This window comes from Ostrinia furnacalis, unplaced genomic scaffold (assembly GCF_004193835.3).
Source record: "Ostrinia furnacalis isolate ACB-3 unplaced genomic scaffold, ASM419383v2 OfSCF1172, whole genome shotgun sequence".
NCBI classification, from domain to species: Eukaryota; Metazoa; Arthropoda; class Insecta; order Lepidoptera; family Crambidae; genus Ostrinia; species Ostrinia furnacalis.
The window spans coordinates 1,424,373-1,496,461 of record NW_021131411.1 but is presented as its reverse complement, the minus strand read 5'-3'; the positions used below and the strand labels follow the sequence as shown (position 1 = coordinate 1,496,461).

The 72,089-nt window shown below is 35.7% G+C and overlaps 2 protein-coding genes across 2 annotated transcripts; one reads left to right on the top strand and one right to left on the bottom strand.

Moving 5' to 3' along the window:
• Window positions 1-36,650: 36,650 nt before the first annotated feature.
• On the top strand, window positions 36,651-61,127 carry LOC114351771 (fork head domain-containing protein FD4). Its single transcript, XM_028303090.1, has 3 exons — window positions 36,651-37,543; window positions 55,505-55,709; window positions 61,018-61,127. The coding sequence occupies exon 1, from the start codon at window positions 36,761-36,763 to the stop codon at window positions 37,538-37,540; it is 780 nt and encodes a 259-aa protein (XP_028158891.1). The 5' UTR covers window positions 36,651-36,760; the 3' UTR covers window positions 37,541-37,543; window positions 55,505-55,709; window positions 61,018-61,127.
• A 5,726-nt stretch (window positions 61,128-66,853) lies between these two features.
• Window positions 66,854-67,492, bottom strand: LOC114351706 (histone H1B-like). Its single transcript, XM_028303008.1, has one exon. It carries the CDS (start codon window positions 67,490-67,492, stop codon window positions 66,854-66,856), a length of 639 nt encoding a protein of 212 aa, XP_028158809.1.
• Between the last annotated feature and the right edge of the window lie 4,597 nt (window positions 67,493-72,089).

Here is a 72,089-nt window from a genome sequence, read left to right as displayed (position 1 = left end):
TTCTCGCTTTCTTGTAAATGATTTGCTGTTTTCCTCTAATGGCGTCGGGCCAAATCTACATATTAGTGGCACAAATTATTTAATTGGCAGCGCGCCCTGCGTGCCCGCACGCGAGCTCATACAACGCAAACATTAAACGTTTCCTCCATAATATGTAAAAACGTCGCCACTGTATGGAAACTGTATTTATTTTATTAGACCTCCTTAATTTGAGGGTTTTGTACTGAAATTTATTTTCTGAAAGAAAATTTATTTTCAAATTACCTGCTCTTCGGGATTAAGAGACGAGACGAGAGTTTTGACTAGGCATTTTCAATTCAACTGCTAAGTATTCACGTCAATATTAATTTCATAAAATTTTAGTTAATATAAAAAATAAATTAATTGAAAAAGTTACTAATTCAGCTTTCTGTTTAATAAATTGAATAAATTTCACTTAAAAGACGTTGCGATCACATGCAAAAACAACCTACAGTATCTTTTTTATTGTCAAAGTGAAAACTTATGATTTAACAAAATAGTTTTAATAAATTTTTATACTTACTCTAATTTATTAACATTGCTATATAATAGGTAGTAAAACGCAGGCAGTTAAAATGGCTGAAATAAACTCATTTTACAATTTGAAGTGCAGTTTTCATTTACTTTTTAAATGTAATACGATATCCACAGCCAAATTTATGTATACTGCGGTTTCAATTAATAGTGAAACCTGTATTTTTTACAATGTCAATACATTGTTAATTATAAATCAGTAATCTGAGCTTCAGTTTTCAATCTAATGTTAAGGTTGACGTCTGCATATTTCAATCGATTAATTTACTGATGCGAATAAAAAATCTTGATATTATAATTATTTAAAAATAAAAATTAATTTGTGATTTTTCTGCCGATTTATTTTGATATTAAATTAATAGAATATACCTACCTAGTAGTTATTAAACTATCTTTGGCTATATTAACTTAAATATAGGCGGTATTCATCTAGCCAAGCCTTCATATAACGGGTCGTAAATGGTATCATTTATAGTACCAAAATCAAGAGAAAATAACCTAGTTTCTAGTTATTTATTCAACCTTAGAGTGAGTGAACATATTTTTGATTGAACCAAGTGAGCCCACGTCATGATTGCTTTCAGATGGTCGCTGGCTCATTTGTCCAAGTCGCCCACCGCGGCCAGTGAAACCGCCTCGCGTAATGTTTCCATAATTTTGATGACGGAGTGATTGGATATGGTCTCAAAACCGAAACCATTAACTTCGCATTCCTCTGTCAGTCGCGAAGTGTAAAAAAAGAAAAACGCGAGCCCGAGGTGCCAACAGGGCGGGCCGGCACTTTACCGAGCCACCTCGTTCCGAAAGTAGTGACAAATGGTGGCGGCATCTTTCATCTCCTCGCTTTTCACTACATTAACATCCAAATATAAACTTTAAAAACGACCACATAAAGCACAAAATGTTCATCCTCGTAACAGTGATTAACAAAATGATAACGCAATAATGAAATTTGGAAATAATCGCAAATAGCGCTGGAGAACTCCAGGGCGGGCAGCACCTACCTGAATTGAAAAGGGCATCGAAGTATTACAAATACTCCAACAATATTTTTCATATTCATCAAGGAGGCATCATTAGTGTTACTCTTGTGAGGTCAATCGTGTTTCTTTTATTTTATATCGGTAATATTCTTTCCGTATTTGTTACTTTCAACATATACCACCACTTTCCATATCATCCCTACAACAGTATACTCGTATGTGAGAGTTATGCAAACACTTTTGCAAAAAAACCTCAAACGCATTTCCACATAGCTTCAGTTTTTTAGAAGTTTTGTAATTTGTGCACGTAGGTAGGTATGCTACGAATGCTTTGAATCTTTGACAGCTGATTCGGCTCTCACATATTAAAGTTATCGTCTAGAAATACAGGAAGGTATTTTTAACAAGGACACCGTTTCAAGTTGATGCCCATAATGAAATGACTGTCAACTTTTAAACTTAATGAAAGAAATGCCTTAGAAAACTTATTTTTTTGCCTTGTATGGGAGTAAGCATTCCCTTGTGCATGGACCAATCCAATCCTTGAATATATGTCGCCATACCATCTTATGTCACATTGTCCTTACGAAGATTCGGTCAGCTCTTGAGAGCTCGGACTTCACACTTCAGTCTTTCAGAGTAGACTTCTCTCTGAGCAGGCAAAAAACTAACAATACATTTGTGTTTTCTGAGTAGGCGCTTTATAGAGCTCTTTAGTGATATCCTTCTTATTACATTCTTATCTGCCTAGCTAGACTATTTTTATTTAACTGAAAGCACATCTTAGATGAAAGGTTCGTGCTCTTTGCTAACGTAGTGTAGTAGGCTCTCTTTCTCAATGGATCGACGACTGATAAAGAGCTTAAGGTTATGTGCTCAAGAGTGCTCCACGGGAGATACGTATGGTTAAATGTGACTGTAATGGTGAAAAATGTGATTACCATTTGTCCTTATTTTTGAAAGGATTGCTTCAAAATACTAGTAGCCCTGTATAAGTACCCTTAAGAAAACTTTCTCTGCCCCTACATCAGTATCCCGGAATTTTTGATGAACTAAGATTATCCGTTTAATATGCATTAGGGCTTATACGCAATCCACAGCCATTGTCTATGGCCGATTACCGGAATGGGCTGCATTAAACTGATCGCCGTCGTATGCGATAATAGCCTTTAATACGATGTAATTACAGAGGAGGGAATCGTTCGGAAGCCGATGAAGTCATAACTCGTCATTGAATTAATGATGGTGCGTGATACGTCAGTTCGTCGCTAGAGGTCGGCTGACATGTGCCATTATGCCGATAAGAAGTGCCTATTCGTACAAAGGCAATTTGACGCTTATCAATAAGTGATGAGCAGGTACACCGATCATTTGATGAGTAAATGGCTTACGTGGAAAGTTTTGAACCTTGGTATTTCCATCTAAATCGATTTTTGATCTACTTTTACGAAATAAACAAAAGCCGACTCATAAGATGGCGATAGTTAGGTGTAGTATTCTATAACTCTTGAACATTTTCTATTACGCACTAATACATTTTGACAGGTGAAAACTAATATTTAATAAAATTCTCTACATTGGCTTTCTTTGTCGCCTTATACAGACTCTATTAAAGTGACTGAAAAGAAATTAAGGATAAAATAATTGGAACCACTTTTATTTTCTTTGAAATAATTAATAGGCCTAGTCACTTACTAAAATAAAAATAGACCAGTAACGTATCTGTTGTCTGATCCATCAAAATAATAATTAACAGCTGCCTGCGCCCGTGCATGCCATTGTTAATTATAATTCGTTCTGGCATCAACAGTACTTTCTATCCATCGATTAAAAGCAATGCAAAACAAAAGTCTAAAGACCTCGAAACAACAGCCATCTTACTATGATTTAAAAACTGGAAAAATTCGCCATGATATATGTAATTTAGTCTTTGAAACACGAGCGAAGATATTTTCTGACTACGCGACTTACTTATTTTATCTCTTTCATCATTTCATCAAGTGAGATTAAGTACAAATTCCAAGTAAAAAAATGTTTGCAATGGTTTAGATTTTATCAATGGGTAGTGGAGGGAAAGTTTAAACCTGCGAGCTGGCATAAAGTCGCAAAAAGATATTTTAAATGTGAGAATAGTTGGTGTATGTAGTGGTTGACTAAAGATGTGAGATGTTGCTATTGATAGGGCTTGCAGTATCAACAAACATACGGTAGGTATAATTAAACCAAGGTACATCAGCTTTTTCTATACGGCTAACCCTACAATATACAACATATAGAAATAAATAACAAAAATCTTGGAAAAATTTGATTAGTTTTATCTTCTTTTGGACACTTTATTTAATTTTTTATTTATAAGGCTTGTATTTTATTTTATTTGTTATTTAATTTAGGTTTAGTTTAGTTAGGTAAGTAATTATATAAAAAAGTATTATATTTATTTAATTTAAGAAAATACTAATTTTTTTTTCCTTAAATCTATACAGGGTGGAATTTTGTAATGCCACCTGGAGGAAAAGTACTCTTAATACTGTAGATAGAAAATACTGAAAGAAAACATTCCTTTATTTTTGAAAAGAAAGAGAACTGCATTCAAAGAATTTCGAAAATTTTCAAAAATTCTCTACCATACCACAAAATTTCCTGTGCATAATTAAAATAATTTGAGTTTTCATGGTTTTCCTTTCATTTGATTTATCAAGTTTGTTAGAGAGATTTCATCCTTATACTTAACCCTAATGATCGATGCAATAAAAATACAGGTGTAATTTTTAACAGATTTTAGTTGGTTCGAATCCCGGGTGTGGAAAGCAAATTTTTGGAAATCTTTGAATGCAGTTCTATTTCTTTTCAAAATTAAAGGAATGTTTTCTTTGAGAAAAAAATTCTATCTACAATATTAAGAGTACTTTCCCTCCAGGTGGCAGTACAAAATTCCACCCTGTATNATACCAACCACTGATCAATTTCACACAAGACACAGACCAATCTTAATTGGAATTCAGTTTGAATGCAACTATGAAAGTTCCATTTAAATAACTAATTCTGTCCGGCTTATTTCCAAAATTTTATATAGTGTGTAATTGCCGTTTATTGCTTTAGTTATTAACACCTTGCGGTATAACGTGAAGAATCGAAAAGAGACGAGGCTTTTTTATCTTGTTTTGGACCTTGTTATTATCCTTAGATAGCTCTAAAAGCGATGCTGGGAAAATCAGTAACAACTATCAATTGCAGGAGATTCTCTAAATGTTTAATATATTCATATCATACTTAATTAATATAATTTCGTAAATAAAAGAGATCATCCGTTTATTTTCTAGAGTGAAAATATTTTTTTATTTTAAAAATCTGGTAACAAAAATAAATGGGTAATAATAAATAAAAATACAAATCACTCAATACGAAAAAATACTTTTTTAAACTTTCTTTGAATCGTTTGCCATGCTAAAGTTGAGGTCAGTCTAGTAGTTTAAAAGCTAGCATGAGCTTTTTGAGACAGATCTTTTGAACAATTATTGCTTTAGCGCAAAGCAAGGTTGGAAATTTCCCTTAAATGTTACGTGGAAACGACATTCCTGCTTACAGGTTTTATTCCTCGTGACCCGGTTCGAAAGGTTTGTTCTAAATAGACTTTCGTTCGTTCGTTCGTTTCAGCCAAATGACGTCCACTGCTGGACAAAGGCCTCCTCCAAGGTTTTCCACAATGAACGGTCCTGCGCTGTCCGCATCCAGTTTCGAAGGAGAAAAGGGACTTTAGGAAAGAAACTTTAAAACTACTTATATGCTTTCATTAAAACCGAATATCAATCATACTCGTACGTAGTTTACCTATTTTTGTGTTGAGCGGCTATTCTAGTTCTATGAAGTCCCAGTATTTCTACGACCGGTACCTATATATTGTGAGCGCCACTGTTTTCCTTACAGTTACTACCTATAACTACGATTAATCCAGAACTATGTTGTAAACCGACCAAGGAAAATCAACCAAACAGTTTTGTTATAAAATTTTCAGTAAGTGACTGTAGGATTTTTCAGCTCTTTTCAATAAATACATATTAGTATAGTGGAAAGTTTGTGGTAAAGATATTTTTTTTATTCGAGAATAAATTTTATAATAATACATTAACTTAAAATGACTTAAAAACCTTAAACTTAAAAAAATAAAAAAAAAATAAAAATATTTTCAAATTCAATTATCAAATTGACTTTTGAGTGGTTGGGCAGAGGTTAAAAAAACAAACAGATTAACATAACAGACTATGATTTTTTATATTTAGACTCGGAAAACCGATGATAGATTTATTCTTTATTTAACAGCTGTATCAGCTACATGAGTTCTCAGCATGTGATAATAAATAAATAAATAAACCCATTATTTGTCCTTGCTACATTACACCTTAGTACTATATTTATAGCGTTGACAAGTTGCATAATAAGGCAGATATTTGACCACAATCGCACCTGATGTTAAGTGGGATGCAGTCTAGGATGGTACATATTTGCCCTGTAAGTGCCTATTCACTCTCGCCTTAAAAACGCCCGGATTATAGTCTTCGGGAAAGACCCGACCCCGAGGTTGGGTAATTCTGCCTCCTCCAATGACACCCACTTCTCTGTATCCCGTGCTATTTGCCACCACTTTGGGCCAGCGATTTTTCTTATTTCATCCTCCCATTGCTGCATTGGGTAGAGGGTCTTCCTCTCTTTCTTTTTCCTTGAGGTCCTCTCCATATGGTACTCCACTTCTTTCTTTTGTGCGTAGTTCAAGGCATTAGTGGCTTTTTTATTTCTGCTATATTTACGAGTATGTGTCTAATGATATCCAGTTTTACTTTATTTTAAGCACGCTTCTCTCCATTCCGCGCTGGCATGACGTTATTTTCTGCTTAATTTTCGCCTTTTTCCATGTTTGACACCCATAGCAAGAGGCTAGAGTCCATTCATTTGTCCTCGTTTTTAGTTTTATTGGCATAATTACTTTTGAAAATTTCTTTCAGACTCCAGAATTTGTTCCACGTTCGCTGTAATTTTCAGCATGTGATAAACTTTTATTAATACAAGAATTATCCGTGTAATATGTTATCTAAAATGTTAGTTTTCTTACCTTACGAGCTCCACCGAATCATTTGGCTCGTTTGAAACGGATAATAATAAATTAATGTTGAATTCAGTAGGTATAATAATAAAAATAGATTTCGTACATTTTATAACGGTGCATTAGACAACCCCTGCGCGAACGCAGACATTGTGTTACGGTACAACCGCGATTTCCAAAACGCGCCGCTGCTTCACGCCACGTTACGACAACATAAAGTAAAATGAAATAATGTTTGTTGTGACAGCGCTTCCCGCATGACAAAATACGCCCATTTATTTCAGACAACAATGTAGTAAATATCAGTTTAATGACCGTGTCATACAGTTGAAATTACCCTTTAAAAATATATGCCCCGACTTTGTCGACTCCTGTTATTCTCGAGCTAATTCCCGACTCGGACGGAATGATAGTAATTTTGTAGTTAGTTGCGCACGAGTGTGCACTCGCTTGCAAAGTTATAAGTAATGCGTAGACGTAATTGTACCCATTTATTTACAAACGAGAGCCAAGAAATTGTTTCTTGTTATTAGGAATTCACTTTACCATACAACGTGTCTAACCCGGATCATTCAGTCTTTGTTTCAAGTAACATAGGGAAATGATTATATTTTAAAGACTAATTTCTGATATCTTTTGTTAAAATAGGTATTTAAGTTCCAAAGTGACTTCCCTATTAAAAGTATAAGCAGCTTTCCGAAGAGGATACAAGCTGGGTCTTCTTGCAAAACTAAGCAAAACCTTTGCAGCTTGAAGTCGTAGGCTTACGCTACAATGCTACGAGTACGATGTGTTATTATCGTTTTCCACTTCTTATCTTTTTTCATTGGGATGATTTGTTTCCTATTTAGTTCTACCAAGTCATTGCTTGGCAAAGCGTTCAGCATTGTATATGGTTACTTTTCAGATGTTCAAGAAAAATGAAAGAGTGACTGGAGGTTGGTCAGAAGACTCTACAAATTACAAAATTAATGTACATTATTGAAGAAAACGAAAAATTAAGGTCATAATTTTTTGTGGATTAAAAATACCTAACGCAAAATATCTCCGATNTAATGCAATAACACCAATATACCCGTCGTTTCCTTAAATTTCCAAAATTGAGGAAACTGTAAGGAAATTGACTTGTAAGATTTATTTTATAAACGATCCCTTAAAATATAATTTGCTACAAATTATATCATTACTACTTAAGCACTGGTACTGTTTGAAATTTTATATTTGTCGTTCTTAAGTAATAATCCATCCTCCAAAATTTCACGGCACCTCAAATCATGATCATCCTTAACGTTAAGTTGACATCCAAGGAGATTTTTAAAACTGAATCGTCTCTACTGTATTTCGTAAAGTTGAATTTTATTGAAATATTGTGATTTGTGACAAAAAATCGTAGTAACTAATTGATTAATATAATTTTGAGTCATTTTGTCTGGAATTCATTATGTAGGTAAATCATGAAAAATTCAAATACATACCATACATACGATTAACTAACTTACTCGTTTAAGTTCTAAATTACTGAGTTTTTTATTATGTAGACAAAGCCACAGAAAATAATGTATTATGGGGTTTAAGCAGTTTGTAAATGTAAATTCTAGGAAAATTGTAAATTATGCGTCATGAAAGCAACTGACTAGACGACTGCGAGACGTTTGCCAAAATGCCTGCAGCCAGGCCGTCTCGCACGCGCGTGTCACTGCGCCCGCCGCTCACTGCAACTCCTCGCACGAACAAAAGCGCTCTACGTACCTCGTCTTAATTAATATGATTAATGATGCGACGCCGCGGCTCTTTTGAACTCGCGTTACTGTTGTAATCGAGAAATAAATTAATTTTATTAGTAGTCCTTTCTAATAGAATACCACTGAAGGCCCACTCCCAAATGAGTGCTCGTTTAGATATTTTCTCGGTTCGTTACGTTTCTCCAATTTAAAAATTGGGCGTTAAAACCCACCGATTATAATTTAAATTTACGACGCCTATGCATAGATAGGAGCCTGATACCAAAATTAAAACGATGACGGTTTATAATGACACCTCACTAACAAGGTTTATGTGAATATAGCTACAGCTTCTCCAATTCGCTTCGTTAATATGTGTGATTTTTTCTCACCTTTATCGACATCTAGTTGGCAGCGGAGCGTTAAACTCGGCCAAAGCCATTCGTTAGTAACAAAAGTAGTGAGGCCATACACGTTTAATGGCACCGTATCTGCGCGCGTCTGATCATAATTGTAAAATAATTAAAGCTGTTACGAGACTTCGCGGTAAAACAAATAGAATTCGCGCAGACGTGTTACCCCTTCAAACATATTTTCTCATGTTTCTAAGTTAAACTGTGGATAGCGGGTGTGCGGTGTTTTGTGTTTTGTGTTGTGGGCAATAGGGTTCAGAATAGGGCGAGGAGTGGGTCGGGCGCGATCTCGCCTCGGGCCGAGATCGTGGTGAGATAATTAGAGGCCGCGGCTCGGTGGGAGCCATAAAAACGGCAAATTGACCGGCGGGATAACCAGAAAGGCACAATGTGTTAGATAATAATTTCCAAATTACAGGTTATGCTGGTTCGCGGCCGCGGCTCGAGCGAGCCTTTTTTCTCGAACGCCGACTGAGGTGCTAAGGGCAGGCTAATTATTATTTGGGTACGAGAGTGAGGATTTTAATGCAGGTGCTACCTGTATAAATATTTATTATAACAATATTCAAACGCCAATTTTGATGGAATCCAATTTTAATCGAGTGTAATTAAAGCCGAAACGAAATATGGCCCAATAAAGTTGGTGTAACAAAACGCTTATAAAGTTTAATCACTTCTGCAAGACTAATTATGAGATAGTATTTAAGTAGGCGGAAACAGCACATACTCGTATCTACTACTTTATGAGGTTGTGTTATAATTGCGTAGCTTTTGATACTCTTTGTTATAAAAATAAATTCCTAGACATCCATTTCAGAATAAAATTAGACAACTACAACTAAAGGTTAATCTAACTTTAAACTAATAAGATTTTAAAGAACTTAAACAAGAAAAGAACATCTGAAAAAAAGCATTGTGCCTACTCCATTGATCTTCTGTTCCAATATTCGGGTTTGTCTTTGCAATCAGTGTCACGATATATCATAAATTACACATAATTGTATAAATGTAGGCAGGCTTCAAGCACTACTTACGCAGAATTAATTTACCGGCCTGCTCTTACGATAATGATAATTACTATTGACAGTGGTAAGTTTCGATTTTTTTTCAATTAAACTTCTGTAATTCTTAAAGTAAGTACTTATTGCAAGCCTATTTATTTCTTGCCATTAAATCTTTACGTATGAATTAAATTTATTTATCTCTTTGACAGACCAAGTTGATTCGTTTGTAGTGCGATGCATATCATTTGCCCCTTACAGGATTGGAACATGCAGCTTTTATATTAAGAGCGTTTAAACTAAACGAAATGGTTAACACATTATTACGTCACAATGACAATAGTCATAATAGTCTGGAACTCAAAATTGGTTCAGTATTCGATCGTTAGTACCTCTATATTTTTTTGATTGATCCTCATTGTTGGCCTTGGTTGATTGGTGCCCCCTCTAACTTTAAAAGATAGTGTTTTTCACTCACTTTTATCGCTCTTTTTATAAAATCTTTGGTCTAACAAACTGTTAAATACACGCATTCATGGTTGGAATAGTTCACACAATAGTCACAGTTCAAAGCTGCATGACAAATAGTAGGTAATTTTTCATTTTAGTGTGAATTTTAGAGTGTAGATATCGTTACACGCAAGATATCGTTAAAAGCTTAAAAATTTAAAAACATGCTTTGAGAACTGACAACGAGAGATATGAAAAATTTCTTCGATACGGTGTCTGTTTGCTTCTGCAATTAAAACGACTACCTGCCTACCTATGCTACTTAACCCTTTCAGGACGACATAACACGATCGTGCACGTTATTTCAAAAAAGTCCCGCTGTGTCTAACCAACTTTTCGGGCCCAAGACGCTATCCAACGATCGTGCAACAATTTGTTTATTTATAGGTATCATTTCACGTGACTGCTGATAAAGGTACTTGTAAAAGCTTGTACGATACTGTAACCAAAAAACTGAGTTACCTATTCGTGAACAGGATGCGGTGCGCTTGCAAGGAGAATGCTATACCCCGGTACTCATGTTACAGGTAATCAAAATCATTTGTATGAAGGAGTACACGCCAGAACCTTGTTAGTCTCTTGAATTTTTCCTGGCTTGCTATTCCTAAATGAAAACCGCCATCAGCACCGCGTCGCCTGAAGGCCTAAAATCCTTCAATTATCACATTCGTATCACACGCACGAAATGCAAATGAGTGGATGTTCTATCCGCCCTACGAGCTAAGACAATCGATGCGGGGTGGGGCGGCCAATGCGCGGCGGGGGCGGGCCACGCCCCGCTGCTAACACCTGCGACTGCGAGCAGCTAGTTCCCTAGCCCGTGGTGTCTATTAGGGGTGCTAGTTAGCAACTTTTACTTTGGAACTCACAGCTTTTATCTTTTAAGGGCGTTTGAACTAAAAGATGGTTAGCACGTTATTACATCACAATGACAAGAGTAATAATAGTCTGGAACTCAAAATTGGTTCAGTATGCTATCGTAAGTACTGCTATATTTTTTTGATAGTGTAATTGTAAAATCACGCCCCGCTGCTAGCACCTGCGACTGCGAGCAGCTAGTTCCCTAGCCCGTGGTGTCTATTAGGGGTGCTAGTTAGCAACTTTTACTTTGGAACTCACAGCTTTTATCTTTTAAAAGGGCGTTTGAACTAAAAGATGGTTAGCACGTTATTACATCACAATGACAAGAGTAATAATAGTCTGGAACTCAAAATTGGTTCAGTATGCTATCGTAAGTACTGCTATATTTTTTTGATAGTGTAATTGTAAAATCACGCCCCGCTGCTAGCACCTGCGACTGCGAGCAGCTAGTTCCCTAGCCCGTGGTGTCTATTAGGGGTGCTAGTTAGCAACTTTTACTTTGGAACTCACAGCTTTTATCTTTTAAAAGGGCGTTTGAACTAAAAGATGGTTAGCACGTTATTACATCACAATGACAAGAGTAATAATAGTCTGGAACTCAAAATTGGTTCAGTATTCTATCGTAAGTAGGTACTGCTATATTTTTTTGATTGACATTAGAGTTTTCCTCTAGGTTGATCTTGGTTCGTTGCACCCTAACTAAACAACTTTAAAAGATAGTGTAATTGTTAAATCACGATTCACGCCCCGCTGTTAGCACCTGCGACTGCGAGCAGCTAGTTCCCTAGCCCGTGGTGTCTATTAGGGGTGCTAGTTAGCAACTTTTACCAGCCCTGACTGTGGTTGCCAGTCATTTTCTGAAGGCTGTTGCCAACCGATTTTGGATTGATGATTTTTTGTTAAATCAGTTTGAGACTATTTATTGTTAACACTTATCAAACTTGACTAAATATAGTTACGAATTTTTTCTTAGCCCTTTGACGACACTTTAATCAAATATCTATGCTGTATTTTCTTGCCTGTGTTGAAATCAATATTTTAAAGAAAAACTATTATTTGGTTCAAACATAGTTTAATACATGATGCTGGTATTCTGTAGGAAGCATCTAAAAAGATAGTTCTCACTTTATAATAATCCTTTACAGTGTGATATTTACCTAGGAATCATGAACCTAAAAATATCAAATCAATAAATTATACCTATTAGGAATTATGAAACTATAAATCAAATCAAAATGAGATACAGAATCATTGCATACTATATTAACGTCTGATCTCGTGATTGGATGTAAGGTATTTTATAAATAAGATTCCTTAACATTGCACTAGTTGTAATAAAATGATTCTTGAAATGACGCTGATTTAAGTTGGAAATACACAAATTGAACTCGGAATTCTGATAGGAAAAATGGTTCCGTACTTTGTAGCACCTATCACATGCATACTATGCATGCAAAATCATAAATTTTAATTCCTCTATCAAATACTTATCGTGTCATATTAATTGAAACTATAAAAAATTAAAAAATATATATAAACGAATGTATCTAAAATAAGGTGGTACCTTAATAATTAATTTAATAAGAAACCTACCAAGCGATCTTTTGAATATGAGAACAATAAATATTAAAAATAGGCAATAAAGATAGACCCGATTGTATTAAATTTTATGCATGTCTTTGTCCGTGGCTACAGCGACGATAAGAAGGCAGGTGACAACAGCTCTCGTATATTATTAACAACTATCGAATAATATTTTAATACATTTAAATTACGTAGAGGTCTACTATGACACGAGACGCCAAAGTATCGGTGAATGCTAAGGGCAACAAAATTATTATAATTCTTTCCTTGGATAATATTGCATGTTTTGTGACTAAAATTCACAGTTGAGTGTCAATGGCGTTAATGAATGAAACCCCCAAGTTATAACTTACCTCCTGACTCTACAAAAAGTTTCCTGTCGCTGGCCTTTGTCAGCTGAGTGTCAACTTTGAAACAAAAATTGTAATTGATGAATGAAACATTGTTTCGTGGTCAAATGGTGACTAATCGATTAACTTTTGACAAGGTTTCATCTTTTGACTTAGGACAATTTAACAGAGATAGATTCTCTTTGACGTATTAAATTCTTATTACGGCAAAAAGAATGTATCTTTATCTCTCATTTAGTTTAAGTGCTTGCTTACGTACTTAATTTTACTGAAAGATATTTATGGTTGACACAACAAATATAAGTGAACTTACCTAAAACTGGCATCTTTTTCGATAGCCAGATGTAGAATAGAAACTGTTTTCAATACAAAAATAAAGTGAGGAGCACTAGCTGTAGGTAGGCAGGAGTATAAAATTTTGATCTCGTTTAATTACAATCGGGCGGAGACGCACAGGTAGAAAACCACATAGTGCTTCAACCGTAAATTTTTGAATTCCGGTTTGTTTGTCCACCAATTTCTTGAGCCGTGTCCCGATACAATTGTGTTTGCCAATGATAAATGGTCGTGCGCGGCGTTTTTCATCTCACGCGTTCAAAGGCGCCGACTACGAAACTCCACAAACTAATTCCTACTATAACGTAACGGGGTAGAGTCAAGACTCGTTTGTTAAGTTATAATTACAACTCCGGACTAAATGATACGGTACTAATCAAGGCCGGGAATAAACGCGGATAATGTGGTTTAATACCGTTTGAAAGGAACCTTTCGGCGGGTAGTCGTATTCAGCGATAATGAGTTTATTCAGGGATTTAATCGAATGAATCGTGGTAAGCAAATAGTGGTTGAGAGGCGGCATACTCTCGGGCGCGACGGGTTGCCGCGCCTTTATACGCCGAGCTATATTGAAGTATCTTAACAATAGAGAAGCTAGTAATTTAACAACTTTTTTTCTGTGAGTTTTGTTAATTATACTCCTAAGGAGTTTTTTCTTATATCAAATAAATAGCATAGATGCTGCTAATAGAATATAAAACGAGTACGAATAACTGTTGCAATTACAATGCCGTAACTGATAATGCATTCATGTCACGTTTAAATCTTGCACAATGAACCGTCGTCAAAATTTTCGCAAAATTCGTTTTCAAATTGCCATACTTTATGTAACGCACAAACACATTAGGTTCCGCCACATTTGGAGGTACATTATGGTAAGTCATTTCATTGTACGAAAAAACTGTCACGACGCACAACAATTACCTTACATTTTGAATTAAACGACGTTAAACATTAGATAGTACGAAAGCTAATGCGTTTGGAATCAATAGAGCTGCAAGGGACGCATTTTCGGTTGCGAAACCAAATCTGTTTTAACTTCAGTCTTATTGTGTGGTGTTAAGAGTGTGTGTAAGGAGAGTTAATGGTAAGTAAATGAGGGTTTACAAGGAAGTTTGAGGGAAGCGATTCGCCGCGGTCGCGGTGCGACACCCGTGACATCGCGACAAAGAGTGCAGGCGACGACCCGTTAGATAAAAGATTAACGATGCGACCACCACGCGAGGCCATTTGTTTTCAATATAAACTTTCACCGCAATTCATGGTTGTAAAATGCTTTAGGTTTATACCCTTTTTTGTCATTACTTACACACCCGTATGCAGTTACGTTACGTTACCTGGCAATCATATTCTAGCTTACTAGCTTTTGCACGCGATATTGATAAATAAAAAAAAATACATTTAGATTTATCGCCTAGATATTGATAAATACAAAAAAATACATTTAGATATAAAGATTATGACAAGATTGATTTTAATTAGGATCACACAAGTGGACGTAACGTGCTCAAAAAGCACGAAAATTAACTTCTTGCTCTCAGACTTTTTAAATATAATGGTCCTTACCACGATGGAGACGACTACATATAGAAATTTTTGTTAGTATGATAGCAATTTAATCATTAGACCACGGAGGTGTTAAGTGTTGTAGAGGTGTTCTCCCAACAAAACACATTTTTTCGCAGAATCAATGAAAAACTGATTTCCGACACGCCAGCCGAAAAAAATGACTGCAGAATTAGCGCTTTCGTACACGCTAATCATTAGGGTTATGATTGCTTTAACTTCCTTGTTTTCCAACTGTTTACAGTCGTGGAGAACGGATCGTTAACGAAACGAGCCCGCCACTACAACTCCTTTATAACCTGGATCTTGAGCGGCTAACAATCGGCCGGCAATTAACTCCAATCAGCAATGGTTCGGTACTCTCGGAGGATAACTATTTAGGTACTGAAACTCATAGCTATGTGCTTAGCGTTGAAAAAATTAAACATCACAATAAGCGATTAACGAGCTAACAACAAATCTCTAGATCATTTGAAATTGTAACTTTAGAGAGACTCTTTTTATACTAATTTAATTAGCTATCTTAAAATATGGTGCCCCTAGATGTAAGCCCGACTAAATCTAAATTAATGTTTTTTTCAGAAATCTTTAAAAAAGGGTTTTGGAATATTTAGGTAAGATTAAAAAACCTAATCCTACTTACATAGTTAAGGTAGTAGTTAAGGTATGTAGGTACATACAGGGTGGAATTTTGTAATGCTACCTGGAGGGAAAGTACTCTTAATACTGTAGATAGAAACTCAAAGAAAACATTCCTTTATTTTTGAAAAGGAAGAAAACTGCATTCGAATATTTCCAAAAAATTTTTTGGAAATTCACTACCATACCATATTTTTTTTGAAATAATTAAAATAATTTAGGTTTTCATGGTTTTTCTTTTGTTTTCATAGTGTTTGTTAGAAAGATTTCATCTTTATACTTAACCCTAACGATTGATGCATTTAGTTGGTTCGATTCCCGGGTGTGGCAAGTAAACTTTACGAAATTTTTGGATGCATTTCTATTTTATTTATTTTTTTTCAAAATAAAGGAATGATTTTTTTTAAATAAAATTTTCTATCTTACAGTATTAAAAGTACTTTCCCTCTAGGTGGCATTACAAAATTCCATCCTGTATATTGTGAACATTTATGCTTATGCTTTCAGTACGTTTTTGTATCTAAGCTATTAAAATATCCATAACTCTTGGTATACTTATTTTCAGGACACTTATACATCATGTATGTTTAAAATACTCGTATAGCTTGCCCTACAATTAGGTACTTCAGGAGTACAAATCAGCTGTGACAGAGGAGAAGTACTGTCTTGCAAGTTGCACATAGTCAAAGAGCTACGAAAGATAAGTAGCTAGCTGCAATCATCATCAGATCATTAGTCTGCACTGGAACACGACCCTCTCTAATTTACCAGTCGTAAAATACTTCAGTTTCTATAGCGCAACTTGTAACTTTTGTAATGTGCAGTTAGTTACGTGTCCTTAGTACGGATCTGTAGTAGCGTAAGGATAGGTATTTAGTGTCCAAAGAAGTGTAGCACAACAACAAACTTTAACGAGCTAACGGAGTAGCGACCACGAGACGTCCCGTTGATATGCAAATGCCGGGGTTACGGGCAAACCACCGCGGACAATGCGCTGCGGCCGCATGCGGGTGCCATTCCTCACTTTACGGCCGAGTGCCGTCAATTACTGTTCCTTGGTGGTTCATTACAAAAAGACGACAGTTGGTACGATGGTTATTGAACATGATTAAACTATCATTTTTTGTTTTGATACTAGTTTTTAAATAATTCGATATAGGGGATGATAGCTCAACGAGTCGACCAATTCGATATTCTAATTGATCCTTGATTTGAGGACGACTGCTCGACTATTGTTGTGAACATATTTTAAAATTACTTTAGGTACTTCTTCTCCTTGTCGTATCGACAACAAACCTGCACAGTGTCAGCCCAAAACTCCGCTACAAGAGTGGCGTTGTCAGCAGCATTCATTAAATCCTCCTGCGTGCAGTTGCTCAGGCACTCAGCGCTCGACATCATGTGCTTCATCAACTGAGGAACAAAGCCGCACCTGCACTCCTTAAGTAGGTACTTGTGTCGTCAGACAAGTTATAGTAATTTGTATAACAAATACCACTAATAATCTCTATCCCATATAAATAATTTAAATGAAAGGCCTATTTTTTTAGGATCATTACAAATCATTTGGACAATGAAAACATCTAGGTCTACCTAACTGCTCCAAGCCGCCAAACACTGTCTCTTTTTCAAATTAAAAACTAAGAATAATTGAATGTCTTCGTAAACAGTAAAGCGAGTTACTTCTGACAAAGGGCATGTAATAAAATGCATGATGTGTTTTTAATTACGGCTCTTTGTGCGGCTTGTCTATTGTAAGCAGATACGTGCAGTGATTTATGTCTACTGCGCCACTAAAATTAATCTCAGTGTTAAACCCAAAAGAAAATGCATGTACTTGTTTAACTAACTGTATCATAAGAGAACTACTTTCAGGTTATTCATACTTATAGATCAAGCGATATCAAATTAAATCTAATGCAACCATGCAAAACAACAACTGTAGCAACCATTAATTTATGAGTAGTTAATTACTAGTTTATCGAAATAAGAGTAAAACCAACATGATAAGTTTCACTAAATTACAGCTGTCATTATAGAAAAACGTAAAGTGTCTAGCTGGAACTGAGGTAATGCGCGTCCCTGTAATTAGCCGGATCCCGCGCCGCCGCCAAATGGTCTGCCGGCAATCAATTAAAACAATATTTGAAATAGTGCACCCAAAAAAATTAAAAGGAAGTTCTCAAGCTATAAACATTCCGTATTATGTCCGAGGGGTACGTCCATCCCTGTCTAACAAGGCGCGCCGTCCCCCTCGCGCTGCGCCGGTGCGTCTACGCAGGCCATATTACTGAGAGGATGCGCGTTCGTATGAGTTACGAGCGGGCAAGTTACCGCCAAAGCCTTGTTTGAGAGAGCCAAAAGTAATTAACTTCGACTTAGTTAAGATTATGACTTTGAATATACCTTCGAATGTTCACACGAGAAGCGATACCGCTTTCGTAGCAGCTACGGGCTACGGGTAGCGCGGTGCTACGGCGTAGCGTTTCGGAGCGGATCGCTTTGATGTTCAACGAGTTAGCTTACTTAAAGTTTTTTATTATAAATACGGATTTTAAGAACCACGTAAACGGTGTAAAACTTAAGGTGTTTTTAACAGCGAAACCAATTATTATTTTTTATAAGTAAATGTGCCAATGTTTTACCCGAGTGAGCATGATATTTGAGGAATATACGAACATATTATTCATAGTGCTATATGTACACTATCCACTAAAGATGATTACTATAATTATTGTGGTAAATTGGGACATATATTATTCAGTGTTATTGCCATCATATTAAAGTATGGAGAACGAAATTATATGAATTAAACGAAATATCTATTAGTAACCATATGTCATACTAATACATGACGAAGCATATAATAAGTGTCTTGTTTTGATGTTCATAAATTGTGTTGATAGTGCGCGCGGCAACACCACTTGGAGTGGTCCAAGGGAGCCATTATTAATTTACTTAATATTAACATCGTCGATTTTGTAATCTTAAAATTTAATGCAAAATATTACTGACTAAAAAGGTTGATTGAATAATAATGTCCACTTGAAACTGCAAATACGAATAGGTAGGTACTTCTAGTAACTCTCTGGTCAAATCGGATACAGCAAGACTAATTGAAAAATAAATGCAATCCCCTGACATTTTTATGTCAGTAAATGATAAAGATTCATGCGTAAGCAAAGCGTATGCGCAAGCCAATAACATCAGTTTTTCTATTGGCAGTCTTCTTGTTCTTCTATCGTCTGGATTCCTACTGAGATCTCAAACCTATAGTTAGACCTTACGTATACCGCCAAGAAAAGGCGTTTCCTATTAGAAATCTTAATTGGACCGACAGCTTTATATATGTCCTCCGAAGCTCGCAATCGTGTTTTCTTTATCGGGCAAACTTTCTAGCTTGAAAATAAGTAGGTACCTTGCAAATCAAATTATTATAATAATTCACATTTCAGGCCACCATTTATAGTATAAAATATTTTTTTCCGATAATTTTTCTCCAAATATCTTTCTTATCTGGCTGAGTGTGAGTTTACATCAAACGTCGTCACTATTGTGCTTACCATGAGTTCACGATAGGTGTGCTCGCTAGCGAGTACAGCGCCCCTTGCGGAAACTTTCAAGAACTAATATTTTCATACATATTTTTAACGCGCTCACTAGTGAGGACGTTTGATGAAAACTCACACTCAGACCTATGAACTCTAAACGGAGCTTTTAAGATAAATGCAACACAAATCGCTAAGCTCTCATGGCCAGGGCCACTATCCCGGGGCCACTCGAGCCACTAATCGAGTTTGTCGGTCGATGCTATCTCCAAACCGTACGTTAATAGTACCGCCGCCTCCGCGCCCGCCCGCGCCCCTCACCCCTCGTGAACAATAGCCATGTTTAATTCATTGGAAAATCTGTCATGTACGATTCAATATCTGTATTTACTCGTTAATATTGATCGCACCTTTGTGTCTATTGCTTTGTCTATGTACCGGTTAATAAAACATTGTGATTAAAATTCAAGAGTTGTAGAGAATCTTTCATGATTATAAATATTTAATGCAAGATAATAGATACCTTCCATGAAGAAGTCCTTATTACATGTAACACCAACAATCATCATCATCATCATTTCAGCCACAGGACGTCCACTGCTGAACATAGGCCTCCCCCAATTACTTCCACATCGCACGGTTGGTAGCGGCCTGCATCCAGCGCCTTCCTGCTACCTTTATCAGGTCGTCGGTCCACCTTGTGGGTGGACAGCACCAACAATAACCTGTACATATTCTTGCAAAAAATATCTCTATCTTTAAGAAGTTAAAATGTGGAATTATCTTATCGTGTCAATTAGTAATTTCTATGTTTTCATAATGACTAGGGTGTTTCGTAACCAAAACAAAAGTTAACCTAACCAATAGCCAACTGGGTTAACGTGTCGAAAAATATGAAACGGGCCTAGATTAGCCGGAAGCAATACTTTACAGTTATAGCACAAAGGAGTCCATTTACTTTGAATATAATAGCCATTGTTCTAGCCCCGAAATATAATCGCGGGAAGTTACCTTGATTTATCGTCGGCATTGGCACATTCGGCTGCGTTATGAAACCTCAAAGGGCTAAAGGTTTATGGTGCCAAACGAATGTCGATACTGGCCAGTGGAGGGTCTTGATAATATTAGTTAAGTCTAAATACGTATTATTTACAGGTTAGATTCCAATTTGATATTTAGAACAGGAAAAATACTTTACAACTTATAGGTATTAACATTAAATACATATTTTCGGCTATCCCAACCGGCCATCCGCAAACTATAATTGGCTAAGCTCGTACTAAGTATGGCTAAGCTTGAAGAAATAGCTATTAATGACATGGAAAAACTACTTATGTAGGTATATGATTGTACTCATCACACTCTCTATCAGAGTCCCATAGAATTCGAACCCGCAATCCCAGCTGGCGTTGTAATCTGATAGGTCAAACCTAGCCAGGCAGTATAATAAAAATAACAATTTCATCACTTTTCCATTTCCCTACTTCCCTTCGACCAATATTTTCTCTCTTCAAGAGTATTTTTCTTGAAATATTTAAATTTCGATTGTTTCCATTCTTCAAGCGTTGCTGTTATTGTTGGGGTTGAAAAGGAAAATGGATAGATGATGTCGTTGCTTATTATTCATTGTTCACCGCGGCGGAGGGGCGCGCCTTTCTTCTCCTTCGTGATTTAGCTTATTTTTTAAGTAACAAAACAAGTAGCGCCTTTCGAAATATTACACCTCGTAAAAAGAAAGTTGTTAAGAATGACATTGTATTACGCCAACCTTTATTCCCCCTCGGAAATACATTTCGATCCGAAACCAAAATATAGAAGCCGTTTGATACGCCGCCGGCTCCAATTTCATCGGTAGTATCTTTTGTTTAACTCTACCGACTTGAGCTTGTTCAATCACATTAATAGCTTTGATTAAGCTCGCCATATTTTAATCCAAACATTCAATTCAGATCCGACAAAATCGATCAGCCACGCTCGTAATCAAAACTTGGTGCTGCCACAAAAAAACTAATTGACAACAATCAACACTGTTGCAACAAAAAACAATATTTTCTATCATTGTCATTAATAATAGTTAAAGAAAAAAGTCATTCACACCTTTGGCGCGCTAACATGACAAATGCGGCGGCCGGCGCGCTCAAAGCGGCCGCGCCGCGGGGCGCGCGCGCAGCCTAAATATTAATTATCTACAACACTAGGAACACCTTTTAGGAGATTATCGCACTGTTGTGTGGCGTAATGTAACAATCTCGAGATGTAGATAGCGCCGGCCGACCCGCGCCCGATCCTATCCACAGACCGATTGTTATTGCTGCTCTGTTTTTGATCTACGTCGATGATGCGATCCCTAGATAAAACGTTACGCAACACTTTTACGTTATTGTATCTTGTATAAACATAAATAAAACCATAATAAATAAAAATTTTATTGCTTATTTGACACTGCAAACTCGAATGATTGTGTCAACGTTAAAATATAGCTTCTCGTAAAATGCTATGTCATTCGAAACAGCTTTTTGTGGAGATTGATTAAATTAACAACAAATCGTTTGCCGCCCAAACGGCGCATTACGCAACGAGCGCCCGTCCTCATTACACAGAGCTCACCGCAGTCAATTTACAAATTGACATTTCCTGTGGCTACATACAGTTACGGACACCGAGTGTTTTTATTGCTTTTATCGGAACATTAGCGTGTTGGGCTGATAGAGAATTATAATTTAATTTTGCGGTGTGTTTAAGAGCGAGGCCCCGGGCTACTGCGCCATGTGTAGGGTCCGGGTCCGGTTCGTACCAAATTGTGCGACTAACTATCAAAGGGAATGTAAAAATAGGATAGCCGTTTTTATTTTGTTTTAATTAAAATGCCCTTGCGTAATGGCGGTTTGAAAACATGCAATTTCACGGGCTAAATAAGGATGTGTGGCAGTCAATACGAACTATTATGCAGTATATTCTTAACGGTAAACATAATAGTTTCTAGAATAACACAATTTGATCGCCCAATTTAATGCAAACGTACTAAAAAGGCATTTGTTAATTGAAAAATGTAGCATTAAAACATCACAAATACTAACATTATAATCTTATGCTATAAAAACATTTGACCTTTTACGAAGATGGATTAACGATTGTTTTTTATTTAATAATTCCTTCAAATGTTTTACATGACATGATGTTATTCAGATAATAAACTTACTGCAGTTTTAGCAGTGCGCAACACAATGCCTCCTAAACGCCTCGAGCAAATCAGAGTTATTAACTAAGGTTACAGATTTAACAACGACTTTATATTGTGACAGATAAATATTGACTAGCGAGGCCAGGCAGTACAATAGTTTGACTACAATAACCTGTCAATGGTGCTTTATAGCGATTCAATTGAACCGAATTGAATGGATAGTTGAAATAGATCTTTACACTCAATGATCGTGATTAGGTACATTTGCAATTTGAGTCATTAAGTACAATAACTAATGGTGATTACAAAATTCCAGATAATTTATTACAGTTGAAACGTAAACGTAATGAAGTGTTAAATTATTGTTCCCTTATAACATAAAATAATGATGAATAATAATGGAATTACAGACATCATGAGTATTAAAGCACAGTAAGAACTCTGTCGTTATTTGTAATCCGTTAATGATTTTCTTTCTTCGCATTCACCCATTTTGGAGTTTCATTTATAGCTTCAATTTCTCGTTGCAGTAGAGTATAAATATGTTACATGTAAAGTTTGATTAGCTTAGCAGGCGCTTTAGAATGAAAATAATTCTCCAAAGATATTATAAACAAGTTTCGTGCTTACGTTTCTGAGACGACGATAAACATCCCGCCGTTATTATGCTTTGATAAGTTATTACTCAACGATCGTCTAAATTGTCCGCGTATGATTTACACGTCCAAGTACGTTACAAAAAGTTAATAATTGGAAAGAGATCGACGCCACCGTCTCAAGCCGACATCAGTGGACGCCGACGCGTAATCCCTGACAACTAGCCAAATAAATAAAGCCCAACAACAAATATTGTAATAACCGGGCTCACCGAGCAATGCGCGGGTCGACGTAAACAAATCAAGTAAAAATGTGACCAACCCACAACACGTATAAGGGCTAATGTCGACTTACGCCTAATAGCGGCCAAAATAAGGTTTCCTTAAATCCCAGTCAAGTGATATAATATAATTTCCCGCGCCGACCAATTCTCGATTTTGACCACACAATGATAAGCATTGAATTCCACTGTCATTTATGTTAAACGTAAAATTTTATGAGAACATTAAAGTTAAGTGGGAAATCCGAAAAGGAGTGTTAAACTCGGGCGAGCAGATGGCGGCGCGGCGTTGATACAAACTCAATTATTTACACTCAATAAAAAGGACGTTATACGAGTATTAGAAAATAACCTGCTAAACAGTCAGATGAGCCCGAGACAAGGCGCTGTTTATGAGATAAGAAATTACCAAGAAACGAATAGATGTATTGAGCCGACGCATGGAAAAATATCCGCACTCGCTTCAAAGTAATTCTTTAGTTAATTATGGGGCATTGTCAGGCTGATTCCCGTAAGGCGACTGCTAGAAGGATTGCCGTGTCACTTTTACTTGAAACTAGACAGTTGACATCTTTGACAAAAACGTCATTATCTGTCGAGCATCTCTATTTATTTTAAATCTAGTGTTTGCCCGTAGCTTTGCTTGCGTGAAGTTCTGTGTAGAATTATACACTTTATCTACTAAAATAATAAATACAAAAAAACAGGTAACTAATTATAAAATCTTATAAGATGCAACGAGAGATAGATCGATAAATCGAACAATCATGGAAATAACTATTTTCTTTTTTATTTTTCCGCACTTGGAGAATCATCAAGAACTTAAAATACCTACGTATTCGAAGATACGTACTGTTTCAGAAAATTACGAGGGACATTACTTACTTAATTGAAAATAATAAAACCATTGTCTCTGTGTTTAACGACACTGGTGAAACAATTTGTTGAATGAAAAAGGTGCTAAGGATTCTGAAAAAAAGTCAATGTATCAGGAAAATGTGGAAAATATGTGACAGGAAAACTTTTATAACCAGGTAAGTAAGCAAGTCTAGTTCAAAACAACTTAATATCATTGTGTAATAAAACACTTAAATCGTGTTGTGGAGGCACACATCACAAATCCCATTAAAAACGCCATATGTAGTTCTTAATCCACCGTGCCATATCTGCAGCATTTACGAGGTCCTTGATTCAGTCACGGCAAATATAACAAATGTTGGTAAAAAACGCACAGGTAGACGCAAATATTTGAGAACAATTTGTAGAATTCACACTTAATAACAAGATGGACGCGTTATATTTTTTTCTATGAGTGTCCAGATAGGCGGCGGCGTCTTCAAAGGATAATCATTAGGACGGATAGAGGTGCCATGATTACATCTATGGGATATTGCAACAGGTGACAGACACACACGAGATTTTTGTTTTTTGCGTCATTATTGTTATCGATCCGTTTATTTATGAGTTTTAAATTAGGGATTATGATTCTTCGCTAAGAGTAAATACATAAGTTTGAGCTGCAGCTTACTAACACTGCAGTGTTTCCTTTTAATTAGACTGATTGAAGTATACCATAAGTGATATTAAGCTTTACTAATTAGGTCTATTTTACCTTAGAGAGATTTTTCACTTGAAAAAATCGTCTGCATTTGACGCATCTCTTAACGTGAAACCAATAAATAATAATGTTTCATTGGAAATGGTTAGGTATGTTTTTCTTGTACATATATTTTTTTGTCTTTACCGCACTAGTTTCCTGCATGTTTTTGTGCTGAAACACGGATAAAAAATGTTTTTCATTCCGCGAAACGTGAATTTCCTTCGCGTCGTGTCTAATTTGGTGTCCTTACCTTTCGATGTTCCCATCTCTAGTAATCCCTGTAATTTTCAGCTTGCGTCCGTGTCGCGCCGCCGAACTGGCCACAATAGAGGCGCGCATTCGCATATAAAACACAATCCTGGCCTGTATCAGTCTCACTTTAATACCTCAAAATTACATAGTGGCGGCTAAGTGACGCTTCTGTCCTCGTGCAGGGACCGATTGAATTTAATGAGCCTATTTGCGCTGACGCCGACAATTTAGCGGACGTGGCCGGACTACAGATAGGGGAAACATCTAGCGGCGGCGGGCATAAAGAGCCGATATCGCACGAAATGTGCCGGAATTGCGGCAATTCCCGACGTGTACAAGCTTTCGAGATATTAGCAGGTTCAACGGAACCCTATTAGCGTGAGACCATTTGTGGAAGAACATCCTTTAAGCCACTAGTTTATATTGTAGTACTCAAATAGAGACTCTCGGAACTGTAAGCAGCAGGCAGAAAATACCTGTCAAACAGAAGTAGATCTAAAGTCATTAGAATCTCATAGTTTTTGATTTCTATTCCAAGTAAGATGATTTAAAGAACGCATTGACTTAATATTTAAATTAAAATTCAGTACACTTACAAAGATGAGCTAAATCGACCATCAAAAACTATCCGAATCAAATGTAGACATATCCGTGACGAAATTAGTTACGTCACGTGAAATATTAGCAACAGAAAAGTCAAAGTTGCACAATAAATCCGATCGTCTAAAACCTTTGCAAACACGAGGGCGTGCGCATACGGGCCATTAGCTGCGAATAAGCAACAATAGTTAACACCCCCGCGCATTAGACGTGGACGATTTACCTCGGGAGTGCATAACCCACACATTACGGTCTATTCGGCCGTTTTGCTGATAGTTTTTTTTTCTGTGAGAATTGTTGAACCTCTTTACAGCAAAAATGATTTGTTTGAGCATAGATACTGGCTGGTAAAGAATTTAGACGCCACAATTTCACAAAAAAGTCAGGTATCTAAAAGAGCGCCAAAAAATAATATTTTTAATCTGTGCGTAGAAACGTAGACAGACAAGATTTAGGTAGGCCTTTTACCTTGGCCATATCAATGTTAAAAACAAAAACAATATTAGATACCAGGTTAATGGTTATGTTTACCAACATGGAATTCAGTGAAAACAACCTGAAGACCTTCACAAGCAGGTAATTCTATTTATTTTTTGCTTTGTTAAGATCAAATCAAATTTCTATAATAATAATTTTATTGGGATTGTAATAGAAAAAAAATGTAAATAAAAAAAATTGCCAAACCTGATGCTTTGGCTATTTATTAATTAATTAATAACTAGTTTTGAGATAAGTTCCAATAGCGGACTCGCCAATCTCCTGCTTTCCTTTAATCTTATAATACTCACCAGCTTTTCCAGGTTTTTACAAGTTTTTTACAGGATTTTATATCAACAATGAGATTAACTATCACATTTTCTTATAGCATTTCCTATGACTCATTCGCAATAAGTGTAGCAAATTTTTTAAGATACCAATTTGACACATTATCCCTATAAAACTTCTACTTATAAACACACATCCGTAGACACGTACTCTTTATTTAACGAAAAAAAAATACAAATAACATTACCAAGGCTTCTTCAAAGCTTTACCGATCTCTACAATAAAATCCTATCATTTTCTTATGATATAGTATTCTAACCATTCCCGTTTTAAATTGCTTAAAGTTGGCAAGAGCTGATTAGCCTTAAAAGACTGACTTTTCACAAGCTTTTCTTCATACAGTTTAACCGCGCAGAACTACTAGGTGGCACAACGGCAATCCGACTACCTCAAAAGCGCCTTAAGCTTATTAAACACCCATATTTAACATCAAGATCTTAAGCAAAACCTAAGGATTATCTAGCCATAAGATAAAGCTGGCTTAAAGTACCGTCGACAGCACATTACGCTCCACATTTTTGTTACAAAATAGCATCTGTTACAACAAAATAGGATGCTACAGTGTTAAGCTTGACACGCCGTCGTCTGTACGATTTATAAGAGTAACACTTCGTCAGCAACTGGCAGTTAGTGAGAGCCTGGAGCGGGCAATCTTTGTATCCTTGTTAACTGTTAACATAGATCACAGGGGTGTGCGGTGCATATGGGCAATTGGGCAGTGTTTGAAAGGAAGCCGGTGGTTTATTGAAGAAGAATATGAGGTTTGATATCGAAGTACTTGCTGCAGCCTTTAAATATTTTTTTAGCAAAAACAATTTTAAAGCTTTTACATTAAAATAAAATAAGTATAAGCCAAGCTACTTTTTATCAAAGTCTATATGAACGCAGACGCTCTATACTCGTATACCTAGTAATGATTTCACGATGGCACATCAGGGTTAACACTGTGGCATCTTATGCAGTTTTAATAAGTATTAATTGGTACAAAAACGTAAGTCAGATAAGCTCTTGACTGTACACAAAGATGGGAGGTAGCAAATGTGTAGGTATTAATAACGCTTTTCGATTGGCGCACAAAAGGAACTTTTTACGTGTGAAAATCTTTAATAAGCATGTAATTTCACATGATTATATCTAAAAATGACAACCGACAAGTGCTCTGACTAAACGAACGGGTTTGCGGACTAATATCGATCGTAAAGAAAATTTATAACGGCAATAACACGTCATCGGAGCCGACGCGGTTGTTCTGTGCCCTAGGGCCGCGGGGTTTTGCTAACCCTTAACATTTTCAGATAACTAGACTAGTTGCGGACTAGTTCTTTTAACTAGTATGGAACTATGTATAATGTGATAATGGCGGTGATTTAGTTGATCAGTTCACTGAAATATTGCACTGTTTTTACCTGAAGGAAAGAAAAGTAGATTTTTGAAACATGAAAATAGTAGAGACGGAACTATCTTAGAAATCCAAAAATTGCAGTCAAAATATAGTTTTATCTATGTATCGCCCCAGAAATGGACAATGGCTTAATTCGTGCAATAGTCTGATATCGCGGACTAAACAACTCATGATATTTACTTGCCTAATAAGTCTGTGGTTAATAGTTTCTTAGTGTGACAGTAGAGTTAAAGAAAAATAGTTTCTATTTATTGACAAGATTTAGATCTTTCCTTCGGTGTAGTTTGGCGGTGCAGGCAATGGGAAATTTATACAGCTTAGTGATACTCTCCGTGAAAGTTACTAAATGATAACTAGTTCCTTTTTGAAGTTGTAAAGCTAGCTCTTAATTAAAATCCCACCCAGGCGGTAGAGATGTGATCTATGATGGAGCGAGCTTGACTACGAGATGCTTATTCACTCATGCCTTCGAGGCTTTGGCTTTAAATAGGAGAAATTAGACTGCAGCAACACTTCACATCTGTAGGTATAGTTATCGTTCCTGTTGCGATATCTAGTTATCAAATTTAGCGAGAAATCTAGGTAAAAATTAATGAAAATTGATGTGATAGAGCTTTTCAAAACAGGTACTTTTATTAGTATCAGTTTTCATTTGCAACTTTCTATGCATAGATTTTGGATTAAAGAAACTGTGTTTGTAACCGAAATAAAAAGTACGTAACATCCACCAAAATTACTTTATTCATCACAGTTAGAAACTTTAATTCTAAACCACCATAAATACGTACATAAATAAATACCTAGGAATACTGAGCGGCACGGAATTTGGCCCAAGCCTAAATAACCAGATATGAGGCCAAATAGGTGCTGTATACCTAATTTTCATGTGACATTTTAACAGAACATTTGTTTTTGTTAATTTAAGAGGCTACATCCATAAAAATATGCGTCTGTTTAACCCTTAATTGTGACTCTAAAAACGCATTTCGTTGTTGGGGCGCAAAGAGTACGAGTAAGTTTAAATTCGATATTAAATGTTATAAGGGTTTGGCGTTTTGTTTATTGTTTTTAAATTAATCTTAAGGTTATTCTCGTTTCCAGAATTCGAGAATAATGCCCATTTCTCCAGCTCAAGTTGCTCAAATAGTGTTGCTTAGAAGTCAAGGGCGTACGCAGCGGGAGATGGCTGAAAATTTAAAATAACCAGGAAGTGGGGAATTGAGGTGTATATATCAGCGCGCGATGACCGGATTATCTTACTTTCAATATCAAATAATCGAGTTCGCACTACGGCTGAGATATGCTAGCATTTACAAACAGCAAGCTCAGTGAATGTCAGTGGGACTGGGCACACAATAAGAAGAAGAATGGAGGAACGTAACCTGCATACTCGAAGACCAGCTCAAGGACCAGAACTTCTCCGATACCTTCGTGAAGTGCGACGTAGGTTTTCTAGAGATCATGCAAACATATTATGTTGAACATATATTTCCAAGAAAATATTTCCAACATGCAACGAAAAGTATATCCTCTTAGAAATAAATACTTCTTCAACAGCTCAGAAAACAGTGGTTCTCTCTCTCTCTCTCTCTCTCTCTCTCTCTCTCTCTCTCTCTCTCTCTCTCTCTGGTGGTGGCTAGCTACCAACATCTTACCTAAGTCTGTCACCATTACGACAATGTTAAAGAATTGTTGTGTTTGAGCATTTGGAGGTAAAATAGTCAATTCCACCTTCAGTCTGGTCATATCTATCTATCCGTCAGATGAAATGCAGGCCAAGAATTACATCGTTGTGGATAAAAAAGAAAAATTTAAGTTTAATAAGTAATTAACTTTTTGTTAACCTATCTCCTTGCCCATCATATTCGGTATTTAAGCACGGACAATGCATGTCTGCAATAATCAATATGTAACAATATTAAAGTAACTGTACGTAACTATAAACATAAACTCACAATGTATATGTCACCGTAAAATTGTGAATTCTGTCAGATTATTAAATACACAATTTAATTAGTTACACATTAAGGACCTAGATTTTAAGATAACAATAATAACTATCTTTTAAACAGCGCAATTAAATAAAGTTTAAAGATGGCTGTCAGTTGACATAATTTGTCAACTTACCGCCATATGCTTTTTACCATTCGATTGCGTTTACTGGGAGGTAACTTTTAAGCGAGGATATTTTTAAAACGGGTAGTTAGATAATGATCAAACCCACAATAAGGCTGAGTTGCACCACCTTATTTTAACCGTAACAATAGCAATAACCGGTGCTTTTTTTATGGAGTTTGGCACAAAGTTTAAATAATTATTATGGTAAAACAGAGACAACTATTGAAATGCTAACTGCCAAGATATCCTATTATGGAATTCAATGTGTACTTTTCAATTTAAAAAAACCTAAATACTTATTTATTTGCACAAAATAGTTTTTCGCGACTAATCATAAATGTGGTGATGACCTAACTAAGGTATAGAAATCAAAAATGTTGTAAGACCACTGAGTAAAATATTTTTTTAATCCTTTAAAATAGTGAAAAAAATTATCTTTCCAAATAATTTACCTCATTAAAAACAAGAATAAATATTGAGTATAATTATATATTATCATGCATGCTTCATATTTGATTTATAATGATTTGATTAATTTTTATTTGTGTTTTCTTTCGTTTCTAATTAGCTGTCCAGCGGAAATTTCCCAGTCGTTGACTTGCTGTAAATAATCAAATCGTTTATTAATAAAGGATTTATTGTGTCTTAATAAAAACAAGTTTCTTTATGTATAAAACTTCCACACGCACATAATGAAATACTTTGGAATTTGCTGTAAGATGNTTCGACTTAGTTAAGATTATGACTTTGAATATACCTTCGAATGTTCACACGAGAAGCGATACCGCTTTCGTAGCAGCTACGGGCTACGGGTAGCGCGGCGCTACGGCGTAGCGTTTCGGAGCGGATCGCTTTGATGTTCAACGAGTTAGCTTACTTAAAGTTTTTTATTATAAATACGGATTTTAAGAACCACGTAAACGGTGTAAAACTTAAGGTGTTTTTAACAGCGAAACCAATTATTCTTTTTTATAAGTAAATGTGCCAATGTTTTACCCGAGTGAGCATGATATTTGAGGAATATACGAACATATTATTCATAGTGCTATATGTACACTATCCACTAAAGATGATTACTTTAATTATTGTGGTAAATTGGGACATATATTATTCAGTGTTATTGCCATCATATTAAAGTATGGAGAACGAAATTATATGAATTAAACGAAATATCTATTAGTAACCATATGTCATACTAATACATGACGAAGCATATAATAAGTGTCTTGTTTTGATGTTCATAAATTGTGTTGATAGTGCGCGCGGCAACACCACTTGGAGTGGTCCAAGGAAGCCATTATTAATTTACTTAATATTTGTTTTTTCTATGATATTAACATCGTGGATTTTGTAATCGTACAATTAAATGCAAAATATTACTGACTAAAAAGGTTGATTGAATAATAATGTCCACTTGAAACTTGCAAATAGGTAGGTACTTCTAGTAATTCTCTGGTCAAATCGGACACAGCAAAACTAATTAAAAAAATAATCCCCTGAGGATTGAATTTATTTTTATGTCGGTAAGTAAATAGCGTTGTTGTTGTTGACTTTCTGGTAGCAGTCTTCTTGTTTTTCTATGGTCTGGACTCCTACTGCGATCACAAACTTTTAAAATAAATAATCTTTAAAAAAGACCTATTGTCAGACCTCACTTTTACCTAGTTATTTAATTTTTAGCGTTAAGAGTCGCATCTTACCATTTACCGCCAAGAATCGCCATAGGCTTTTCCTATTAGAAATCTTAATTGGAACGACATCAGCTTAACATGTCATCCGAAGCTCGCAATCATGTTTTCTTTTTCGGGCAACTTTCTGTATTTTATGCAAGTTTAAATCAAATTATGGGGAGTAAATACACAAATTGATCATGACAATTCACATTTCAGGCATTAATTGATATTTCAGGCCCTTAATTGATGTTTATTGTCCGTGCTTTCATAAAGGTTACTAAACCTTTGTTTGTCACTTAAGACACCATGGCGGCGCAACCAGTGGCCGCTACCAACAAAATGTATACAGCTTTGCGCAACCAAACGGACACCAGGTGAGTAACTCTCTATAGAGCGGTATACGTTTTGTTGGTAGCGGGCGACTGGTTGCGCCGCCATGGGGTCCCAGTGAAATATAGCCCTTATCCGCTTTTCAATGGAGGGAAGTCGAACCTTAACTCCGAACTCCTCCTATGTTCTTCTGAATTATAATTGCGGGTCCAATGACAGTTTAACANTAAAGAAATCAATATATTGACTGTGGCTTCGCAATACATATTTGATAACATTATGTATGTCCGTAAACATATACATTTATTTACTAAGAAAAGTGACGTCCACTTATTTAACACGAGACAAGAGAATAAACTTGCTGTTCCATCATTTAGGTTGCATAGGATAGGTAATTCATTCTTGGGGAAATGTATTACCATATTTAACAAAATACCACACAACCTTGTCGAATTGCCAATAAACAAATTTAAGATACATATAAAAAATACCCTTATGTCCAAAGGGTACTACAAGGTTCGAGACTATATTGATGACAAGGATGCGTGGTCAGTTCAGTCTGCACATATTTGATGTACTTAAAGGAGTTGTCCCAAAATGTATGGAGCCTAGGCCCACAACCTGTACACGTACCAAAAAGAAGGGCTTTTAAATGTACAACAGTTTCTCATTATTCAATTTCTTTTAAATGGCTTAGTTTATTCGCTTAAAACAAAAGATTGTTAAGAAAATAGCAATACTCAACCACAAAAACCATCATAGTGGACGAATGTCATTATGATGACATCTGTCACTTTTGACATTAAGTCGTATCTTGGTGGAGAGTGACCACAGATATGGATTAGAGTAGATACAGCAAGTTGCTAGTCAAAGCGTGCCATTCCGATATGTCCAAATGGACATACATGGTCGAGTGATGTTCATGTAATCCGATTACAACAATCGGATACGATGATTTTACGAGGACAGTAGTACGAACACGGGAGAGAGAAGAAATGATTTACGGATTGACAATTGTAATTAACAGCAACGAGTAACAAATATGTAATTAATTATNTATTTAGACGACGAAATTGTCTAACTATTTATGCCTATAACATATTTGTAGTATTACTGGTTAATGATTGTAACGAGTTGAAAAAGTACTGCTTTTGCGCCAAACGGCGTAAACGCTCTTAAGGTTATTGTCGTTTCCAGAATTCGAGAATAATGCCCATTACTCCAGCTCAAGTTGCTCAAATAGTGTTGCTTAGAAGTCAAGGGCGTACGCAGCGGGAGATGGCTGAAAATTTAAAATAACTACGAAGTGGGGAATTAAGGCATAAGGTGTATACATCAGCGCGCGATGACCGGATTATCTTACTTTCAATATCAAATAATCGAGTTCGCACTACGGTTGAGATACGCTAGCATTTACAAACAGCAAGCCCAGTGAATGTCAGCGAGCACACAATAAGAAGAAGGATGGAGGAACGTAACCTGCATACTCGAAGACCAGCTCCAGGACCAGAACTTCTCCGATAGTTCTCCTTCGTGAAGTGCGACTTAGGTTTTCTAGAGATCATGCAAATTATATTATGTTGAACATAAATTTCCAGGAAAATACCTATTTCCAACATTCAAAGAAAAGTGTATCCTCTTAGAAATAAATAGTTCTTCAACAGCTCAGAAAACGGTGGTTCTCTCTCTCTCTCTCTGGTGGTGCCTAGCTACCAACATCTTACCTAAGTCTGTCACCATTACGACAATGTTTAAGAATTGTTGTGTTTAGCATTTAGAGGTAAAATAGTCAATTTCACCTTCAGTCTGGTCATATCTATCCGTCAGATGAAATGCAGGCCCAAAACTACCTCGTTGTGGATAAAAAAGAAAAAATTAAGTTTAATAAGTAATTTATTTTTGTTAGCCTATCTTCTTGCCCATTATATTCGGTATTTAAGCACGGAGATGCATTATAATAAATATGTAACAATATTAACGTAACTAATAATAATAATAAACATAAACTCACAATGTAGGTATACAATGTAATTAGTTACACATTAAGGACCTAGATTTTAAGATAACAATAATAACTATCTTTTAAATAGCGCAATTAAATAAAGTTTAAAGATGGCGGTAAGTTGACCGCCATATGCTTTTTACCATTCGATTGCGTTTACTGGGAGATAACTTTTTAGCGAGGATATTTTTAAATCGGGTAGTTAGATAATGATTAAACCCACAATAAGGCTGAGTTGCACCACCTTATTTTAATCGTAACATTAGCATAAACCGGTGCTTTTTGTATGGAGTTTGGCACAAAGTTTAAATAATGATTATGGTAAAACAGAGCCAACTATTGAAATGCTAACTGCCAAGATATCCTATTATAGAATTCAATGTGTACTTTTCAATTTAAAAAAAAACCTAAATACTCATTGATTTGCACAAAACAGCTTTTCTTCTACAGAAATACAATTACCTATAACGCAACGAATCATAAATGTGGTTATGACTTAAAGTATAGAAATCAAAAATATTTTAAGACCACTGAATAAAATGGCTGTAAATATTTTTTTAATCCTTGAAAATAGTGAAAAAAATTATCTTTCCAAATAATTTACGTCATTAAAAACAAGAATAAATATTGAGTATAATTATATATTATCATGCATGCTTCATATTTGATTTATAATGATTTGATTAATTTTTATTTGTGTTTTCTTTCGTTTCTAATTAGCTGTCCATCGGAACTTTCCCAAGTCGTTGACTTGCTGTAAATAATCAAATCGTTTTAATAAAGGATTTATTGTTTCTTAGTAAATACTAGTTTCTTTATGTATAAAACTTCCACACGCACATAATGAAATACTTTGGAATTTGCTGTAAGATATTTGTTGTAAAATATTTTCTTGTCCGTATACAAGTATAAAGTCAATATTTTATCTTAATAAAAATATATGTTTCTAATTTGATGTCCACCGCTGTGTGTTCGGCTCGCTGATTGTTTATTACCTATTTGAGTGTGTATTCTCTTTTACAATCGAATTGCCGACGGCTCACAATACCAGCTACTAACCTTTCTGCTGTACGCTGAACTATAATTTAGACGGGGCCGATGGTTGCTTTCAAGACTGTGGCTGCGATAACTCTAAGGGCAGTGGGTCAAGTGCTCACGCGCTGCTCTAGGTCTAGTTGCCTGATAGCTCCAAGCCTGATATCATCGATATATTTTGAAGAAACTAATAACATTCTTATAAATTATATTATATTATCATCACTTACCATCAGGTGAGATACAGGCCAAGATCTTCCGCGTTGTGGTTAAAAATAATTACGGTTTTTTTTTGTATAAATTGTTGATGTGATGACTCTACGATTCTAAAACACCAAAAACAGGTCAAATTAAAAACGCATTTTTTATTTGTGTAAGGCTAACACACAACACATTGTAGAGTACACGCGGCAGGCTATACTTCTGCTACAGAATATAGAGATACCTAGGTAAGTATCGTTGACAAAAAAAATGAATGGAAAGCCTAAATTGAATACACTTTCCATACTACGCCGTTACAACCGCTGCCAATCACAGTCAATTGATAGATTAATTAAAATATTTAACTTCCAATCGTTTTGTAACTTCAACCATTTTGTTTTTGTTAGTACGTAACTACAATGTTTTTCTCCAAAATTTTCATAGTTCTTTATTCTGATATCACTATTATTTTTGTATAATTCTTTCAAACAAATAATCATGTTTCAAATGGGATGTAATAATCACAAAGGTAGAGCTTATTAATATCTCATTTTATAGCATGCAAATTATTTAAACATTATTATTAAACTTTTCTTTTTCATCATTATCTTTCTGCCATTGGATTTCCAATATTTTTCTTAACAACCTAGTCGAAGCTATAATAGTTACCAAATTCGACCATTTAATCATGATTAAAATTGATTGCAAATACGAAAACTCATGTTCGCCCATAATTTCCATCTATTTATAGCGGATACACACGCTTTCGATACTGGAGGTGACACCGAGTTAACGGTAAGGCCTTCTCTGCCGCACTACACTTCACGCTCCGTAGAACTTACCTAATTGCCGATTTTATTGATTTTGACATACGCTTCATGCTGTAGATGGACTTACTCGCAAATTTCCGATTCTAAGCCCAAGACCCAAAATTTATAAATCCAAGTACCTAAGTCCTACCTAATTAACAATTGACGGTAGGTGAGCAAAGTTTAAACCTCATCAACTAAATTTATTCCCGCATCTAATTAAAATATATCTAGTCTAAATTATCAATCAACGTCAGCCATTATAGTTTCGCTGCAACCTCTGCTTAACCACCTACATATTAATAAAGATCATCTCCAATCATTTCAACTTTCTCTCTCTCTCTCGCACACAGCATCGATAAGTACCCTACTTCTTTAATCATTGCAATTTCGAAACAAGCTCAAGTGTTGTCGGTGTCGAATAAATTTTGTATAATGTAAACGTGATAACAATTTAAATTCCTCTGTAACGGGTCCGGAGCCGACAAAAACAACAAACAAACACTGCGGGCCGCCATTGGCCGAGGCGCGCGGGGCGGCGCCGGCGGGCAGGCCACTCCCGCCACGCGCCGCAGTCTCGCTCGCACACCCAGTCCTTATCTTCCACTCCGTTGTGAGAGACGTGTTGCCTGAAAATTTACAAAATAAAGGTGACTTATCAAATTGACATTGCGAAAAGCTCTGTGCGAAACGATGCCTCGTCCCACACGTGAGTCATATGGAGATCAGAAACCACCGTTCTCATATATCGCCCTGACCGCCATGGCCATCTGGAGCTCCCCGGAGCGCATGCTGCCGCTGTCGGAGATCTACAGGTTCATCACCGACCGGTTCCCGTACTACCGGCGCAACACGCAGCGCTGGCAGAACTCGCTGCGGCACAACCTCTCGTTCAACGACTGCTTCGTGAAGGTGCCGCGGCGGCCCGACCGGCCCGGCAAGGGCGCCTACTGGACGCTGCACCCGCAGGCCTTCGACATGTTCGAGAACGGCTCGCTGCTGAGGAGAAGGAAGAGGTTTAAGCTGCACAAAGGGGAGAAGGACAGTCTGAACGCTGAGCTGGCAGCGCTGGCGAGTTTCAACAGAGCTTTTCTGGCGAGGCAGGCGGGTGCGCCGGGTGGGAGTATGCACAACGGGAGTTTGTATTCGCCGGCTGCGTTGTGTTCGCGGCCGAGCCCGGAGCCAGTGGAGGGTCCTGATACGGCGGCGCTGCTGCCGGCGTGTCCGAGGCCGCGGCGCGCGTTCACGATCGACGCGCTGCTGGAGCCGGAGCCGCGGCGGCTGTCGCCCTCGCCGCCGGCGCCGCCGCCGATGCCGCCGCACTGCCCGCTGCCGCTGCCGCCGGCGCCGTACCTGCTGGCGGCGCAGCGCTACCACGCCGAGCTGCTGGCCGGCCTGCAGCAGTCCTGCCTTCCACCGTTGTGGACGTGGAGGGACACCAGTCAATTTTCACATTATACGCTTAATTCATGAATGGTAAGTCTTTTAAAATTATTTTCTATTTCACTTACAATGTGACTCGATATCATGAGAGTTAACCGCAGTTTTCGGTAGACTTGGAGTCAAGGTCCTTGGTTCGATTCCAATGGCTGTGTATTGGTTTTCAAATATATCGAAGGTTGACAATCAAAAGTTCTCATCACATCGGTACTCATGTCATAATTTAGATGATGAAAGAATTTCAATGAACCATCCTATAAGCTTAGTCAATTTATATAAGTCTACCAATAGATGGCGCTGATAAATATGATTGTGTACTATTAGTAGACTGTTGGAGTGATATTGTTGAACTTGCACCTAGGCTTAGGATGCGCGCCATGATAAACGTTTATCGAGGCATTTTATCGATTTTACATGATAAACCCATACATTTGATTTATAAAATCTTTGACAAGATGTTATAATGTTGTGCATCCTAGCCCGGCAGACCATACTTTCAGAAACCTGTACTATAAAAATAATTCATTATGTTGGCGTAGGTACCAACATATTATGTAGGTCTTTCTCTTTAATTGAGAAAAAGAGGCACTATATTTATTTAATTTTACGGCTGAGAAACAAAAACTTCAAACAATAAGGGTATGCAAATCTATTACGATAGATGAAAAAATGCGAAAATAAGAGCTCAGTTTAGTCTCATTTAATAATTAGTTCTACAATTTTTCTACACAACTTTCACAGTTGTCACACACAGTAGGAGTTAATTAAATATGATTTAGGTAAACTACAAAATTAGACTTGAGAGCTTTCAAAACTTCCTTTTATTCCGTTCCGTTTGATCGTGTTGCATATTTGATATTTGACGGGAATAGATACAAGTCCTGTCTTCTATTACCAGCTTTTTTTTACAATAAAATCATTGGTTTTGTGTAAGAATTAAGTACCTAAGTAGGTATAATTATCTATCACTTACAAGTGAAGAAATTATTTACGCAGACAAAAATCGTTTCTTTGTGTTTGCTTTGTGTAAAACGATATTAACGGTAATTGCACCATGAGTTTTTTATTTCAATATCATCAATTCTTGTGTATTAGACTGGTGAATATTGCCTACTTTACGAAAATAATTTCAAATGCTAATAACATAATTTAATTAATGGGGAACAAATTCAAAATTTACCCGTACAACTTTGACTAAAGCTCTCATTGAAGATTTCCTTGATTATAATTTAACTGTTTATTTTAAAAAGCTGTATATTAATTAATTAATTAGTAACTTATGTTATATCATTATATGATTGTATGGGGGTCGCCCCACATACAGATAAGATACAACTAGAAGTCATCTAACTAGTGATGAGAGATTTAATGAGTAGCAATTTAGGCAGATTCAATAATAAATTCTTCATAGAGTTTTAGGTATCATTGTTACTCTAAGGCTGAGTTGCACCACTTAACTTTGGCCGTAACTTTAACGATAACCGATATTTTTTTGTGTATGCAGTTTGACAGATTTTGTCAAAGTTAAAGTAAGGTGCTAACCTAACTGTTCATATACAATAATAGCTTAACGAAAAACAGTAGTTAACAGTTACTTTAAGTAAGGTTAAACTGAGTTACTATTAAGTTAACTCTTGTAGTGAACATCTAATTGCCAAGCCTTTAATTTCATCCTCATTGTATTTTTAGGTGTCCCAACTTATTTCGTTCGGTTTACATTTAGTTTGGTAAAACTATGCCAGATTTTATAAAATTAAACCTTCATTAATGATGTTACAGGGCTCACAGTTACATTTAAAGTTGGCAGTCCATTAGTTTTTTTTAATGTTAGTTTTACTAAAATAATAAGTATCTTTTTAGTAAAAGAGTTTAATTTTCCTTTACTACATATGATACCCAAGGGTCCCTTAGAGAGAAGGATTTTTATTAAATGATATTTTAACTTACTGAATAAACAAAATTATCATTCAGTACCTATATGCCTTCATGTACAGGTACTTCTTACTCGTATATAAATACTCGGTTTAACATTAAATTGCCACAAAATCAGACATTTTCTGACTTAGCTGTTATCATCTTATTTCTATCTCATTGGCATATGAGCCATCAGATGAGAATGAGATCAAATCCAAAGTTAGTCTCAGTCATTAAATGTTAAGTTATCTACAATGCATAGCTATTTATAGCAAAGAATAGCTATAATTTATTAAAATCCACTCGACCCTCGGGTAAAGCCATATTGGCATTCAATCTGAAGCCTCTTCGCTTGTCTTATTAATTCTACTCTGTTTATATATTTTTATTATAAGTTTATTGCATCCAAAAACATCAATAATGGCAAAAATATTCAAACTGGATAAAGGAAACATAAAATACACCTACCTACTATACCTAATCCACAAATCACTGTCCTTTTTCTGGCATTTTAACAGGAAATTTACGAAATCATAATCAATTACAATGTCCAGTTTGCTTGTGTTGCACTTTATATTGCAAGAATCCATCAAACAACTTAATTGGATTAATATTATTATAGTGAAATCCGTTGCCAGCTCTTTATTTAGCAGTCCTAATAATTTAATTACTTCCAAATCAAATATAACTGCGAGCTACGAACTAAATTTCAATCTTTATAGTAAACTCGCCCACAGTAGCTCAATTTTGGTGTTAGTGTATAACCATCTAAAAAAGCGTACTTTAAAATTTTATTGCGCCTTTTATTTTTGATTGGTTAATATAGATTTGATAGCTTCAACAAAATAAATGCTCGGTGTTTATTGCCTATAACAAGATATCTTCAATTTGATAAGGTTGACCATAAGCTCGAATTAAATTATATCACTACACTAGTGCCGCCCCGATAGTTAAATCGTTTGCGAACAGATTTTCAAAAATCAATTTTTTAGTTACAAATTATTATTCAATATACCTAATCAGCTTTCTAAAAGACATCAATAACATAATTTAAGTTAAATACTACGTAATGATTTTGATTAAGAAGTCGGGGAAGTTTTATTAAAATGGTTAAATTCTCATAATTCTATTCTGAAATTAAATGTAGAGCTCCTAAATATTTCACATTAATCCCATATATGGAATCGATTCATCAAGTCCATGAGTCATGACTAGTTTTAAGTGTAGAGCACACTGTGAGCTAAGCTAGCTCGGAGAACGTAGCATTGCTTATAACGAGCAAAGACTAAGGTTGAGTTGCACCACCTAATTTTGACCTTAACTTTAACGATAACCGATGTTTTTGTATGTTTGTCAAAGTTAAAGTAAGATGGTGCAACCCAGCCTAAGACTCCCCGCATTCTACAGACTGACTTTTTAGATGACAGATAGTTAGGCCCGATTCTAATTTGTATATGCGCACTTTCATACAATACATGTCCATTCTGATTTACAGCCCGACCCGACTATCTGACAAATATTTGTAGTCTGCGCCTAGACTTAACCGTGCGTTGAATAGCAAACTGCGGCTAGTTATTATTAATTTAGTTTTCTATTGCCCTGTGTATTATTGTGTTACTAAATTTTTTCAATAAGCCTGTCCCACTGGGCCTAATTCAGCAACCTTAATTCAGGAATAGAGTGTCCGTTTGGTATCATCATCATTTCAGTCACAGGACCACTGCTGAACATAGGCCTCCCCCAATGATTTCCACATGGTTTTCGTTTGGTACACCACCTGTCTATTAATCGTTACAGCATATTTTTCTGGATTATCTGGTAAACCTCTACAACTGGCTCGCCCACTAACTTAAATATGACCGTCTTATTAACGTTGGTGATACCCGTGACTTGCAAGGAATGACTGACAAGGAATGATTATTTCCGCATCTCGGTTCAAATTTAATATCACTCGACGAATAGTGTGGTTACGGGACTACTACCACCGCTCATTCCCACAGCTGCAACTTCTGTGTAGCCAGGATCAACAGCTTGACCGCCAATTAAAACCCAACCAATGAAGGTCAAGTTTATGTCGGGGGAAAGTTAAACTGGCATAGTGTGGATAGTAATCTTAAGTTTACTGTTGATGCTTTGGTTAACCCAGTACCGACCGTTTGTCTTTGACACTCTGTTCGAGGATGTCGTAACGCCACATAAAGCTGTTGTCTCTTGCTTTACAGAAGGAACGTTTAAACACAAACAACTTGGTTAGGAGAAGACAGGGTTAATATTTAAAAAAAAAACTACATTTTCTGCAAACTCGTAAAAATACCAATACACGTTATTACAAAACACGTTAAATCACCAATTGGCTATGGTGGCTTAATTTCAGACACCAGAGTTGTATACCGATAGGATAATTTTTAGCTGTTTTAGATTATATGCTTTTTTGCAATCTAGAGCTTTAACTTTGGTCTATGACTATAGGGTACATGTTTATTCTATTTTACCTTTTTACGATAGAGAGGAGACCAGCATATTCTGATGATCACAGAGAATTACCAACTTGAGGTGGTCAGTGTTCTTTGTATGATACTCCGTACTGCAAGGCACACTTAATCCATGTATTCATTAGGCAACATTTGTTGATAAATTTTTTATGACTAGTGTGAAACAAGTTTACCATAAACACAGGTTTCTGAAACTTGGCCGTCCACAGTTGCTCTCCACTCATAGCGGGGAGCACGGCAACATGTATCATAAACAATGTTTCATCACCTATGTTTATGGACTGTTTATAATCTGTTTACAGAGATGATGAAACATTATGAAACATTGTTTATGAACAGTTTATAAACAGTGTTTATCAACAAATGTTGCCTAATGAATACATGCTTTATCCGCACCGTAACCTAAACGCCTCGAGACAGTCGATACGGTGTTGATCCCTATCCGGGTTGATAAGTGTGCTATGACCCTTAGAGTCATCATTGAGCGTCAACCTCACTCTCCTACTTTCAAAAACACTACCAAAAGTGAGCCTTACTGACTTAACGACAAGGGACACGATGCATTGTTGTACAATAATAATTAAAGATATTGGTTTAATTTTCATGACATACAAACTATGTATAATTGTGGTTGTTGTGTAAATCCTTGGGCATTTGTCCAGCAGTGGAAGTCATTTGGCTAAAACGAACGAACAAACTTTAACTGATAAATTTTTTGCTAATAACACAATCTCAATCTCTATACGAAAGTATTTGCATTGGAGAGAGGATCAAGCGTCAAAATGTAGTAAACGAATTTGGTAGAGCCACTTTTGTATTTAAAATTATAACTAATTTATCTACATTTAAACTAAATCCAATGTTTTAATTCAATCATCAAACCATATGATCCTAGCTGTAGGCTACAAGGATTGACACCTGGCATGAACGTTTACAACGCCAGCTGTGCTTGGGGGTTCGAATCCCGCTAAGGGCAAATGTTTAGTATGATTTATACCCGGAATCATCGACACAATTAAATATTGTTTTACTCGTTTTAAACTACGAATAGTTTAGCTAGGTCTATCCCACTATGATCACCCAGGTGATTGTATAATATTTTGTTAACTAATACTTACTACCTAATAATTTGCTAACATCTTACATAACACACTCAATTAAACTAAAATTGGTCGATATCACAAATTCAAAAACATTTTTAATAAGTACATACGTTATGTAGGTATACAATTTATTTTGAGTAGACCTATGCAGGTTGGAAACGATAAGTGGTCTCACTCGATTATTTCTAAACTATACAAGATATCGAAAAACTGGTTACTGATCCTGAAATTGCTTCACAAGCTCTTTCAAATGGTACCAATAATAGGCTATAGCCACAGTCATGATACATCATCGGATAGAAACCTATAAATAATTGATACCGTGCTCATGAAGCAATTTCAGGATCAGTAACTAGTATTTTGATATCTTGTATAAGTTTAGAATGGCTGGAGTGATCTGGATGCGTGTGGCCAGGGACAGAAGTCGGTGGAGGGTTGAAGAGGAGGCCTATGTTCGAAGGCGAACCCAAAGGCTGCTATAGATAGATAGATAGATAGATAGATAAGTTCAGAAATAATCGAGTAAGATCAGTTATCGTTTCCACCTTGTATATCTCTGTCTAAATTGTACTAACAATTACTAAACGTGAAAACGAGCCTTCGCTGTCGCTATCTATCCGTGTATGTCTTTCATGATCCATGATATTAAAGACAAAGTGCCTATAGTTGAAGCATTCACCAAATGTATATCTTTTGCCGCAAATTGAAATACAATCTAAAATAAAAATAATAGAAAAATGTAGTATTTGATGCCCCCTTATAACATAATATGAAACCTTATAAAAGTTAAACTTTAGTTGAACTTTACTTTAAATTGACGTTTAAGTATGAAAATCTTATTTTAAACCAGAGTTCAATCTTCGAATATAGGTACGTAGTACGGAACCCTTCGTATCAAGTTCATCTCGTTTTTGGCTCGTTTTAGGCATTTATGAAACCACGGTAACAAACACAAGACTGAAAGATTTATACGTATCGAAGGGAAACCGGAGTAACAAGCACAAGTACCGTTTATTCACCTAAGTTGAAGACCTTCTTTTGTCTTTTACTTTTGACTTTTTATTGTATCTGCGCATTGACTTTATCTGTGCTTACGCGTTTTTCTACTAACAAATGGTGTTTCCATTAGCCGACTAGGGGTGATTAAACTTCATTAAACGTTATAGTGGATCATTAACAGTAGCTTCGATTTCTTCGATGTTGGTACATGCAGCAGAAAAAAGTCAATTTTTTTTGTCATGCATTGCATTGTTTGATCGCATGGTCTAGGCAAATAAAATCTTTTAAAAATTTTAATCCAATTCTAAAATAATACACCAGAATATACCAAAAAACTTGCACGAAAGACAAAAAATAAACCTACAATAATGATAGAGTCGTCAATACCTCGATATTGTTTTTCTCGTTAATCACGAATTGTCATTCTATAAATCTTTTCAGAAATGCTCAATTCATTTTATATTTATGTATGAAAAACTTTGTTGCAGTTGCTTATTTATTTGCCTCGTGCTAACGCAATAAATGCGCAAAATATCATAGACAAGAAAAACAAAAGATTTCTAAATAACTATTTGAGTATAAAGTTTTAAACAAAGTTATTAATCCAACAAAACACGTTTGTTTTTTTTATTTTTAATAAATAATAGGCCAACTACATTCGTGTTTAATACATACAAGTTTTGAGGCTTTTAAATACAATGCCAAAATCGAAATCAAATAAATTCTGCTCAGTACATTATATCAGTTAAATGTTGGATCTTATTCCCTTGTAATAAAGTTTAATGTCTGTCAAAGACAGAAGAGTATCTACAGTTCACGACAGTATAATTCTACAATCTTACAAACAACATAAAACTAACATTGAATTGTTTAAAATGTTATTTAATTACAAAGTGGACCATTTGTGTCACATAGTCGATTTAATCTCTATTTCCGTAGATTTTTGTGCAAAAAAACTTAAGTCTGAAAAAATATTATGGAGCTGACTGTACCTTCAGCACGCCCAGACCAGGACAATGGCATCGCACGACACTTCAGTATCACCGTTTCGAATGCAACATAAACGTAATTGTGTTGATACACGCGCGCTTGCTTGACTTACTTAATTCCAATGCAATTAATCAATCAATGCATTTCTTAACTTAAAACTTTTATAGAAGCATAACTACTAACAACCTACCTCACTGGTAAAGCCCTTGAAAATAAAGCTTTTCTTCTAACGGTTCACTGTATATAAAAACATTCTCAGTATGTTCAAACAAGGCACATTGAAGTATGCATGTTTTCTACACACTTTGCATCATACAAAAATGCCAACTTTCTTATGGAGTAAACTGTTTCCTAAACACGTAAATAGATCGCTTAGAGACAGGGGGTATCAGCTACTTACTTACTCCAAAAATAAAATTGGCTAGTGCTAGGGGCTGCTTTAGATTTGCTGCTGCAAAAATTTGGAATGACCTGGCACCACCGGTTCGCGCCGCATTGGATCTAACGCTACCGTCCTACCTTATAAAAATATGAGTTATCTACTACGTCCTTACAGGTAGGTATTTCATGACATTTCTAAGTACTCGTGCCATAAATGGCTTTCAATTGAGGCGGGTGAATTGTCAAATTATGACATATGCTCATTCAAGCGATAAATAACCGCGGAAACTACCTACACCATTACATGGTAATAGGTACTATCTATACCGTGCCTATAAGCTCCGAAAGCTCTATAATTTGAATCGACGCTCAAATACAAATCTACTTAAATTTAAGAAAAGATTCAAACCCAAACATATTTAACCCATTATGGTTGAGTTGAACCGAGTTTTAAGCATCGTTTCAAAAAACGAGCTTAATTGTGCATGAATGCACTCGCATAAGAAGATCCTACTACAAATTAAGAGTAAGTAAATCCTATTTGGGTATATCGTACATTCATATTACATAACGCCTGAAACAAACGCTTTTGTATAAACACAACCAGTCATATGACATGACTTCATACATATTTGACTTATCACTAATTAATGCTAAATCTATACCTACTAGTTTCTTGTTGTGTAATTTTGTTTATTTCGATATCAAAGTACCTACTCATTACAAATAAAATTCCAAATACACTTACCTCTTTACTTGCCCTTGCTGCTACTTGGTGAAATGTAATACGGTTCTCGCAATCTAAATATATAAAAGGAGAAACTGACTGACTGACTGACAGATCAACGCACAGCCTAAACGGCTAAACGTAGGCACTTGAAATTTGGAAGGGACGTAGCTTAGGTACCGTAGAGGTGCACTAAGAAAGGAATTCCCGAAATTCCCACGGGAACGGGAATTAGCGGGAAAAACGGGATTCACGCGTACGAAGTCGCGGACGGCCGCTAGTAACTTATAGAACTTCTTTATAATTTTTAAGTGTACAGCAGCAAATCAAGCGTGTCGCGGTCTCTTTGATGAGACCGCCCTTATCCTGCACGCAGTAAGAGCTATTATTGCAGCATTATGCTCAATCTGCCGTCGAATGCACGTACAAAAACCCTAAATAAATTTACAAACGAACGAAGCCGAAGTGTTCTGAGTTTGCTAGATTATTATTTAAAAAGCGGTCAAGATAGAGTGCTATGGCGCTATTGGTTCCGTACATTTCCATCTCCTAGCATAATTTCTGAATAACATACTCAACAATAAATGCCAGTTTCATTCATCAGAGCCATAGAACATTTTTCAGTCACTCTTCTCCAGTTGGGCCTTTTGGGATGTAGGTACAGTCAGCGTCAAAAAGTTCGTGACATCCAAAGTAGCCATGTTCGCACGTCTTTGTTACAATTTTAATAAGGTTGTGTTGTCAACTTTTTGGGCACTTTGGGTGTCACGAACTTTTTGAAGCTGACTGTACAAGGAACGCCACAAATCACGATCTCATGCTTTTTTATCCAACCGCCGCCAGTTATCTTCTTGAGATCATTGATCTATCAAGGTCCTAAGGCAACGTGGTTTCCATTCCTCTTCACTTTTCGTCAGTTCTCCGATAAGTATGACCAATGCCATAGTTTGCCACAATTTCGAACCAAGTTCATTAATTCCCATAACGCGATCCCCAGCATCGAGAACTTAGTCAGTGAAATTGTTACGCCCAATATGAACCCAAATTCACCAAACACGAGGCTTCGTTGTTTTCAAAAGTAGTTCAGAACCCCAAAAAGAAGTTAGTGCAGTGTAAAAAACGACACGTAATGTTCGTATGCAAAGGGTGGTCCATTTATAATATCATATTAAACGTGGATAAAAACCTGGCTTTATTAATTATATAAATCGGATTACATGTTTTGCACAAATAAAAATATAATTAAACCATTGCATTGTACTCGTAAACTGGGACTAATTTTATCAATTAAATTTTTGAGATCTAAAAATGCCGTTGGTCCAGTAAATCTAGGTGTCTATCATCATGTTGGATATCCATATTCCTAAAAAAAAAATCTAAAATGCTTTAAAAGATTAATGATTGAATTGGTGATGAACTACTCTTACGTAGGTATTTTTTTTTATAAGTATACCAAAGAATTATGGTCATATTTTTGACAACCCTTGATTTAATTGGTCACAGAGGTGTGGACTTGTATTATGATGTTAATCTATTAACACTCGTAGATAGTGATTTATTGTAAAATACACAAAATAAACGATTAGTCAAAAAAAAGCAATAACATCTAACAATTTATTTTGTCTCGTTACAGCGATAGAAGCGATCTCTTCATCTCTTCCAAATGAAGTTCAGGCAAAGAATAGTTGTCTTATAACATAAGCGTTACTTTTCTTGCTTGTTATTATTATTATTATCCAATCAAAACAATAAATCTAATTTCGAAAAGCAAGCAGATATCTCAATAATTCATGTATATCTCTGTCACCAACGATCGTCAACTAGGGTTGTCAAAAATATAAAATCAAAAGTTAAAAAACATAGAGTTACACAATTAAGGGTTAAGCATAACATTCTTATGGGGATTCTAATATTTCGATGAGTCCATATGATTGAAATGTATTGAGTTCAAACGGGATCGCAAGTTAGAAATTCATTGCTGACCAAAGACAAGCAATATTGACTTGCAACTATGTTAGTGATTGCGAATCATCAGCCATCTTTTTAGCACTCTACATAGTTCGGTGGCACTAGTTTATTATTATAAGGACTGTGCTATATTTAATACAAAATGTATTGTTTGATAATACAATGAAACTTTTTAGTAAGAGGAGCACCGTTCTCTAATTTACCAGAGACAACGAATAGTATAAACCCGTACTCCCAACCATGGCCAAAAGTATGAAATCATGATGATGAGTGATTGAAGACAATCTTAATTTGTTTCTATTATTTACTTTCTGTTCCAAAGTATCTAATAGCTTTTTCACAATTTAGTGCTGACCCTATAGTACGCATATGAATGTTTTTTATATTGTCACGCGCATTCTTATAAATTTAAAATGGCACGTAATAAAATTAACTATTAACAAAATCAATGAAATACTCGTAATACAAAAACAATTCATGTTAGTTTGCACAATCACGCATCACTATAAGTATACGAGNGTTAGTTTGCACAATCACGCATCACTATAAGTATACACTATTCGAACCTACCTACTTTAACAACTGCAAAATATCAAAAGGTATCATAGTTCGCGGATGATGCATTAAATTACATTCATCATAGTCGTCATACTTTTTTTTACATTTAAAGTGATTAATATTGGATTTGTATCTCAGATGAGACACACGTAAAAAGTTACTTTCAGTTATTGTTCCCACTTATTCTAAACCACCAATCATGTGGGAGGTTAGTCTTGAAAGTCTTGCTGTAGGAGTTGGGACTGTGGGCGAACAACATCTGCAGTTGCCTTTAGTAACCCACAGGATAACAGGTCTCAATCAACCTTCTTCTTCTTGTCGTGCTGACAAGCAACTTACACATTGTCAGCCCAAAACTCTGCTACAAGAGTGGCGTTGTCAGTAGCATTCATTGAATCTTCCTGTGTGCGGTTGTTTGGGCACGCAGGGCACGATATCATATTGTATCGACTGGGGAACACAACCACACTTGCACTTCAAGTTTGAACCATCTGAGAATCCCCACCTGAACAGATTGTCCTTACTAGGGCCGAACTGCGTCCGAAGTCTATTTAAGACTTCCAGGTAAGCCAGGAGAGCTCATGTCCAGGCGGAGGACTCTCAAACATGGAGACGAAAGGGCAGCCAATCAACCTGATAGTCCTAAAATAAATATTCCGTGCTTTAGAAGATACATTGGCCTGCAGTCCAATTAAGTCATATTCCTATGACTGACCTGCTCATTTGTCAAAAATCGTGAGTAAAACTATTGGAATCAAGTTTATGTGTCATATAAACGTGTTAACATCATCATATCATTGGTCACTGCAGAAGCATGACCCTCTCTATTTTATCAGAGTATCTGATCCACACAGCTCACCACCAAGCTAGATGGTTAGAGAGGCTTGATGTTGGCATATTATAATAATAATAGTTTATCGCAAATGTTGCCTTTAACTTACTGTAAAACCCTTCTTACAATTGATTAAGATTTAATATTTCTATTCGGGAAGATAAGACATCGAGTGATTTCTCATCATCAACAGCCTTTTACAGCTCACTGCTGGACTATGAGCCTCCTCCACTTTAGTGGAGGGTTTTGCCATAATCTCCACGCTTGGCAGACGGATTGGAGATCGCAGTTTAAAAGATTGATGTTTATCGATCGCTGCTGCCCGTTCTCTGTTTAATGTGTAGTCCCTAAGTCGCCTCTTGCGACACCCGCGGGAAGAGTAGGGGTTGGTGACAAATGTATTCTACTCTGCCGTAACCACACGGCGATCGAGTGATTAAAATTACATAATTTACCTACTTACACAATCTCGACTATACCGCGGTCGACTACCTTAATACTAGAACATGGACACGTTGAGTTTACAGGACTACATGTAATAGGTACAGTCGAGTTCATAAATGTATTGACAGTGCTTATTTTTCAAAATATTGTTACTGTTGTAACGATCATATATTTGAATACATACTTAAACATAAATAAAATGTGATCATATAAACTGTTCATAAACATGTTGCTATAGCGTAGTATTGTCTAACTCAACTGTACATACATAATGTAGTGTGCAACGGTGTTTGGCACAAACATACATTTGGTAAACAATCAGAGGTGACTCTCAATATGAGGACCTTGATGATAGGAATCCGGTTTTTCATGTTTAATCGTAGTTACAAATTAAGAGAAAATCTGTTCTAAACAAACATTTAGAAAAACTGATTTCACAGATTAAAAAAAACTAAACATAATTCAAGTATGAAACCCAAAAAATACAAGCTGTGTTAATTTCACCAACTAATAGATAGTCTCGCATATAAGAATGAAATCTGCGAAGAAATGATTTACGGAAAACAATTAAAGAAATAAGTAATTTTTATTAAAACACCATTTTATTTATCTTACATTAATTAAACCTAATTGTTTAGTTGACGTTCGAGTAATGTACTGAAGATATGATTCGGTTTCTTAGAAACAATACTTTCTATTAGCACAGCAGACATATCCAATATTTGATGTGCCATTAATTTGCTTTATATCATCATTATTTCCCAGAATTAAATTAATTTTCGTGTAAGCGACACTATTAACTGGTGTATAATAGTGCAAATCTAGTCTAAATATATGTATATAACTCAAAGGTGACTGACTGACTGACTGACTGACTGACTTAGTGATCTATCCTGACTTAGTGACCAGTGGACGGATCGGGCTGATATTTGGCATGCAGGTAGATGTTATGACGTAAACATCCGCTAAGAAAGGATTTTACGAAACTCCACCCCTAAGGGGGTAAAACGGCATCCACGCGTATGAAGTCGCGGGCGGCCGCTAGTATTTTATAAAAGTGACTCGGTTCTATCCCCAAAGAAAGACTATGCATCGAGGAAGTATTCACTCTGACCACTGAATAATATGAGGCTGAATTTATTAATATTCTAATAATATAGCCATACAAGCCTTCCTGGGTACCCACACATGCTTCTAATAGGTATATATTTACCTACAAACAGCATTTTCTCCGTACATAAAATATTAGTATAGGTAGATAATTGCTACACACCTGTGGCTAGCAGAGAGGCCATTTCCCACACTTTGAAAGCGGAAACACAACATAAGCCGCGTATCTATACATATAATTAATTAGTACAGGCAGTCAATCACCATAAAAACCGTTTAGAATGTATAATTCTCGCGAAAGTTAAGAAAATACGGTCAATCTGGTGTTGTTTCTTTTATATTCTGACGCCAATCAAAGCAGAACCTGAATTGACCCTTACATGCCCCAGAAAGAAGTTATATTTGGCCGAAACAAAATGTTCTTCTATGCAATTATGAAATTGCTTATTAAAGCTATACTATGTACTTGATAAAAGCCCAGGTTTCAGTCATGAATATTGACAGCTTCTTTTTTCAGAGGGATATTAATATGGCTCTACATTTTCATGGCTTGGACCTTAGGATTTGATCTAGGGTTTCTTAAAATACGATTAATTAACATGTAAGTGTCCACGGGATAAAAAAAAAGTAGGTTCGCGAGTTGCACGACTATTGCCTTCTAAATAACAGGTGTAAAAGCATGTCACTTCTCGAGTGTCAGTTGATTTTTATTGACTGCTTGTTCACACGCAAGGTGATGAAAGCCTTATTTTATTCTGTCGCCGTTTTTTCGCAGTTTATTTACATAACTGTGGCCTTTGTTAAGTTCACAGTCGTCTGGGAAATTTGAGATGCGTTTGACTAAAGTTTGAGAATCTCCGGTTTGTGATCGAACACTCGGAAGCAATTACAGGCTAGAAATTGGGTTATTTATCTATTTAGACTTCTGTTTAACTTGATGGCTATTAATAAAAATAATAATAGGTATTACATTAATATCTCATTAATAACGTCATTTACGATAAATCAATAGCCGTTTGTATTTTGTAACAAAATGTTCTTAGCAAATAACAACATTTCTTTGCAAACATATCGTACTCACATCAAATAGTATGATAACACTCGTAAATATAAACTAATCGTCTAATCATCTTCGTCTTGGTATGACTCCGGTCTAAGACGGTTATTGCCGCGAAAGTTAATTGACTAAAGTTCTATTAATTACACAATAATAATATAAGGCTGAGTTGCACCACCTAACTTTAACGGTAACTATGACGATAACCGGTGCTTTTTGTATGGAATTTGACAGATTTTTGACGTTTGTCAAAGTTAAATAAAGATGGTGCAACCCAGCCTAAGTGTATGTACCTAATAACTATTTATAATTTTACAGTTACCGTTTTAAATATTTTCTTACTAAAGAGAGCCTAATATGATCAGGTCATTGTTGCTTTCATGTCAAAGCCTTGGGGCCTATAATTTAGTTATTCACACAGTGACAGTAATCAAATCATAGTATTTTATTATTTTCATATGAACCTTAAAGGTTGAATAACCCTAGTATGAACTATTTTAACTAAGATTAAACTAGATTTATACTAATAAATGAATATTCAAAGTAACTGCCTTTCGGTTAATTTAAGATCTTAAGATCAATCACAAGCAGTAGGTACTTGAGTGTACAGAGAGTATTCGAGAGTCACTCTAGCATGGCCGAGTATGCCTCGAAAAATACTTTTACAAGCTTACCATGGAAAGTACCTTTTAGGCATAGCTATTCTCCCAAATATTTTTGAAGGCAACTATAAAATTCGATCTATTAAAAGCAAATATTCGCGTATGTCAAAATTAAATAGGTACAGTACATATAAACTTAATTTTGTGTAGACCTGGGCGGGGAACATTAGTGTACTCGTACTTACATAAAGCTACGCAGCACTGCAATAACGCAAAGTGTACATTAATGTCACAAAATAGTACTTATTGCCACTACATACGAGGGAGAATTTTTAANAAATCTTGAAATCGGTGATATTTTTACTGGGGTCAAAAATGGACGTTAGGGAGATCATGGCGAGACCTATCGATGGTTACAGGGTTATCCATTGTTTATGGGACACCCTGTATAACTAATCGTCTAATCATCTTCGTCTTGGTATGACTCCGGTCTAAGACGGTTATTGCCGCGAAAGTTAATTGATTAAACTTCTATTAATTACACAATAATAATATAAATGTATGTACCTAATAACTATTTAAAATTTTACAGTTACCTTTTTAAATATTTTCTTACTAAAGAGAGCCTAAAATTATCAGGTCAGTGTTTCTTTCATGTCAAAGCCTTGGTGCCTATAATTAAGGCTGGGTTGCACCATCTTACTTTAAGTTTGGCAAACGTCAATAATATAATCTGTCAAACTCCATACAAAAACTACCGGTTATCGTTATAGTTACGGTCAAAGTTAGGTGGTGGAACTCGGCCTAAGTTTTTCACGCAATGACAATAATCAAATCATAGTATTTTATTATTTACTTAAGAACGTTAAAGGTGAATAACCCTAGTATTAACTATTTTAACTAAGATTAAACTAGATTTATACTAATGAATGAATATTCAAAATAAGTGCCTTTGCTTCATTTAAGGTCTTAAGATCAATCACAAGCAGTAGGTACTTGAGTATACAGAGAGTATTCGAGGGACACTCTAGTATGGCCTAGTATGCCTCGAAGAATACTTTTACGAGCTAATCATGGAAAGTGCCTTTTAAGTATAGCTTCTTCCAAATATATTTGAAGGCAAGCTATAATTCGATCCTTTAAAAGCAAATATTCGCGTATGTCAAAATTAAATAGGTACAGTACATATAAACTTAATTTTGTGTAGACCTGGGCGGGGAACATTAGTGTACTCGTACTTACATAAAGCTACGCTGCTACAGCACTGCAATAACGCAAAGCGTACATTATTGTCACAAAATAGTACTTAATACTACTACATACGATGGATAATTTTTAGTTTGTGTGCCATCATCAGTACAATAGATGCAAAAACCGCAATAACTATACCCACAGGGACGATAGAGATATTTATGCAAAATTCAAATTGTGATAATTATAATAAAGAAGCATTCCTATTAAAAGCATTAAACAATTATTGGTAATTTAGTCAGAGTGCTTATTGAAATATACACGAAGATGTAATTAGCTAGAAGTTTATTAAGAAGTATGATTGCTGATAATTAAATAAATTCTTCTTTAATTTAGTCACAGTAATCAAGCGTTATGGTTCTCAGCTATGGCTATGTGGTTGAGAGCTTAATGTGGACCGTAATAGTTATGTACTTACCTCTTGCTAACTAGGTAATCATAAGGTTATGTGAGTATATCTTGTGAAGTAGTAAGAATATACAGTAGGTATATACGAGTAGTGATAAAGACTTTTATGGTTTCCATTGCTTAACTCTTCAATGATTAAAGTAATTTGGTTGTTACACAATATACATATGTAGAGGCATGTTAAATACATAGAATTATGTAGCTATACCTAGCAGATAATAGTAAATGAAAATTTTCAGCAACTATTAGATTTAAACTTTTTAAATCATCATTATTTCAGCCAAAGGACGTCCGCTGCTGAACATAGGCCTCACCCAATGATTTCCACAATAACTTTTTATTTATAATACTGTAAAAAGTTTAAACGCAAAATTAAATAAGCTCACAGAGTAGAGTTGTACGAGTAGTTGTTGTAGAGTATTCCTAGATTATTTGCAATTAAACATGACAGGATATTACTGTTTTAAGAAAAAAAATCCCCCTATTTTTTGCAAGTGGATAAAAAGAACAAAACATAAATCATTACATAGGAAAACAAAGTCGCTTTGCGCTGTCTGTCTTTANATAGAATTATGTAGCTATACCTAACAGATATAGTAAATGAAAATGTTCAGCAACTATTGGATTTAAACTTTTTAAATCATCATTATTTCAGCCATAGGACGTCCACTGCTGAACATAGGCCTCCCCCAATGATTTCCACAATAACTTTTTAAATAATACTGTATAAAGTTTAAACGCAAAATTAAAAAAACTCACAGAGTACAGTTGTACGAGTAGTTGTTGTAGAGTATTCCCAGATTATTTACAATTAAACATGACAGGATATTACTGTTTTACTCGTAGGAAAGATTTTTCCTCCTATGTTTTGTAAGTGGATAAAAAGAACAAAACGTAAATCATTACATAGGAAAATAAAGTGACTTTCCGCTGTCTGTCTTTCTAANTGTCTTTATGTATGCAATGTAAAGCATCAAAATCCGTTGCGTAGTTATAAATAACTACTTTTTACGAATTTACGGATTTTGATGCGGTTTTTTAATAGATAGAGTATTCAAGAAGGTTTATTATTTTTTATAAAATAGACCTATAAAGCTCGTGCGCTCATTATCTCGTGTAGTAACTGCTTATAACTTATTCATTGTTTTCCCTTGTCCACAGGTATGACGTCGATGTAACAGATCGATCTCAAAAGTAGCTCTAGCTATAAGAAAATTCCTAGAGACAGTTTAACACGTAAACTAAAATAATTAGAAGAATAGTAAAGACAGTACCTAGTGCCGACGGTGAAAGAAAGTGTCGCACTCTTCAATCTAAGTGTAAAGTGAGTCCTATTGACTGGAGGAGTGAGATGACGAAATTGGAGGTAAGTCTAGAACTTTGCTCCTGGTGGTTCATGGTAGAAGACGATATTTTTAGGAAATTATAGGGAAATCTCAAAATTTTCTTATACTTGTTCACATGGATAAAAGCGACACATATTTTCTTTGGTGAAATTGCCGAGAGAATTGAAACTAAACAAACACTTAATTGTATTTTTTTTCGAACTAGGATTAATATGATTCTATAGAGCATTTTTCCTAGTTAGTGTTTAGTATATCCTCACAATTTATTAAAGAACAACCTAACAATATTGGTCATATGGTTGAAACTCGTACTTATTAAATATTAATACTATAATTTATAACATAACCTATATTTGGTAAAATGTAGTTTTTCTTTGCATTGCATTTGGTTTATTACATAAAAACATAAGGCCAAATAAGTTATTGCCGAATATTAAACACTTGAATGAAATAATATTATACAATTTAATGAAAATACGAGTAATATATCAATTCTCGACTTAGAAAATAATATTTGATTGCAATAATTGTTTTATGTTACTAAATATCCTAAACACATATTGCAAAGGAAAAGGTAGGTAAATACATCAATCGCAAACAAAGTTAAATTAATTCGTGATTCAGTTTTTACAGTTACAACACTCGTAGGTATATCCTTAGCATGCTACTATACAGGGTGGAAACGATAAGTGATCTCACTCGATTATTTCTAAACTATACAAGATATCGAAAAACTGGTTACTGATCCTGAAAGTGCTTGACGAGCTCTTTCAAACAGTACCAATAATAGGTTACAGAATAAATGGGAACTCTCCGAAAATTCAATGTTTCCAGCTTCCATACCTTTGGTAAAGTTACATAATATTAAAAACTACACAAGATATCGCAAAACTAGTTACTGATCCTAAAAGTGCTCCACGAGTTCTATCCAACGGTATCAACAATAGCTTACAGAATAAATTGGATCTATCCAAAAATTCAATGTTTTCATCTTCCATACATTTAGTACTATCACAGTCATGGCATCTCTTGATAATATGATAGCAAGTAAAGCCTAAAACTTATGTTTTCCACAAATAATTTTAAATAAGATGCAAATTACGAGTTTATGTAACCGACTTTTTAAGTTTATTATTTAACAAAAAATAAATTACACTTCTAATATTGTGTGGTTGGCATACATTTAGTATGGAAGCTGGAAACATAGAATTTTCGGATAGTTCCCGTTTATTCTGTAACCTATTATTGGTACCATTTGAAAGAGCTCGTGAAGCACTTTCAGGATCAGTAACCAGTTTTTCAATATCTTGTATAGTTTAGAAATAATCGAGTGAGATCACTTATCGTTTCCACCCTGTATGTACCTCCATATACATAGGTATATATTGCCAAAATGAGGGTGAAACAACATCTTACAATAGAGATACAATATTATTGATATCTTTACATTTGACAATGGTTCTATGAAACATAGCTAAAGACTAAATTCAAACTCTATCATAAATTCAAGCCTAACAACATTTTGAACAATTTCAGGCCACAATATACTTTTAGTTTGAGTTTGAAGTATTTAGGAAGGTAATACGGGTCTCAGGCGTAGACCTCAACCTGAGCTTTAAATTAAACAGAGTTTAGAGCTTTCTTCTGTAATACCTACCTACTTTTTGAAGAAGTTTAGAACCTTTGAAGTTTTGCTATAACATAGTTAAATTCTACTTTATCGATAAATCTCAGAACATTTCAGACAGCTAGCTAAGCTAACACTTTATACTCAATCTTCTTCTTCTTCACGTTACGCGGGGTCGGCTTCCCGAATAATGCGCCGCCATTCGATTTATCTTGAACATCTGGTTCGAAGAGTCCCAACACTTTCATGTCCTTTTGGACAATCGTCATCCAGGTTGTTTGAGGTCTTCTTCTTCCCCTCTTTATTGTGGCGATGGAAATCAGACTCAATGAGAGAGTAAATAGGGAGAAAAGTCATTTTCGGGTCTTCAAAAGATTTTATTTTTTTCGAATATTTTTTTAAGTGACAAGATCTCTCGACTGCTATGCATTTCCGTAACAATTCACTGCACAAGTAGATATGGTACATCCGATTATCATGCCTCCGTCTATAATAATGATCATTCATTAAAGTCCATATTTGGTTTCATTAAAATCTTTAAAAGTTCGGCTTTAATGGCTTTGGTCTAACACAGTAGATAGTTTTACAGTTTTAATTCTCTGAAAGAAAATAAGCAATTCGTGACGAAATTGTTGTTTTAATATTTGTTTTTCCCTCCTCTACCGACCATTCAGCAAAAAGATGGGTGGCGTGAGTCTGAATTCTTACCATAAGAACGCAATAAGATTTTATTCTCATTGGAAACTAAGTAAACTTTCTAAAATGTAAGTACTTACTTCGTGCTGTTATTTAAAAAAAGTTCTTTATAAAATAATTGACGTTACAATACAATTTATACCCACGTATTTACTTCTAGTCGTTACAGATTGGTCCTCGCGAGATTTTACGTTTGTCACGTGCAATAAAATAATCGAGTGAGATCACTTATCGTTTCCACCCTGCATATCATCATTTACCCTTGTACATTCCTGCCATTCCCAACCCATGTAGGTAGGTATTCCTAGAATACCAAAAGTCTATGTCACACCCTAGGAGACAAATGTTGATTGAATTTTCACTGTTATTGAAAANGGAGTGAGCTGACGAAATTTAAGGTAAGTCTAACTTTCTCCTGCCTGATGGTTCATGGTGAGACATTAATTTTAAGAAATTATGAGGAAATCTCAACATTCTCTTATAATGTACACATGGATAAAAGCGACACATATTTTCTTGGTGAAATTGCCGAGAGAATTGAAACTAAACAAACGATTGTATTATTTTTCAAACTGGGATTATTATGATAGAGCATTTTTCCTAGTTAGTGTTTCGTATATTCTCGCAATTTGTTAAAGAACAACCTAACAATATTGGTAATATGGTTGAAACTCGTATACCTAAAATATTAATACTATAAATTAACATAACCTATATTTGGTAAAGTGTAGTTTTTCTTTGCATTGCATTTGGTTTATTACATAAAAACATAAGGCCAAATAAATTATTGCCGAATATTAAACACTTCAATGAAATAATATTATACAATTTAATGAAAATACGAGTAATATATCAATTCTCGACTTAGAAAATAATATTTGATTGCAATAATTGTTTTATGTTACTAAATATCCTGAACATATTGCAAAGGAAAAGGTAAATACATCAATCGCAAACAAAGTTAAATTAATTCGTGATTCAGTTTTTACAGTTACAACACTGGTAGGTATATCCATAGCAAACATATCTTGCCAAAATGAGGGTGACACAACATCCTACAAATAGAGATACAAAATTATTGATATCAGAGTTTACATTTGTTTACGGTTCTATGATACAAAGCTAAAGACTGAATTCAAACACTATCATAAATTTAGGCCTACCAAAATTTTGAACAATCGCAGTCTACAATACTCTTAGTTTCAATTGAGTTTAATACGGCGTAAACCTGACCAGGTTGACCTGAGCTTTAAAATTAAATAGAGTTTTGAGCTTTGTTCTATAATACGCACCTTACTATTGGGTGATTTATTCAACAAACATAAAAATGCATTCCTCCTACCTACTTTTTGAAGAAGTTTAGAACCTGTAAACTCTAAAGCTTTGCTATTACATACTTAAATTCTACTTTATCGATAAATCTCTGAAGATTTTAGCAAGCCCCTTTAACTGATCTCATAAGCTAACCCTTTATACTCAATCTCCTTCTTCTGCCTCGCCTTAACCCGTTACGCATTACGCGGGGTTGGCTTTCTTAATCATGCGCCGCCATTTGATTCTATCTTGAACGTCTGTTTCGAGGAGTCCCAACACTTTCATGTCCCTTTGGACATTCGTCATCCAGGTTGTTTGATGTCTTCCTCTTCCCCTCTTTTGTGTGGCGATGGAAATTAGACTCAATGAGAGAGTAAATAGGGAGAAAAGTCATTTTCGTGTCTTCAAAAGCTTTCATTATTTTTTTCCAATATTTTTTTAAGTGACAGGATCTCTCGACTGCTATGCATTTCCGTAACAATTCGCTGCATAAGTAGATATGGTACATCCGATTATCATGCCTCCGTCTATAATAATGATCATTCATTAAAGTCCATGTTTGGTTTCATTAAAATCTTTAAAAGTTCGGCTTTAATGGCTTCGGTCTAACACAGTAGATAGTTTTACAGTTTTAATTCTCTGAAAGAAAATAAGCAATTCGTGACGAAATTGTTGTTTTAATATTTGTTTTTCTCTCCTCTACCGACCATTCAGCAAAAAGATGGGTGGCGTGAGTCTCAATTCTTACCATAAGAACGCAATAAGATTTTATTCTCATTGGAAACTAAGTTAACTTTCTCAAATGAACCTACTTCGTGCTGTTATTTAAAAAAAGTTCTTTATAATATAATTGACGTTACAATACAATTTATACACACGTATTTACTTCTAGTCGTTACAGATTGCTCCTTGTTTGTCACGTACAATAAAATAATTGAGTGATCTCACTTATCGTTTCCCCCCTGCATATCATCATTTACCCTTGTACATTCCTGCCATTCCCAACCTTGTAGATATTCCTAGAATACCAAAATTCTTTGTCACACACCCTTGGAGAAATGTTTCTTTAACATTACAACTCAAATTTCAATACCTTTTTGTTGAATGTCGATTGAATTTTCACTGTTATTGAAAAATATACTGAAGGCCTTACCTATTACGCCTTAAACGTTTTCCACAAACTTTTACTTTAACCTTACAGAATCTATAGTATAGTGTCTTCACTAAAATTATGAAATTGCATTTAATTGTCTGCACCTTTAGCGATTCAGTAAGTTTAATTAGGATATTTAACAGCCAATTATGCTTCTCGATTAAAAATAAATAATGCTGTATTCACACTATTAGCTCGTATCGTGTCGTGATCTATCAGAAGCCTAATGGAATTCATTTATTATGCAAGCGCATAATATTTCATATCGATGCTCTTTGATGCTAGCCGACTGAAGCTTTGATACAAAATATTTATCTGTACGGTAGTTGAAAGAGAATATTATCCGAGGATCGGTCAAGCGATGGAGAGGCCTTTGTCCATCAGTGGACTGACGTAAGCTGACGCCAATGATGACAATGCAAGTCCTGGAGCGCTTCTGATACATCTCAACACGATACGTAACTACCACACTATGTCAGACACTAGTGTGATTTCAGCTTTAATTTCGCCACCTCACATTCCTTTTCTTCTTTTACAGGTGGATATTGAGAACTTCTCAAGATCAAGTAAGGACATCTAATAAACCTAATTAAACTTATTTTAAATATTATTTAATAGATAAAAATATTCTTGAAACTGTGATATTATGTTAGAAATAAGATATCATCTTGTAAATATACTGTACAGATTTAGCTAGTAATAATGTGACAGTTATAATTTATTGTAGTCATTATAGAAAGAAAATACAGATAATATTATACGTTGACATTTCTCTCATTTAACTATTTTTCCTCTATTGTTTTGCTATAAAGAACACAAGTAAGTAATTAAAATGTAACTAGCCAGTAGGACAATAAATATTATTTAAGTGAATATTTAAGCTACACGTGTACCTAATTGGCACAACACAAAGTCACAAACAAGTCGAAGCTATAAGTAAGTACCTATGTACATACATGTAAATAATGTAACCAAATAATTTATTAACTAAATATATTTTTAAATTCTAATAAATCATCATGATGAATTTTCAATTACATAACTCTGTAAATAAATAACAAGTCGTTTTACTCAAAAATGAGTAATGTTGTTATATTGCAAACTAAAATAAAGGAAATCATATAATTGAACTGGATGGATGATCGATTTTTGAGTTTCATGATGTTTATTGCAATTAAAATAGATATTTCATGAAATATTGAAGATTTAAATAAAAAAAAATCAAAAATAAATATTTATAAAACACACTTCGACAAATATATGGATACAGTCGATATCAAAAATAATTACGAGAATGAATGTATTCAATAATATTTTCAGTTTTCATACAGCTCATCTACTGTTGGGATATTTTTGACAAAGATATGATTTGTCTAAATATATTAGTGAGTAACAATAAATCATCAATAATAAAATATAAAAATTGCATTGCTTTTCAGCATATAAAATAAAATTCATGGCAGAGCGCAAATCCGTACTGAATGATAGCAATCTGTACCTTAGAAACTGATTTCTACATTATTTTACTGTAAAAAAGTGCCCTGATTTTGAATGAATATCGATACAATATTCGCAAGTGCATATTGCATTGTACACAGTGCCACTTACGTGTTAAAGTTGTGTTTTTAGCATTGTGCTGTGCATTAAACAAACTCCGCTATCATATTCATCATCAATACTAACAAGCGTAAACATGATTCATGAGGCATAGCATTAAAATATTTGAAAGTTGCATTTATGTTGCTTATTGTACAGACGACGGCACATCAAGGTAAACATCGTAGCAACTTATTCATTTGCAAAAGAGACTACTTTACTATAAAAAGTTAAGTCCGATGTGCTATCGACTGTACGTGTAAAATGTAAACAGTAAAAACAACTGTTGCAATTAGAGCATAGAGGTATTGGCTCGTGTCATTTCGAATGCACGAATTAATACAGTGATTTATTAACAACCATTCGTTATACTTTTTTATATTTAATTAAGGATATTTACTCAGAAATAACACCTTACTTTGGGCATAAAATGTATCTCTGCTTAGTTTTTAATAAAACATCAGTAAACATTTTAAAATTTAGGCACGCTTGAATTGGTTGACTGAAACTAGAACACTTATCTGGTGGAACATCCGTCATGATGAGATTACTGTCTTAGTTACAATTCAATATCTTTGCCAACAAATAGCAGAGTTTCTATGACCTTATGCTAGTAGAAGCGTAATGTAAAACTGTACATACAGTTGGTTGCAGCGAGAGATATCCAAGCCAGCCAGTCTCTCAATAGTGGAGTGATCTCAAAAATAATTATTTTTAAGAATTAATACTGTAATGCAATGGACTAAAATATAATTTAATTGAGGGGCGTATTAATAATTATAAGAAAACAGTAAACATCATTAACGGTTATTGATACAAAAATATTGTTTCGAAAATAGCTACTAGTTTATTTTATTTGTATTTGAACGATGTTCATTTTCGAAAGACCTATAAATATTACACTGACGGAATAAGAATCTCACCTACTTTAACATGTTACTCGTATTTACTTTAAAATATCCGATTATTTAAAGATAATTAATTATTTAATTACGTAATAAGGTCTAAAACCTGTGTAATTTAATCAATAAAGGAATGTCGCACTTTAACTCAAGAACAAAATTACAGTGACACCAATATGTTGTGAAACTATAATCCTGTCTTTCCTGAAGACTATAAATCCGGACCTTTTTAGAGTGAATAGGCACTAACAGGGCAGACATGTACCATCCTAGACTGCATCCCACTTAACATGAGATGCGATTGTCGTCAAATACCTGCCTTGTTATGTATAAAAAATCCGCAAATCGAACTAAATTTGACACTATAAGTTAATAAAATATTTTTTTTTAACTTCTCAAAACGCGATTACTCGATGCTTTTGTGCAGAAATTAAAGTCAATAAAATATAATTAAAATCTAGTTTACTTTATGTTTTTAGGGAATTTGTGCCTTGAAACTAATTATTAATGGCGTCAGCAGGGGATATATGTAACAACCATGGCTTCCCTTGAGCCACATCGAACATTGTATACAACATCTTAAGACCCATTTACGAGTATATCACAAGTTTTTTAAGTTTACTATAAATCACTTACAATAGGTATTAGTTAAAGTAAATTAGCTACAGATAAAAGCATAAATGAAGATGATAGGAGCTTTATATGCTCAAAAAACTTTTATTTTTATAGTGCACACAGGTAGGGGCGGGAATCGCTGTCTGCTGCTGTCTTTCCAGGTCGAGAGTGAATAGGCACTTACAGGGCCGATATGTACCATCCTAGACTTTATATCGGGTGCAATTGCAGTACTTACCTTGTTCTGCATTTAAAAAAAACGTATATTAAGAATAGTTCTCCGCCTTACTCCGTCTAGATTAGGAGGTTTTATGAAACAAAAATATAGGTATTATATTTCATTTAAATAATTTAGTCCCATTGGAACGGATAGGTATAGGTAAAACAATGGGAAATACCGAAAACTGATGAAAAAGAAGCACGCACTAGCACACACAGCATGGGGCGATTTCCTACCTGTGACAGATAACCTGAAAAAAGATGACCATTAGTTGCAGGGAGTCAGGGTCATTTCTTATCAGTGGAATGCTTATGATTCATTAATGCTTTAGAATAGCAATGTAACTGATAATATAAATATAGCTTAGTTAATAAGTGCTTTTTGCTGACTAAAGTGATTGAGTCGCTTGCATCGTCTTTTCTCAGCCCATTACAGTCTTGAAGCAGTGGTAGGGTTAAAAATACTGGGACTGAAAAAGTGCCTTTTAAAAGATTAGTTACCAAAAATTGTAAATTTATTACCAGTATTATATTTTTTATATTCACTATGATATTCAAACAACAACCCCATTAAACGCAGTTAACACAACAAATCCTCGTAACAGCGCCAACTTTGCAGGATCACGCGTCCGCAAATCTCATCACAGCACATCCACGCATAAAACCTGCGAACAATAGCCGGAGGCTGTGCCTAGGTCTCGCGTAATTGTTAACCGACCCTCCTTTGCATGGGACTTTCAATAGTAACAAAGCTCAGGTCCATAAAACGGTGCAGTCACGGCTCGCGTCTTTGGCGGGCGCGCGACAAACGATATGTCACGGCACGTAGTACAATGCAAACAGTCGGCGTCTGTGAAGGCATGTGGAGGTGTCACAACACGCGGACGCGGCCGCGGCGCCGGCGCGAATCGCGCACAATGCTGCCCGAGGATGAAAGAGCGCCGCTGCTGACAAAGCCTTTGTGCGCGGGCGGTCGCCGCGGCGGTCAGAGTGATCACATTCAAATTGTAGGGGCACATCAAGCTTTACACTGTGGCATCTTACGCAGTTGTAATAGGAGAGGTTTTATAACAAAAATGTACAGTTTTCATGTGCTGTCCACTGTACTTTCTATAAATAAGCCTTAACCTAATAATAACCCGAGTCTAATGAGGGCTTCGTCAACGAAACATAAGCAACCCTTAAGATACTCTTTTACATGTCTCCTTCTTTATCTTTCGGACCCTCTCAAAGCTTCGAAACAAACATAAATAACAAGCGCAGAGATGTCTCTTAACAGGTCATAGCTTAAATTCTTATCAGCTGACATCAAACGGTCTTCGCTACATAAGTTCCTGTACCTCTAGTAGGAAAAACTTTCGAGTTCGTTTCGTTGCGTATTCAAAGTGTCATCGAAAAATTTTGTATGAAAAATTAAACAGCGCCCCCTATATTATAGCCGCCCTAGGGGGCGCTGTTTAATTTTTCATATAAAATTTTTCGATGACACTTTGAATACGCAAACGAAACGAACTCGAAAGTTTTTCGTACTAGAGGTACTGTTCTACTGACAATTCAACGATGTAAGTAATAAAGAAGAGCTGCCTACATAATCTGGCACTTAGTATTAAGAAAAGGTAAAAATACAGCGCACTTTCAGCTCAGTGTGACACACGTATAATAACCAAAACTATGAAGGACAGAAGAAAACCCCTCGACAACATTCTATCGTATGAGCATAACACAAAAGTTGAGCATTACCAGCTGTTTGAAGCTAATATAATATTCGATTTTACCGTGTAACTTATTATGGATAGAAAATGTAACTGTAAAACAAGATTTGACGACAGACACCAGACATGTGAAAGTAAATAAAAGCTTGTAATAAAAAACAATAGTAGTATATTTTTTCTCTAACGCCTCGTAGAACTACGGTGACTACAAAAAGTTCGTAGCTAGATAGAGTCAGTCGGAGGCAACTGTAGCTACGACATCTACGACATTAGGGTGACACTCCATTATCTGTATTATCTGAGATACTGAGATTAATTATCTCTCGTTGTTAACGATGATAATAATAAGTGATAGCATATGTCATTTTTATTGACAGTTTCCGAAAATAAATTAAATAAATAAAATAAAATAAGAGGTTGGGTAAAATACCTATTGTGTATTATATGAAAAGTTAACTTAGTTATGGGTATATTTTAGCGGAATCCTAGCAAATTACACTTACATAGGTACAAGGTACAGACGCTGAATTCTTAAATCTAAATCTTCAGATAAGTACATACAGCTATTGATGCCCTGAAACAACATCGTTATCATGAAATATCGCTGAAATCTGTGTTGAAACATACTGTGACATTAATGACTACGAGGCATTGGAATTTCTGTTGCAAACTCGCTTCTAATACAACATAGAAGATGCACTAGCATCATGGATAAATTAGAGAGAATTTTCATCACAATCATGAGAGGACAGTGAGAATTTAATGCAAATGATTCTTAAAATTATACCTAATAGGTGAATTGTATATGTACGAGTATCAGGTTATTCAGCAGGAAGACTTTATCTAACAGCAGATGTTTGTTGTAAATTTTAAGTGGTAGTTAACAATACTTACTGCTTATTGGAAAGTAAAGGAATCCTCATCAACTCTACTCAAACTGCCACAAAAGCCTTTAAATTTTCATTAAAACAGGCAAATATACGCAAAGTACACTTAACAACCCTAAAACTGAGGATACAGCAAGTAATGCCACGGCGGAAGGCTAAATTTTTAATAACGGGTACTGTAAGCTTCATATTTCTTTACTGTTTCAATTTTCTAGCTTAACCGCAGGAGTTTAAGCTAACATTTATTTAAATATTTGCACTTTAACGACTTTTTGCTGTCGGTAGCTAACTAGCCGTAAACGTACCCGCTAAACCAGTACTTATCGCGCGCAGTTATCGCGCGAGGCGGCGGCGACGCGGCGGTCATGCTAAAATGGCCCTCCTTATATGGATCCGCTCTAGACGCAATCTAATCTTTGCTTAGATACACTTAAGCGGATCACTCAGATCCGTATCGGCCGTAACACAAGTAGGGATATTNTGGTTGGCGGTTTGGCGGTCTTCTTGGCCTTCGGCGCAGCGGCGGCCTTACCCTTGGCGGCGGCGGCGGGTTTCTTGGCGGCGGGCTTCTTCTTCGCGGCGGCCGCCTTCTTGTCCTTGGTGGCGGCGGAGGGCTTCGCCTTCGAGGGCGACGATGCGGCGCTCGAGGCGGCGCCCTTCTTCGCCTTGCCGGCGGCCGACGCGGCCGTCACCTTCTTGGACTTGGCCGACGCTGCGGCGGCGCCCTTGGCGGGCTTGCTCGCCGCCGGCTTCTTGGATGCCGCAGATTTGGATTCCAATTTGAACGAACCGGAAGCGCCCTTGCCCTTGGTCTGGATCAAAGCGCCGGACTCGACGGCGCTCTTCAGGTACTTCCTGATGAAAGGTGCCAATTTTTCAGCGTCCACTTTGTACTGAGCCGCGATGTACTTCTTGATGGCCTGCAGCGAGGAACCGCTGCGCTCCTTCAACTCTTTGATGGCGTTGTTCACCATCTCGGACGTCTTCGGGTGGGTGGGCTTCGCTTTCGGCTTCTTAGCTCCTCCGGTCGCCGTCGCCTTGGGTTTCTTCGNAGGAGACACCCGCACCCGCCCGCAAATCATCTCGCCATTCCGCCATTGTGAAAGTGTTAAGTGATTGTTTACAAGTAATTTCAAAATAATAAAACAAAATAAAAGTTCCAAAAAGTATCGATATCAGTAAGTATCGATACTTTAGGAGTACTTATTTAAGTAGTATCGAAAAAAGATTTGAGTATTATCGAAATGAGTAGGTATCGATACTTAGGTGGTATCGGAACATCCCTAAACACAAGTAGTATCCGGCTATCGTAGATCCATCGCGCCGATTGCAAATCGAACTCAATCAACTGTCGGCCTTTATTAATGCACTCTTCATTAGACACCACCTCTGATCTGCCGCTTTCAATTGAAACAATATTTAAAGCTTTGCCGGCACAAGAGTAAAATAAAACGGTAGAACCATAAACATTCCACATTTATATTCGACCTCTGTCAGCCGGTCGGCGCGGTCCCTTTCTGTCGCGCTGCGCTGTCTCTTTCCCACTGCGCCGGAGCGTCTGCGGGCTCCGAGCTCATCTCTTCTGTTTAAAGATCCAAGAGGGAGATAAAAGTTGTATGGCTCATAATGTTTTAACAGTCTCATCGTTTGTGCGCAGCAGGCCGAAAGCCCAATTTAATTTTCCTCCTCGGGTTGGTAATAATTGAGTCGATTCGTTCTATGCGAGGCGCAGTCGGTGGAAGCAGCGCATTTTAGAGCCAGTAATCAATTCCTTTTAATTGATTCCTCTAACTCTCACATCTGGCATACACGTCTAATATTAAAATTCGTTTTATGTGTATTATTATAAAGTAACCACATACTATGATGTTCAAGCATTATTATTATCTTAGTCTCAAAAAGTTATCAAAAAATGTACGCCTAAACATTTACATTAGAATTAATAACAAAGGACTAGCAACAAAATAATATTCTTATTTGTAGTTTGAAATAAAAATAAAATAATATGTACTTAGCTCCAATTAACGAAAGCGTAATTTTGAGTAATACTATTGCATACATGGAACTATCCTGAAAAGGAAATTATGTTACCACTGTGTATTTAAACACTTGTTTTAATTGGCTTAATAAAATGTTAGTATTGCGTACTTGTTAGTTACATTGGTGTCGATACTGAAATTTTGAAATATGAATTTATTTTCTAATAGTTTAAGACACATTAGTACATTAGACTAAATCCAAGGCAATCATATTTCTTTTATTAATCACAATCACTATGCTATAGAACTAAGCGGTCGCATTTTGTGCAAAAATAAAAAAAAAACTGATTTGTTAAGCATTTATGTGTCATCAACGTATTATTATGAATCTTTCTTAATTGTTCTTATGTACACTTAGAATTAAATGTGAAAATCTACAAAAGGTATGTCAACTTTTTTGCACCATCACATAAAAAGCTACGTACCTACGCTGATCCTGACAGGTTCTTCACTAGCACCATGACAATTAACATTTCTTTTACTAAATCAATTATCTCTAATTACCAAGTTCCTTGGTAGCGTATAAGACAGTGCTGTCGTTTTGTCGTAGCAACTATTTGTAGCATCTGTGCTACAAGGACTACCATATCTGCTACGGCCCAAACCTAACTCGTTGATGTCTTTTACAAGGTTCTATTAAAAATAGATTTGTATTAAAGAATGATATCCAATTAAACATAATTTTATTCGTACTTTCCTTTTAGCCATTGTCACTATCCAATGAGGGTTTTCGCGATTGAAAAATCCGCCAGATGGCAATACGTAGACGCGAGGTCCAAATGCTGCGTGATTGGAGGATTTTGACATATCTGTCAATGTCATGTCGAAAATAACCAATCATGCAGCGTTTGGACCTTACGTCTAGGTATTGCAATCTGGCGGATTTTTCAATCGCGAAAACCCTCATTGAGGTGTCCAACTACTTGTATAGGCTGAAACCTGCAACTGGCTTAACAAGTGAAATAAATTCAATACTTTTAACTAATAAAAAATAATTACATTTATATCTACATAGTTAATTATCTTCATAATTTTAAGGCTAGTTAACCGCAGTGCGTGCACCATATCAGTATCATGCATTTTCTTTTAAAGATGAACGCGCATCGTGGTACAGCATCTTCATAATTTCTATCGTTCGTATCCAAACTGTCAAGCAAGTACTCATATGTTGTAAGTAGGTAGGATATGTTGTAAGGAGGTAGGTACTGTATCTTTTTTTAATCAAACTTTGTATTTTCTAAACCGCCCTAGTTCATAATTATACACATTTTTTTCAAATTTCCTAAATTGAAGCAAGAGCATTAAATATTTTTACTATTATATTCTGTTTGTCTAAACAAATAAGTATCAATATTTCAAACACAGCGGCTGGCCTCTATGGATCCATGCAATTTATAAACCTAACAAGACGTATAAACAAACGGAGGTTCGAGTACTACGATATCCTATTGCTATTTTTCAAATCATGCAACAGCTATAGGAGCTGCTAAAAATAATTCATTTTCATTCATCATCAAGATAAAATGAATTTGCAATGTTATTATCTGACACAGAAGAATTGGTCACAGCTGTCCACGACCGTATACTCGTATGGGGAAGCCACCTACATCACAGTCGGCGCGCCACAAAGACCTCCACATATACAAATAAATAACTCGTGAACAACAAATATTTTAATAAGCACTTCAAAAGAATTGTTCTACGCTTAGTTATGGGTACATGTGACGCACACTGGGTCGCGNATTATTTTTATATTATGTTATTATTATATTAAGTAATAATTAATAAATTCCATTGAATTAAAAACAAATTAATGGCAAAGAAAAAGGGGTTCCGTCTCGCTCTCGCTAAAAATAATGCGTCACCAGTCACCACTCACTCGCACGACAGAGATGGAAATATTCAACACATTCNCGCCACAAAGACCTCCACATATACAAATAAATAACTCGTGAACAACAAATATTTTAATAAGCACTTCAAAAGAATTGTTCTACGCTTAGTTATGGGTACATGTGACGCACACTGGGTCGCGTATGCCACCTGCATATACTACAAAACTTTCTGGACACAAGCAAGAATAGTTGCAATGAACAGTGGAGGAAGGTATTGTATTGTATGAATGGTAAAAAATAGTTTTGTCAATGCGCGCAGACGGCATGACCAATGCCAGAATATGGAGTCGGCGAATGGCGATCTTTTCGAACGCGTAAACTTTTATAGGGACATAAGAATGAGCCGATGGAAAATTGGTAAGGTGAGCGTGAAATGTGGCAGATGCTCCGTAAACCGGGTGTCCGCGGCCCTCAAGATAAATATTGCAGTTTACGCATCTGGACTGGAAACCTATAGACGCATTCGATACGCAAATAGTACGATTGTTTTCTTGAAAAGGAACGCCCTCCGAACATGCGTATGCTGTTATTGTGGACCTTTCAGAGCAACTACAGTGCGAGGCAATAAATATAGACTTGCAAATAAATAAGGCTGACACACATCACTATAGATACTGTCGCGTGGTAATGCGCGTAATATGTACCATTTTCTATTTACTATAGATTAAGAGTTATTATAGGTAGATAATATTAAAAACACTAAGGCTGGGTTGGACCATCTTACTTGGACTGTAACAAACGTCAAAAATCTGTCAAACTCCATACAAAAATCACCTCCTTTCCTTTATGGTCTTATGTCCCTAGATGGGGCAGAGGGCGTCCACAACAGTCCTCCATCTCGTTCGGTCTTGAGCTTCTCGCTTGATCTCGTTCCAGGTCTTGCCGATCTTCTTCGCCTCGTCCGCTACAGTGCGCCGTACAAAAATCACCGGTTATCGTTATAGTTACGGTCAAAGTTTGATGGTGCAACTCAGCCTAAAACGTTGAAACAGATAAAACAATATTCTTTTAAAATAGCTTACTTATTTGCAAAACTGACAATATTGTCGATCGCAGCGAGAACATCTCCTAATTTAAGCTCAACAAAAGACTGAAAGGTGTCATAATGATCCTAATTATTCTTCAGTAGTGAACTCGATTATTATCATTGATTAGATAATCACTGAATATTATTGCCGACTATCGGGCTTTTTCTCCCCTAGCAATAGAGCACAACTGGTACAACGCTAGGTAAGATTGCCGGTTCGAATCCTGTAAGAACAAATTAATGTAGTGAGAGTCTAGGTATCTGTTGGCGGCAAAGTACTAGCCCTGCTTAGTTTGATGCTAATAAATTATTGTGAGAGTGGAAACAATTTATTATTTCGTCTTATTTAACTACCTACACATATTTAAAACTATTTTTTGTAACATGACACGTAAGTATTAAATTGATTGTATCTTATCCTCACACCTAAACGTTTTCATTGACCCAAAATAAAACAAAAAGAAATCCCTGTTGATGACGCATCAATGTGCTCACCAGTCATTAATACAAATAAGGTTTTGTTAGGGTCCTTCAATACATCAATATTAATTGACCCAAACTAATAGTATCTTTTCTAACAAACCTTTTAGTTCATAAGTTATACTGTACATAAACCTAATTCAAAGTCTTTATAGCATGAAGGCCCTTTTCAGGACACTTAGGCTGAGTTACATCATCTTATTTTAACCATAACAATCACAATAACCGGTGCTTTTTA

Excerpts from the sequence above, each read along its gene's own strand:
- LOC114351771 (XM_028303090.1), top strand. The coding sequence starts at position 36,761 with ATGCCTCGTCCCACACGTGAGTCATATGGAGATCAGAAACCACCGTTC.